General features: G+C 44.4%; 5 protein-coding genes across 8 annotated transcripts in view; 3 read left to right on the top strand and 2 right to left on the bottom strand.

Moving 5' to 3' along the window:
* C7H2orf76 (chromosome 7 C2orf76 homolog) overlaps positions 1–4,607 on the bottom strand; it is a 12,506-nt gene extending 7,899 nt beyond the window's left edge. The window contains exons 1-3 of one of the 3 annotated variants that reach the window (XM_058027909.1): positions 4,568–4,607; positions 4,174–4,310; positions 1,799–1,951 (exon numbers count right to left, since the gene is read on the bottom strand). In XM_058027909.1, the coding sequence (XP_057883892.1) occupies positions 1,799–1,931 (133 nt within the window). In that variant the 5' untranslated portion in view covers positions 1,932–1,951; positions 4,174–4,310; positions 4,568–4,607. The remainder of the gene's footprint in view (positions 1–1,798; positions 1,952–4,173; positions 4,311–4,567) is intronic. The other 2 variants (XM_058027911.1, XM_058027910.1) reach the window with 2 other exon arrangements.
* Positions 4,608–4,755: 148 nt separating this feature from the next.
* On the top strand, positions 4,756–7,891 carry DBI (diazepam binding inhibitor, acyl-CoA binding protein). 2 transcript variants are annotated; one of them, XM_058027965.1, is made up of 4 exons: positions 4,756–4,827; positions 4,997–5,114; positions 6,816–6,878; positions 7,599–7,891. In XM_058027965.1, exons 2-4 carry the CDS (start codon positions 5,060–5,062, stop codon positions 7,670–7,672), a joined length of 192 nt encoding a protein of 63 aa, XP_057883948.1. In that variant the 5' UTR covers positions 4,756–4,827; positions 4,997–5,059; the 3' UTR covers positions 7,673–7,891. The 2 variants fall into 2 exon arrangements, with proteins under 2 accessions (XP_057883948.1, XP_057883947.1); XM_058027964.1 differs by lacking the exon at positions 4,756–4,827 and adding an exon at positions 4,860–4,905.
* An 8,419-nt stretch (positions 7,892–16,310) lies between these two features.
* On the top strand, positions 16,311–20,463 carry TMEM37 (transmembrane protein 37). Its single transcript, XM_058028015.1, has 2 exons — positions 16,311–16,331; positions 17,177–20,463. The coding sequence occupies exons 1-2, from the start codon at positions 16,311–16,313 to the stop codon at positions 17,747–17,749; spliced, it is 594 nt and encodes a 197-aa protein (XP_057883998.1). The 3' UTR covers positions 17,750–20,463.
* Positions 20,464–24,885: 4,422 nt separating this feature from the next.
* SCTR (secretin receptor) lies at positions 24,886–44,600 on the bottom strand. Its single transcript, XM_058028072.1, is given in 15 exon segments — positions 24,886–25,062; positions 26,070–26,111; positions 26,289–26,427; positions 26,521–26,612; positions 29,270–29,339; positions 29,864–29,924; positions 30,013–30,166; positions 30,991–31,123; positions 32,101–32,198; positions 32,493–32,596; positions 36,473–36,583; positions 40,761–40,887; positions 44,376–44,474; positions 44,477–44,536; positions 44,538–44,600. Coding segments are annotated over 15 exon segments (1,530 nt in total).
* Positions 44,601–49,021: 4,421 nt separating this feature from the next.
* CFAP221 (cilia and flagella associated protein 221) lies at positions 49,022–68,318 on the top strand. Its single transcript, XM_058028150.1, has 25 exons — positions 49,022–49,087; positions 50,594–50,775; positions 51,198–51,298; positions 52,288–52,374; positions 52,480–52,575; positions 53,460–53,560; positions 54,497–54,600; positions 55,499–55,658; positions 56,113–56,233; positions 56,320–56,431; positions 56,651–56,759; positions 57,463–57,550; positions 58,050–58,139; positions 58,995–59,090; positions 60,267–60,357; positions 61,932–62,059; positions 62,516–62,596; positions 63,001–63,108; positions 63,222–63,383; positions 64,829–64,987; positions 65,373–65,467; positions 66,095–66,184; positions 66,387–66,506; positions 67,289–67,318; positions 67,908–68,318. Exons 2-25 carry the CDS (start codon positions 50,640–50,642, stop codon positions 68,029–68,031), a joined length of 2,589 nt encoding a protein of 862 aa, XP_057884133.1. The 5' UTR covers positions 49,022–49,087; positions 50,594–50,639; the 3' UTR covers positions 68,032–68,318.
* The last annotated feature ends 1,386 nt before the right edge of the window (positions 68,319–69,704 follow it).

The raw sequence follows: 69,704 nt of genomic DNA, 5'->3' as shown, positions 1-69,704 counted from the left end.
AGACACCCATGAGTCCCAGGGCAATGTCCTAGGAGTTGCTCAAATGTTACCTAATATAACAGTTCAAGACTTGTTTAAGCTGACTTCATGAAGAAAAAAAAAACAAAACAAAACAAAATAAAACAAACAAATTATGTTATTTTGTACCCTTTGAATGTCTCCATTGAGGTGTGTGGAAATATACCTGCAGGATTAAGGGTAACACCCTAATGATCAAGTCACTGTGTGGGCTGGTCTACAGTACTTAATTTTAGATTCACTGTCACTTTCAACCAGGCTTATAAAAGAGAAAGCCCACAGATGAGTAAATCTGCACCACAAAGCTCAGGATGGAGACAGAAACTCAGAAACAAACATGCACTGTGAGACCACACAGTGTCAAAAACAAATTTTCAAGATTCTTTTTTCTCACAAATAGCAAACAGACTTGCATTCCCACATTCCACATATTTGCGTAGTTAGGATCAAAGACTTTCTAAATTCTAATAATTTATTCCTATTAATTGATGAATATTTGCCTGACAGCACCCCTCAAGGAGCCTGAGGCACTGAGCCAAATGCAGTAATGCCCTTGTTTCTCTTAGACAAAATGTGGGTGTTGGGGAAGATGAAACAGGAAAGCCTTATAAATATGATTGCCTGGCAAAAGGTTTTGAGAACATAGAAACTATACGCAAGATTGAAATGAAAGAAAGCTTTGAGATCCCTCAGTTACTGAGCAACTGGAAAACAATGGTGTGGCCAGCTGAAGGTAATCCCCTTTTGATCAAACAATTCCCTCTGCTTGCAGACAGGTCCAAGGGTCAGAGCAGACCCTACAGCTTGGCAGATGGGGTCCAAAGATTAGTTTTTAGGGTTTAAAATGTAACACATTATGGTAGTGATTCTTATAGGCTGTATGCAAATGCTCTAGGATTTGTATCTTGTACTAGATTGGTTAGTGAGAATCAGAATATTCAACACAGAAGAAGATTTATTGTATTGTAACAGGAACCTCACTCTCTTACCCTTTTACCCTCTCATCCTCTCTACCCCTCTCTTCTCTGTCACAGACATCTTTTATGAAAAATCCTTTCCTTAGGATTCTTTCTCCTGAGAAGCTGAGAGGCCTCAGGAAGAAAATGTAAACAATGGTTATCTGCTGCTGTGGAATGCAACAGGTGCATCTGTGATTGGCCTGTGTTGGTTGTTTCTAATTAATGGCCAATCACAGTGAGCTGGCCACAGAGAGTCTGAGCCACAAGCCTTTGTTATCATTCTTTCTTTTTCTATTCTTAGCCAGCCTTCTGATGAAATCCTTTCTTCTATTCTTTTAGTATAGTTTTAATGTAATATATATCATAAAATAATAAATCAAGCCTTCTGAAACATGGAGTCAGATCCTCATCTCTTCCCTCATCCTCAGGCCCCTGTGAACACGGTCACACTTCTCTCAGGCCTGCTCCAGCTGTGGCTGGCAGCTCCCAGCAGGGCCCTGCTCCCAGGCCCTTTGCAATAAACCCCAAATTTGCTGACCTGGCTGCAGAGATCTCTCATCTCTGTCTGTCCCACCCTCTGAGGCTCCTACAGTGGGGATCTGGCATGGGGGAGCAGTCCGGCCAAACTCAAGCACAGCCCACCCACCATGGAAGCTCTCCTTGACTCCAGACCTTTCATCTAAGGAAGGAAAGCACACGGGGGGATGCAAACACGAATCTGGCACCTCCACCAGAGCCATCCCCACGCATTTGCTCCACGAGGAGGTGGAGGGACAGCAGCGCTTGGGGCTGGAGCAGGCAGAGGAGCAGGCAGGGCTCACCCTGGCGCACGAAGGCCATGAACTCCCGCACCGTCTGCTCCAAGGGGACGCCGTGGAACACCAGGGGCCGGAAATTGCGGTGCTGGAAGGAGCGCACCAGGCGGACCGTGAGGGTGCAGCCTTCTGCTGACATCAGAACCAGCTCTGAGCCACCTGGGAAACACCAAGGGGAGGAATTACCATGTGGGAACCCAGGAAATTCCTCTGGCTGCCCTGGAGGGCTCGAGCCCCTGCCCAGGGGGCTCAGAGACCTTAGCACAGAGCCCAAGACCCCTGTGCCTTTGATTTAGCCCTTGGAAAAAACAATTACCAACCTTATATGAAGAATTACAAGCCACAAAAGTTTAAGCAGAATGATAGTGAATTTATCACAGGATGAAAAATAGATTTTTGGGGGTTTTAGAACGGGGGTTCAGGGGGAAAGATGGAGGAATCTGGGCATGTCCAGCCTTTCTCCTTCTTCTGCTCGGCCTCCATCTTCTGCTGTGATGTTGGCACTTCTAGATTGGTTTAGAGTAGAAGCTCACTGTCTAACATAGGCGATAGGCATTGGGAAGTTATTGTAAATATTGTACACGTAGTTTTTAGTATAAAAAGATAACACAGCCCCGGGGGCAGGCAGAGTGCCTTTGACTGTCTTGCTGAGCAGACCTCAGCAGGACAGGAGAAAGAATTTTATAAATAAGATACAATAAACAACCTTGAGACTGAGAAATGAAGAGCTCTGACTTCTTCTTTGACTGCCAGGCTGGGAAAAGAGACTTTCTAACATATCTTGGGGTCACTGTGACCAGCAGAGATTCCAAGATTACTGCCTTTCCTCTGTCTATGAGCACAGCTGGGAAAGGAGGCAGGCCTCGTGTACAGAGTAAAACATGAGAGAAATCCAACAGCATTGGGCCCTTCAGGATTTCACTGCTGTGATTCCCACAGGGAACAAACAGATCCTGCACACCACACACTCCAGTACCTGTGCTGTGCAATGCCACACCAGACCCCCCAATAAACATGCAAAAGTGCTGTGGATAAATGCAGCCACATTTCTCCTCACAGAGAAAAGCAAGGCACAATTCTTTCCAAGAATATTTCTGGGTTTCACATTCTCTGAACCTCAGAGAAAGGAAAAGCAATTCTTATTGTTTGCTGTACTTGTGTTTGTGCAAAAGTAGAATGCAAAATGGAGATTGTTTGCCCAAAGTGATGGTGTTTTGTTCCCTTGGCCTATCAAGCCCAAGTGTGTGTGTGTGTGTTTGTGTCAGGACTGCCAGCTGAAAGTCACAAAATTCTCTGCAGTTGTGTGCAGTTGAAAGCTTGCCACATTCAGTTTAGATGTAACGTAACACAGTGCAATATAATATAGAATAATATAGTATAATAAAGTAATTAATTAGCTTTCTGATAAGATGGAGTCCTCCTCATCATTCCTCCCTGCCACGGGGGTCATCCTGTTTCAATAGATAAATGCAAGAGTGTTGTGTGGGTTTTAAGTGACTGAAGACTTCACCTGCTGGGCTCTAGAAGAATGTCCTAATACAAACAAACCCAAAGACTTTTTTAACATACTTGTGTTGGAAAGAGTGTAATGCTCTGAAAAATGCCTAAGCTGTTACACAATGCTCATTTTCACCTCCCCAAGGGAAAGTGAAAAACTACCCCACATACACAGGCAAATCATTTTCCTGGTGTACTACAGCATAATTAAGGGATTTAATTTATAATAGTCAGTCTCTAGAATGGCTCTGTGGGCTTATACTAGAGAGCAGAGCCTAAAACAGAGCAGCCTTGGCAACCCAAAACCCTCTTCAAACAAGCCCATGTATCGTTCTGTTGGGTTTTTTTCTCTCCACAGGAAAATAAGCTCTTTTCTACCTTGACAAACTTCTCTATTTTTGGCACTGGGCATCCCTCAGCTTCCTGGCCAAGTGCAGCAGTGCCAGAGCTGCTGCAGCCATGAGCAGGGACTGCAGCCCTTGTGCTCCAACATCAGCACGACCTCTGCACCTCCCATGCTGAGCACGATCTCAGAGTCCACCTCCAGCCCTGACAGGGAACCTTTCACCCATTCATCCCCAAATGATCTTTTTTGTGTGTCTTTTTGGTTTTTCCCCCCTTTTTTTGCTGTGGGGTTATTTAAGTGCCCCACCATGCTGCAGGTGCATCCCACCCTTGGCTGTATTTGTCCCAGCCGTAGCCTGGCAAAGCCAACTACCAATATTTTCATCAATCACTATCTGCACAACGGGGACAAAGACCTTCCACCACACAAGGCAACTTGCTTTTGCATCACCTTGGCTAATAACCCCGAGTTCCAATTCCACTTTAAATGAGTGTGTGTCACACACCGCACAAATAATCAAAAAAAGTGTACTTTGCACCTGGAAATAACTCGATTTATACTAAACAGCAAAGATGGAGGTTTTCTTAGTGCTATTCCACATGGGCTGGTGATTTGCGGGGTGCAGTAAAAGGCACAGTACTCAACTCACTTGCTCCTAAGCAGCATGGAGGAACCCTGTGGGAGCACAGAACGGGGAGCTCTATCACAAATCGCCAATTTTCACATTTCTACTCAAACCGATCGCACGGAGGGCTGGGACCGTGCACCACCCCGCGCCTCACGGGGACAAGCAGGCAGGTGGGAGGCGCTGGTGGCCCATTCCTCTGGGACAAAGGGACCTCCCGGACCCGCAGCAACCCCGACACCGCCGCCCGCCCCATCGCGGCCCGGCCCGGCCGCACCGGCACCGCCCGCCCCACCGGGCCCATTACCGCTCTCCGCCGCCACTTCCGCGTCCCGCCCCGCCCACCCGCTCCGCCAATCGCGTCCTTTCGCCGGCAGCCCTGAGACGCGCGATTGGCTGAGAGGACTCTGCCCCGCCCCTCGCGCCGCCGTTGTCCTCTCACGCGCTGCTGAACGGGAGGCACCCGTGCCGCCTCCGCATTGGCTCCTTGCCCGTCCCCGGCCCGCGCTGATTGGTGCCCGCGGGGCCCGCGGCGTTGCGATTGGCCGGCGGCCGGTCTGGCGAGGGGTGAGGCGGGCGCGCGGCGGGGGTGGCGGGGCAGACGCGGCGGGACCGGGGCCGGGCGGGTTGGGCACGATGAGCGAGGTGCGGGGGGCGCCGGGGCCGGGGGGAACCGGGGGCGGCCGGGGGGCTCCGCGACCCTTTCCCTCTCTCACCCCCTGCGCCTTCCCCCCAGGCCGCATTCCAGAAGGCTGCCGAGGAGGTGAAGCAGCTGAAGTCGCAGCCCACGGACCAGGAGATGCTGGACATCTACAGCCACTACAAACAGGCCACGGTGGGCGACGTGAACACCGGTAGGCACCGGCCGGGAGGCAAAACATCTCCCTCTCTGCGCTTCCCTCAATCCCTGCAAAATGTTTCTGCTGCGAAAGTGCCCGGGAGCCGCCTTGGCAGGGATTGTGTGCGGAGGGCACGGGCTGACCCGATAAGGCTTTGTGCAATTCGGGGTTTTTAGATTAACCCGGCTGCCGCCGTCTGCTCCGTGCAGTGAGGCACCGAGGATGCTCTGTGCAAATATTGGGATTGGGTTTTTTGGAGAGCTCTGTCAGTGCGTAGCGGCTCAGGCCGAGGGTGCTGCTTTAACGCAGACACTTCTCGGTTATACAGACTTAAACAGCAAGGCGAAAGATACAAGGGTGGAATTGCAATACAAGGGCGGAATTGCAATACTAGAGAGGATGACATATTTGAGTTTATTCAGACTGGATTGGCTGCTAAAAATAGTACTGGAAAGCAAAACCAGAAGAATAGGAGAAAACTTTTATATAAGCTGCAATTAAATATACTTCAGAAAGATTGTACCAAAATTTTGTCCTTAGGTACACCGTGCAGAATGTTTCTGCCTACTTCTCTTGCTACAATGCTGTCCATGGCAGCTCAGCTTTTGGAATTACATTTAAAGTGGAGCGTGTCTCTATCGACCTTGTGTAAGGCTGGAGTAGCTAGAATTAGAAAGGGAAAAGGTCATTTCTTTGGAGTGCTGGCCTCCTAACCCAGTAGCTGGCAAAGTTTATTGAGTGTCCATTGATTTAAAAGCTGGCAGCGAAGTGTACAGGAAATGGTAAGTAATTTAATCTTCTTTTCCCAAAGCTGGCAGCGTGAGGGAGAAAATAATTTACTTTGGGTTTAAGATGTGGTCTTTTCGTTGTGGCTGGACACCAGCACTGTTAGTGCTTGCCAGGGTGAAGCAGTGCTGGGGACGTGCCCCCGTTCCTGCGAGTGTCTGCACGCCTGTGGAGCAGCAGCCAGCGTGAGCTGGCCCGAGCAGGAGCCTGTGGGAGGTGGGGTTTGTGCTGCAGACAAGGGGAGCTGCCAACTGGAGCCACAGGTCACTGTGCCATGGGAGCTGCACAAGGCTGTTTGTGAGCGCTGCCCAGTGCCATTTGTGAGTTCTAAGAATTATCTTTAAGGAGAGAGAGAGAGAGGAAGTAAAGCCACAAAGAGGACTTTACACCAAGATTAACCATATACGCGTCATTCACTTCCTGCTTGGCCACACCACAGCCTGCAGTGAAGTGAGTTAAATTTCCAAGGTTTTCAAATGCAGAACTATAGGTTAGAAGTACACCACTAACTTGATGATAATGAGTTCCAAGCTGTGTGTTACTACAAACAGCTGCCTGTTTCTGTCTCTGCCTGTAATGGACCTCAGGGTGTTTCTGCTTCACTTTAGAGCTGGTGTTCTTTAATTGGACAGCTCTTATGTGACAGCAAGCTCTTCAGAAAGTACAGCTAAACCAAATGACAGCAGTTGGTGCTCTTCTGCCCAAATGCTGCTGTCTCAAGGGACTTTGAAAGAGCCTATTTCTGTCGTCACCAACGATGTTGTAACATATTCCCCTGAGGTGATCTCCTGGCTACAGGTTAGCAAGCAGCAGCTGCCGAGATGAGCCAGTGTATTTAGTCACAGCTAAGAGCCAGCTAAGCCTTCAAGTGGGTATCACCCACAGCCAGATCACACAAACTAATGCTGCTGCTCATCCTGCCTTTCTCAGAGCGCCCTGGTATGCTGGACTTCAAAGGCAAAGCAAAGTGGGATGCCTGGAGTGCATTGAAAGGTAAGTGTCTGATTAAAGGAATTAATGAAATTACGCCTGGCAAATTAGTCAGAAAGACACGTGTAGTTCAGCAGGAAACACAATTGTGTTGCCTTTTAATGCAAGAGTTCTAGAAGTTCAGAATGCCATGATAAGAAATTTTAATTACCTCTGCAAGGCAGAAGTAACCCTGAAAAATATGGCCTGTGTGAAAGGGAATTAGGGTGTAGAATGCCCAGCTGGCCTAAGATGTTAAATAAAGAAGAATAACAGCAGCAGAAATCTAAAGTTGCTGTCCTGGTCCCAGCCTGGTACCCCAGAGACTGAGCTCTCCCTCCAGCTATTATGCATCTTCCAGTTAGAAAAGCTTTGGGAGACACAACTGAGCTCCCAGCTCTAACTGAGGAGCCAAACAAGTGGTCTGATCTGTGACAATGGGGCTTTTTGTGGTGTTTTTAGGAATAGCTTTCCTGCAATAATTGTCAATGGCATTAATAGAACTAGTACACTGGTTAGTTGCTGTCTGAGCAAGAACAACTTTGCTTGGAAGCACTGTGTTTTCATGACTTATAAAACACATTTGTTTAAATCTTCAGCAGTGGATTCACAGACAGGTGACCTTCCTGGCTCCTTTGCTATCCAGTGGCACAAACTAAAGCAAGGAATTGTAACTTGTAAATTCTTGAGGTAATTCTTAATCTGTGGAAGGTATCTGACTGCTTCCTGTGTTCTGTCCTTCAGGAACATCCAAAGAAGATGCAATGAAAGCTTACATAGCAAAAGTGGAAGAACTAAAGGGCAAATATGGCATCTGAGGACTGGATAAGTCAGCTGCATGCACGCCTGAAACCTGCCTTATTTCTAATGTGGGAAACTGGTTTCTAAGAGTAACCTTAGATACCTAGTATGTCATAGTCGGTTCTCCTCATGCCTGTAGTTCAGGAGAAATCATGTACCTGGCTAATGTACTGACCCGGTATAAATTCCTTCTGGGAACAGAATCTGGAACTCATTAAAGTGCATTTGGTACTTTAGCTGTTGTTCTGGTGGTCCCTCGGCGCTCCCGGTGAGCTCAGCCCCGAGCGTCCCCGTCCGTGTGCCGCTAGAGGGGGACGGTGCCCTGCGCTCGGCACCGCCGGCTCCCGGCCAAACCCCTCCTCTCAGCCCTGAGTGACAGCCACGGCAGCTGGAGCATCCCAGGGCTTATCTGGAAAAGGTTATCTCTAATGCTGTGTGTGCTAGGAGCAAGGTGCTTGGTACTTATTGCCTGGAGCCTTCGGAGACTTCGTCAACAACTGCCAAATCGTCTTTCATAAAACACTTCTGGGATGTGTTATTTCCCAACAACGATGTTGGGCTTCTAGAGTAAAGGCAAATGCTGAGCACAAAGCCTTCCCTGGGCAAGGAGAGATCCCAGAGGCAGTGGAGTTGATCCTCTTGGTGCTGTAAAAGCAAGAGAATCAATTTGATGTTGCCACACAGTTGGCTGCAGTGAGGGGTGAGTCCCTATAGACTTTGGCAAGACTGCTCAAAGAGAAAGGCTTAGTGATCATCAGCAGAAGTTCAATTACAAAGCACACAGTTGTGACTGTCTCTAGTAGCTCATTGTTTTGTCTGCCTACTGTAGTTTCTTGGAGCTGCTGATGATGGAAAGGGAAGATTTTGCTTTAAAAATGTGACATTGAAGTATTCCAGCATAGAGCATTTGAGAATGAAATCACAACCTTATACAGGAATAAGGAATTGTAATTTTGATTAGCATCTGAATAGGTGAGGACTTCATGCACTCTTCAGATAAGCAATTGATTTGTGAAACCACATAGGGATGAAAACTATCATGTATCTGTCTAGGTAAATAGTTTTGTAGCTAGTTATACATGGTGAGTAGTAGATTTAGTGATTACTTCACGTGCTTTCAAAAATTTTAACTTTCCCCTTTACTGCTTTTAATGGGAAATGCTCTTAGAGCTGCTTTTTGTCCTTTAAAATGTGTTAGGATAACAAGCAAAAAAAAACCAAAAAACCAGCTTATTCTTGTTCCTCCTTGTTCTTCTGGGTAAGTAAAATAAGCATTTGGAGGTTTTTTACCTGCTCTTGTATCCTCTGTTATTTGAGATTGTCTTAATTAAATTCACTTTGCAAGAGAGGGGTAAGAGCAGATGTTCACCATGAGAAATGCTTTTACCTTTTCTCTAGCCCAAAATTCCACATCTTCTACAGCTCCATCTTGGCAGCTGTATTTTGTGAAGCTGGTTACCTTGGAAGGATTCTGCCAGCCTTTACCAGGACAGAGCTCACACAGCAAATGCTCCCACATTGCTCTTGTTAGCTGGTGCACTGTGGGCACACTGTGCTTTGCCAGCATGTTTTCTGTCAGAACAGGTGTACTCAGAGTTTTTGACTGCTAAAGAAGTGGAGCTGGGTCTAAAGGATGGCCTGGGGGTAGCAAATTCTATATCCCAGTCCTCATTTGGATTAGTTTCCCTTGTGACAATTAATTGTTACAGTGCTGCTCTCCTTTCTCATACCTCTGGCATTAATAAAGCCTCACTTTGTACACAGTGCTGATCCCAGAGAGGGTTTGCTCTTAGCCAGGCCTACAAATAATGCTATTTGCCAAGGAATACAAGTGACTGAGAATTCTACCTTGTATGCCTTTATTTGGACACTTAATTTTTTACTGTAGTAACACCTTTCTGCTTGCAGCTTCACCATCCTTGAGAAAGTAACATCAATTGGTCTTACTATTTAGCTTGCCCTTTGGCAATCAACTGTGTCTTTCAGGAGCAAGCTGAAAACTTCAAGGTGTGGCAATAAGTGACTACAAAAGGCATGAAGGCAGAAGCAAAGGTACTGGTGGTGGCTGTGCACAGTGTTTGTGACAAGAAGCAGCAACACAAAATTTGGCTGGACAGGTAGTAATGGTTGAAATAGACTGAGAGTTGAAATAGACTGAGCTGAGCTAAGGGGCTCGTTGTGGTTGTCTAGCAGCAGGATGAGTGTCTGTAAATGTGTAAGGGTGCTGGGCTGCCTGAAAATGTTGCTGACCTAGTGACCACCTAGTGCTTGCAGGTAAGGTGTGTGAGACACCAGGGCTGCATAAATATCACCTGGGCTGCATAAATAACACCAGGGCAGTGGTTGTTTGAGGGCATCTACAAACAGATTTGTAGGTAGAGGTGATTGCTTTTATTGAACTAATAAGGTGGTAAAAATAGACAACCATTATCATATACAGCCTTGAGATCAGAAACAGAAGCAGCAAGCCTCAAACCAAATATAATCCAGAGCCATTGCTCAAGGTACTTGTGGAGGATCAGATGCTTTTGATGGCTGGGCAGTGCTGCAAAACAGGGGATTGTTCTGACACCCTCTCAGGGAGTTGCTGCTATTTCCTCTTGGTTAGATCAAAGAAAGGCCAGCTACATCCTGATGCTTGCAGGGCTGGGGAAGGAGGAGGGAAGGAGACGTGCACTGAAGCCAGCCCAACAGGCAGGAGGTCAGAGGCCAGCTGGCACACACACACTCAGCCCTGCTCTGCTGAGTCTGCAGAGTGCAGGACAGAGCCTGGACTTTGGATGGGGCAATAATAAATGTTAACTCTGTGTGTGATAAGGCAGTGTTCCTTCTATCACGCTTCTATGATTAGCTCTTGCACAGAGCACCACACAGCTGAATGGCACACACTGCAGGTAGAGATAAGAAAGGGGATGATGTTTTCCTTGGAAATCTCTTTCTGATGGGTTTTGCTTGCTTTTAACAAACATGTGGAGGTGTAACGCTCATAGCACAGATTTAACAAATCAGTATTGGTGTGTTGCTTAAGGCCCATAACAGACTTTTCAACCCTGTGAGGTAAATTTTTCACTTTGGTTAAAAGGCCCTCCAAGGCTGACTGCAGCGTGCAACTGACTCAAAATTCTTCAGTACTCATCTGGAATGATCCTGTTTCATTATGGAAGCATTTTAACCTTTGAACTTATATGACCCTGCTGATACTGCTAAAAATAAATGACAATTGCATTTGCTGCTGTTCAAAACATTTGCTCTTCCCCCAAGTGTTCAGAGAAAACAGTATTGGGCAATACTACTTTGGGGTGACTGACCATCATCTAAGCCATTTTGTGAGATTGATTATAAATTAGGGAAACAGAAAGTGTATTTTGGTTGGGACAGTTTTCTAAATACCACAGCTGTCACCCCAGAAGTAGGTTACACAGTCTTCCAAGTTGTCAAAGCTGTGTAGAAGTAAGACAAGTTGATACCACATTGATAGAAGACATTTGAGTGCATTCACAGTAATAAACTCAGAAGGGTAAAAGTTAATGGAACAAAAATAGAATCTAATTTTTTTCTCCCCCTCACAAGTCTATAAAGTACCTTCCAATCTATGAATTAGCCAATCAGCTGCTCACTTAAAGTGCAAATACCATCAATCCATTTTAGATGGGTCTTCATCATTCATAGAATGAGCTTGTATTTCTTCTAGAATCAGGGTATCTGTGAAAGTTAAACACAGCTTAGTTGTGTTATCTTTAGAATACAGAATGCACATGGAGCTTGTCTGCAGTGATCTTTTAACTTTCATTCCCAGCTACTCCAGTACACATGAGCTGCATCAAAAGCAGCATCACCACTTTCTTTCTACACCCTGGAAAGAAAAACAATTACATTACTGGGCAGTGCAGCCAGGCAGACACCTTGTTTGTCCCCACCAGCTGTGCAAGGCACCAACTTGTGTTTCCCAAAAGGCTGAGGCAATGGTATGTCCTCTCCTCCTAATAAACACTGTTCCTTTGAGTAAGTTCTGAGCTTGGGAGACAGGCTAACCAGTTCAATGTACTTGCTACTTTTAAATTTTGGATTTTTTGGGGTTTTGTTTTGGTGGGTTTGTTTTTGGTTATTTTTGGTTGGTTTGTTTGTTTTTTTTTTTTATTTATTTATTGTGTATTTCAAAGGAGATTTGTCAGAATGGTCAGATGCAAATATCTTGAGGTATTTCCTAAGCCAGTGTAACATTAACAGACATCCCTGAAAAAGGCTGATTCTGAAGCAGAATGAGTGAGCACCCAGTGCTGGATCTCGGCAATGTGATCTAAGGTAGGTCCAAAAACTGATCAGATGTGAAAACAAAACATCTATTCCTTCAAGCCAGTCCCACTTAAAGTCTCTCTTCCTCTTAGACTGAACTGAGCTGGGGGATAAAATCACTAATGGAATCCCATATTATCAGCATGTTTCTAACCCAGCTCTGAGTCCCTCAGCAAGCGCTGCTTGGTGTAGGTGGGCAGCAGGACCTAGAGCTGGCTGCTGGCTATAACTGGGTGTTATAACCATGGGCAGCAGGACCTAGGGCTGGCTGCTGGCTATAACTGGGTATTTCACCATGGGCAGCAGGACCTAGGGCTGGGTATAACTGGGTGTGATCACCATGGGCAGCAGGACCTAGGGCTGGCTGCTGGATATAACTGGGTGTGATCACCATGGGCAGCAGGACCTAGGGCTGGCTGCTGGATATAACTGGGTGTTATAACCATGGGCAGCAGGACCTAGGGCTGGCTGCTGGCTATAACTGGGTGTGATCACCATGGGCAGCAGGACCTAGAGCTGGGGATAACTGGGTATTTCACCATGGGCAGCAGGACCTAGGGCTGGGGATAACTGGGTATTTCACCATGGGCAGCAGCCCAGTGCTCTCATGCACAGCCAGCAGTGAGTGGGGCTGCAGGGACATGTGGTAGCCCCGGTCTGGTGGCCAGTCTGCCTTCCTGAGGCACAGCAGAGGTGTCCAGGCAGGAGGCAAAGTGAAACCATCTGGCCCAGGAGCTTTTTCCTCTTTAGTGCTTTTACGTGCCAGGATGAGTTTGCTTGGCTGCAATAACTTGCAGGGATGGGAGGGAAATCCTGAGGTAAAGTAGTTGTGATAAGGGGCTGGTCTGAGCTCCATGGGCCTTGGCACAAGCCAAACCCCATTTTGGTAGATATGCTGCTGCCTGGGGCACGATTCACCTAGGATAACTGCCTGAGTTCCCAGAGGCTGCTGGGCTTGAGCAGCTTGCCAGCAGCTCACTGACTTTTTGCCCTGTTCCAGAAGCTCTGTTTTGGCCCAGCTAGGCTGAACCCAGCCTGAGCTGAATGCAGCTTCTTCAACCTGGATCTCCAGTCTACCACCGGGAAAAAGAGAAGGCAAGAGAATAGTGACAGGAGACAATTAGCCTCTTCCTTCCTATCACAACACTTTCTACATGCTCACTGCTTTGGGAAGATACAAAAAAATAAGTAAAAAAAAAAAAAAAACATTTTCCCCCCCATACAGACCTTGGACACCTCCTAAAGTCTCAGCCTGCAAGATACTCAAGATCTATTTGTTTCAAAGATCAGGTCCACATCTCTCTGCAGAGATACCTTGAACTGGGGATCTGACAAAAATGAGGGTTTAAATACCTCATCAGGTGAGTTGCTATGCCAAGAATTAAAGATGTGATCAGAGAGGATGTTATTAAATAGTAAAATGCATTTACAGAAGTAACTGGCTTCAAGGTCAGATGAAGCTGGACTGGTCACTTGTGTTCTGCTTCACTTTTAAGTGATTTCACTTAATTGGGCAATTGTTCCCTCAGCCCCTAGTGACACTCAGATTTCGGTCCTGAACCTTCTGCAGGAGAAAAGCTGGAACAGATTCTTCAGTATTAAACTTTGCATAGTTTTAAATGAGCCAGATGAACCTATTTCTGTGTGGTACAACAGTCTCTGGTAATTTCCATTATTTATGAACACATTTCCCTGAAAACTTTCTCTCCAGGGATAGGATGTGAAATGCCTATTTAAACAATAGAGAAAAGGGACTTTCTAAACAAAATAATGAAACTGGCAAGATACCAAGAACTCTACATTAACACAACCAAAAATACTTCTACAGTGCTTTAAAGGTCATTTTTTTCTGTTGTTATTACACAGGTGATGTATTTTTCAGACAAAAAAAAATGTTTTTCTTTTACAGCACTGAGCTCTTTTTATTGCAAAATACCATTTTCACATATGATTTTCACAAATAGCATAGAGACATTTTCCCACTTTTTTTTTTTTTTTTTTTTTGTCTTTTGAAGTGACATAGTATGTTTGGCTTGTTTTGTAATGAGAAATGAAGATAAACTCATTAGATTTGAAAGAGGTGCAGAGTTCTCACAGGCTTTCTAAACCCAGACAGCTTTACCAGAAGCTATCTCCAGCCAGGCAAGAGCAGAAATGAAGCACTCACTGTTACAACCATCCTCTCGGGGTGACTTCAGGAAAGTGACTCTGAAAGTGCCTGTTCAATGCTCATTAAAATTCCAGATCCAGTTTCATTCTCATTTATATTTGGGGAAATTAAATTAAATACAAAACATTAAAGCAATTTCTCCTTTGTAGTGTTCTAGGGTTCCATCCCCTACCACCCTTTTTCCTCGAAGAACAGGCTTGGCACATAACTCTACATTTACTGAAGAATACAAATATGACAGGGGAGCAATTTTGGTTCCAAAAGTAACCACTTTAATTTCCTCATTCATCAAAGATTTTTATGCACGTGTTTACTCATGTGAGCCTTACCAAGGGCTTTTACAGGAAAAAAAAAGTCTTGCCCAGCAGAATACCCCTCACCCTTAGAAGTTAAGATTTTTAACTGCTGAAGTCATTAGGATGACTCAGATGTTTTACATGCAGATCTATGCTTAATGATTTTGCTAATTGTGGGCCAAATTGCGTAATGCTTTGCAGCATTGAGCCAATGTTACAGAAAGCATAAGTTAGTGAGGTTTTTGCCAGATAAGAGGTGGTATATTTTGTCAGGTCCAAGTCTGCATTTGCTCAGCATGACTACATGCAAGCAGCATTTATTCAGCTCATGCAACAAGTGAGACAACAAGACCTGTTTGTGCTTTTTGAGCAAAAAAACCCATATATATTGTTGAATTTTGAACGTTGAAGTAGAAGGGTATAACAGCAAATGCATGTAATCAGTCTGCACATGCAATGCAGAAATGCTGTTTAACATGTGGAATAAAGAGCTTAGGATGTTATAAGGATCTCCTATCAACTCATGAACCTAAGATGAAAGGGATGTGGCAAGCATCAAATTTTCTAGCTTGGATAACACATTCAAAAAACATGTTGTTGACCACAAACCCACAAAATAAGTTTTGACAACAGACCTTGCAAAGATTTGCCATGAGTTGCAAGAGGAGAAAATCTCAATTCTGTGTCGGATAGAAATATAATCTAACATTGTATACAACTTTGTAGAGAAACATTTAAACAAAAGATTCTGCAGGAGGAGAGAAATAAAAAGGTTAGCATTTATCCTTAAAATTAAAATTATGAAAACTAAAGTAAATGTTGTTGAGAACTCTCACTCTTGCTAGAAAGTGTTACAGAAAACACCCCAGAACAGATCACGGCCGACATAAATGGTGTTTTAAAGGAAGCACAGCAAGCCCTTATGAAATTGCATAGACATTAAAATAACGAGACAATCTATATAGACAGATGATTAGTTCTAGATTTTTGGCTAGAAAGGGAACGACCAAATTCTGACCCCTGTGAACATGAGGGAGAACAACGACTCGTGGGGCTGTCCACTGGACCTCAGACTCTCTGCTGGAGTCAGAATAGTCAGAATCGGATTTTGGCAGTAAAACACGACTTGCTGATGACACAGCAACACCCAGCTTTCTTGGGCTTCTTAAAAGCTGCTTCAGACCAAAAAAAAAAAAAAAAAAAAAAAAAAAAAAAAAAAAAAGTAGAGGAGTAGTACAACAGAGGTTTTTGCTGACAGTACAGGTAGAGATAGGTAAGGCAGAGCAGGCTGGTGGCGATAAGAGCCGCACACAGCCCAAGGTGCGAGGCCATCGCCGAGCGGCCCCGGGAACACGCGAGGGCAGCACGGGCTGCTCCTGCACCCACGGGGGACTCCGGGGCCGGGTGTCACTCAGCCCATCGCTGCCGGGGCTCCGGGCCGGGGCAGCCTCCCCGTGCCCCAGCGCTCGGCACCGGCAGCGCAGCCCAGGCTGCTCCTGGCGGCAGGGCACACACACGGCGAGCCGCCGGTGACACGGGGGGACACGGGCCGGGGCGAGGCCGCAGCGCGGCACCGGCACCGCCCGGCGCACCGCCCGCCCGCCCGGAGCCGCGCTCTGCAGCGGGCTGGGGCAGCTCCGTGCCCGGCCAGAGCCGCGCTGTCCCCGCCGTGCCGGCTGTGGGGAGCAGCCTCGCTCCGCCGCGCTTCGCTCGGCTCGGTTCGGCCCGGCCCGGCTCCGCCCGTCGGGGCCGCGCTGCTGACTCAGCCGCGGGGGGGCCCCGAGGGCGCCCCGGCCCCGCGGGCGTGGCGGGCGGGGGGGCTGCCCTCCCTCCGCCCTCCGGGAGATAAAGAGCGGCGGCCGCAGCCCGCCCGCGCCTCTCGGCGCCGCCGGCAGCATGACGGCCATCGGGGCGCAGGTACGTCCGCCGCTCTCCGCCGCGGGGCCGCTGCCCCAGCCCGGCACTGTGCGCCGGGGCAGCTCCCACCCTGCCCGGAGCAGCTCCCACCCTGCCCGGGACAGCGGGGCGCAGCCGGCCCGGTTCCCTTTCCCGCCTTCGCCGGCCGGCGGCAGCTCCGCGGGGCCGCGGCTCCCCCTCCCCGCCGCACGTGGCTCTCCGAGGGGGCTGGGGGCTCTCGGCTCCGCTTTCCATCGCATCTCGGGTCACTCGGAGGGTGTCGGTGAGAAGGGGAAGTGCGCTGCCCGGGCGGCTCCGCGGGGGCTGCCGCCGAAGATTCCCCCCCGCTCTCCCCTCCCACCCCCCGGGGCAGCTGAGCCGTGAGACCCCGGGTGAGGAACGAGGTCCGGGCCGCCGCTGCTGCCGGCGGGAGGAGGAGAGACCGGCTGGCTGCAGCTCAGGAGGGCAGTGCTGGGAACTAGGAGCCCCCCCCCAACCCGCTGCTGCCGCCTCCCCCGTCCCAGCCACCGGGCTCCATCCTCCCAGGGGCCGGTGGCTTCCTCCAGCCCTGCCACAGCAGGAGGCTGTGCCGCAGGACCTGGGGCAGGGACCTGCTTCAGCCAAGATCTTTTGTGATCCCGGTCCCAAGCCTTGACGTGGGAGCATTGTTTGTGCAGCCAGGGAACTGGGAGAGCTTCACCCACCCTTCCTTTCTCCTGTGTACAGCCTTCCCCTGCGAGGAGTTTGATGTGCACAAGTAAATATTTTCAAATACTGAATCCCACAGCTTTGTCCCGCTGGCTTCATTTCACCCCGAAGTAACACTGTTAACTCTGTTACATTTTTTCCTCATGCTCTCCTTCCAGGTGCAGCAGCTGCTGGCACACCGGAGACCACAGAAATCCTTCTTTGAGACGCTCATCAGGAGCCTGATTATCCTGTGCGTGGCCATAGCTGTGGTCTTGTCGTCCATCTCCATCTGCGACGGCCGCTGGCTCTTTGCGAGGGGGCAGCTCTTCGGACTGTGGCACTTCTGCACCCTTGGCAACGACAGCGTCCTGAGGTGTGTCACGGACCTCAGGCTGGCCCAGGTGGAGGGGCTGAGCGTGGGGGTGATTCCCATCAGGAGCATGGTGTCCTTTGCTGTTGTGGTTGCCATATTTGGGTTGGAGCTGCTGATGGTGTCCCAAGTCTGCGATGATGCCAACGCAAGGCGGAAATGGGCGATGGGTTCCGTTCTCATCCTCGTCTCTTTTTTGCTGTCAGCCACCGGTGTTTTGAGCTTCTCCATCCTGGTGAAGGATCACCTCACCTTCACAGGCTTCACGCTGACATACTGGTGTGAGTTCATTGCTGCCTTCCTCTTCTTCCTTAACGGAATCAGCGGACTTCACATCAACAGCCTCACGCACCTCAGGAGTGGGGTAGGCAAAATCTAGGCACAAAGGATGTACCTCTGCCTTTGTGTAATCAGCTTTGCCAATTAGACTGGAAGAAAGAGAGTCTAATGAAGTTTGAAACGGATGCCCTGTCTTAATTTGTGTGCAAGGAGGGGAAGCGTGAGTCAGTCTTGGTGCCTGTAGAAGTTGTACCCACCCTCTGGTCAGCGTGGAGAGCTGAGCAGCACCAGCCAAGCAGAGACTGGGACTGGCTGCTCCTGCAGTATGGTTTTCTGGAGAAGTGAATCATAGCCAGGGTGTCCTGCTAAACATGCAGAGATCTGGAAGACTGCACCCTATCCCACGTGTTGACCTGAGGCTTGCACAACACCGGCACTGCTGTGGATTTGGTGTTGCTGTGCTTTTCCTCATATTCTGGAGCCTGTGAAGAGTGTGATACAGCTTTGGTGTGTCTCATGGATTTGTTTTGCCTCAGGGACAGATGATTTCTGCCTGGCAGTGCTCACTGGTGTGGAGCACTGAAACTCTTCACTGCATCTTACTTCTTCATTTTTTTTTTCAAAACAGAAGGCACACAGAACTTGATCTGGTCACAGGTTTTGTTTCCTTCAGGCACGTTCCCTTTATCTGTTCTGTTCTTGGTCAGTTTTTTGGGGACACTTCAGGCAGAGTTGCTGACCTGGGACCAGGGGTAGGTGTTGGGTGATGCAGGTGTAGAGGGAAGGGATGTGCTGCTTTCCTCAGGCAGCAGTGCACGTCCCTGTGTTTGTGGCCTCTCCCCAGTGTCACCACTCTCCTGCCACCCCTGAAGGACATGTGTCAATTGGTCAACCAAACTGGCTGTCTCACAACTCTTGCACAGTTTACGGTAACAGGGCATTGCTGTTGGGTTTTTTGGGTCAAGAGGGACAAGCTCTGCTGTAGTGGTAGGGCACACCAGGCAGAGACCACCACAGCTTCTGAGATGTGTTTTGGTTATCACAGTTTCCAGTGCTTATCCTGTAGCTGTCTCCTGTAGCATTTCTTGTGGGAGGAGAAAGCCCTAGATCCTCCTGAGCAGATCAGGTCCTTTTCTTCCTCTAACAGTGAGCCTGGGAGGAGAAGCAGCCGTGATTGCCTAAGGAGGGGCTGATGGGTGCAGCTCTAATCTGTCACCACTGGTAGAAACGTTGAGAGACCTGGCCAAAATGATTATACTAAGGCTGGCCTGCCTCCTGCCAATGTCTGAGTCAAGATCCCTAAAATTGCTACAGCTTTTAAGTTCTCCGTGGTGTCTTATGTAAAAGGAGACCTAATTTGTAGAGAAGATTGCCCTACATGTGTTCTCCCTGTCCAACACACAGCACTGAGTTGCTCACAGTTAAAAATGTCTTCAGAGTATTTCAGGGTTTCTGGTTTACTGTTTGCTTTGTATCCACTGGTAAAGCTGCTCATATCCTTGTTTTAGAACAAATGTTTCTACATGTTTCATCCCTGTACCTTGTCTGTTGAGCAAGGCTTTAGTTTCCTGTGCAACAAGTTTGACACAGTTTTTCACCTGAAACAAATGCATCATAGCACAGAGGTCAAAAAGCCTGTGTATGTGAGCCATGAGTAAACAGCTTTGTCTGTGAAAGCTAAGACTCTCAAGCTGTGCCTGAGCTGGAATGTATCACACTGATAAATGTGCTCCTGTGCTTGCATTCAGGACAGTCTCCATTCCTCCTTGGACTTCTGTAACTTCTTAGGACAACACTCCTGAGCCCATTTTGCAGTGCAGGTTCAGACTTGGCCTGCTGTGGACAGTGCCAGTTGTGCTTTTGCACATCAATCTGCCCATCTTTCTGTCAGCGTGATGCAGAGCTGTGCTACCCAGACAGCTCTGAAGCTCTCGTGAGGTTTGGGGCTTTGATGGGGTTCCTTGGCCCATTCTCAAACTTGTGCCCTGTCTCTGGAAAACCTCACTGTGACCATGTCTGTGTGTGAAGGTGCCTTTGATTTGCTGAATGGCACTGTTGAAGACATTCTGCTGGGCTGAACTTGCACCTGCTTGTGTGAGCTGGTGCTGTTGGCTTCAGCAGAGCCTTTTAGGCCAAAGAGACCCTGCAAGTTCTGGTGCCAAGCTGTTGCACTTTGGTGTTCCCAGGTGTACCAGGAGTACCTTAACTAGCCAATGATTCAGCTGTGGTGCCTGGGGGTGCCCATGTCAGGCAGGGCAGTTCCCCTGCATGTAAGGGTGTTTTTGGCTTGTCTAGAAACACGAGTGTAACTTCAGAGTGACACTGTGGTGACATCCAGACTTGGAAATCACTTCTGAGTGTGCATTCCCTCATGCTAGCAGGAGGCTGTGCCTCCATCCCTTTCCTTGGAAGGCAGCCACAGCCAGACTGGGTTCCAGGCTGGTGCCTCCTGCTCTGGTTAGAGGGACGCTGGACAATTGGCCATTGAGTTCACCCTAGACGTGGTGCAATTGTGAAGGATTTTTAGGATGCCCTCTGCCAGCTGAAGAAGAGGCCCTTTTGTTGGGGGTAGGGAATCCTCTGGGGAAAATGGAGTGACTTTTCTTTCCAACTGTTTTTTTGTATAGTACTGCTCAATTATGCTGGGGAAAGATGCATTTTGACAGCTAAATATTACAAAACAGAGTTGATTGTCTTGGAGATTCTTATATAGAGCAACCTGTGCAGCAGTGGGTCACTGTTCATTTTCTGAAACGTTTAGAAGTGTCAAGCAATATTCCTGAAGTTTGTTAAATAAATTGATTTGAAATAAGAGCTGTAATTCACTCTTTTTATCTTTCGATATTGGGGTGCAGATTTAAGGGGATGAGGGAGGTTTAACATAATCTCTCAGGCACCATTCTATGTGTTTACCCAGCTAAACTGATGAAGAAATGACTGCTTGGTGCTCTGCCAAGCTCTGACCGAGGGAACTGCGGCCACTGCACACTCCCCTCTCCTCTTCCCTCCAGTGTCTGCACCAGCCCCAGAAGCCAGCACTGCTTTCTTCTCTTGCAAAACAAGAAGGGCAGTCAGCTGTGTTTCTTCGTGGGAATTTGAGATAACCTTGTAGGCGCTTTAATGACTTCCTGCTGTTGCATGTGCTCTGTTTACCAGCTAAAGAGCTCTTTCCTGTGTCCTTCACCCTCCTGTTCCCACACTGCGCCCCGTGCCTGAAGCATCCTTGCTCTTTTCCTCAGCTCTGATTGTTTGGCCTGCAAGGAGTGGTATCTGAGTACAAATGTATTTGTTTTTCTCAGAGCTCACTGCATTAGCAGGTTTGGTTCAGTGTCAGGAAAAGAGCTTCCCAGCTACACCACTGAATTAGTTTATGTAATCTCGAGTTAATTAGCACCTGCTGTTCTCTTTCCAACAGGAGAGGTCGTTGGCCTGTCTCAGTTTAACATCTCTTAAAAGCAGGGTAATGAACATCACTTCTTGTTAATGAGCCGTTTAGACTTAGCTACTAACTTTAATTGGACACTTGTACACAAGGCATTGCCTGTGGGTAGGAATAAGGAAATGTTGATACAGGGCATGCCAGCTAGGGAAATTTCCTGCCTGGACTGTGTTTTTCCAGAATCACAGAATGGTTGAGGTTGGAAGGGTGCACTGGAGGTCACCTAGTCCAGCCTCCCTGCTCCAGCAGGGTCCCCTAGAGCATGTTATTTTGATTTTAAGTCTTCAATACATTCATCAGCTGTGCTTGTAGGGACACCAGGAATGGGGTTGAGCCTTGCTTGTTTTGCAAGCCGCAGGAAGGGGATTACAAAGATATATTACATGACTATCCTCACCTGCTTTCTCTTTCCCTCTGCTGGGGCCTATGGTAAGCTGATAATAGCCCTTTTTCTCAACCTTTTAGCACAGCTGGCATATGCAAGAAGGGCCTCATTTCTGGGTAAAACAAGGTCTGCCCCAGGCAGTGTCCTGGAAGGGATGTTGCCCGAATTCCTGAGGCCTCTCACCTTCACTGGACCCAACTCCACAAAATCAGTACCAACCCTTCTGAAACAGCCCATTTCAGCTCCCCTGGCATTGCACAATGTAATTATTCACTGAACAACTATTGGTTTTTGCTTCTGACAGTTTTGCTGGGAACTTCCTTGTTGCCAGTGTTGGAAAGAAAATCCATTAATGACTTCCTCTTAAATTCATCAGCACTTAGGCTGCTGATGCTCCTCCTGGCTGGCAGAAGGACAGCTGGCTCCTCGGGCATCTGGGCTGAATAGCCAGAGGCTGTCACCAGCGTCCCTGAACGATGACAACTGCTTGTGTGAAAGGTGGTGCTCAGGCCCTGTTCACTGGTAAAGCCACCCTACTACATTGAATACCCAGGGGCAAGTGCAATGGAAGGAAAGTGGATGGGCTCTGTGAATATGCAGTTTGTGTTCGCCCTCTGTGCCTTCATCTGCTTTTGCATTGCTCCCTGGGATCTGCTTTCCTGCTCCTCTTCATCTGCTTACAAACACGTCCGTGTCCCCAGAGGGAAGCAGCTCTTCCCTCCAGCATCCCTCAGCACAGATAAACAAGCAAGATCCCCAGCAGGGCAGGGAGCCTTTGTGGTGCCTGCCCAGGAGATGGGGGAGGTAGGAACCCATTCCCCTGGGGTGCTGGTTGGCAGCAGCTTTTCTTCCAGGACAGAAGAAGTTTTCTTGCCAGCAGAAACCAGGACAAGGTCACAGCATCTTAACTCCAGGGGCTGCCTGCTCCTGATATCTTCCAGAGTGGATGTGCTCTTCCCTAAGAGCTGAGGACTCCAAATTCCAGCTGACATCCAGGAGTTTTTATGGAGTTGTTTAGCTCTATATGCAAACAAAGCTTGTGCTTGATGCCTGAAGTGAACACGTTTTACAGAATCTGGGAATAATTCATTTTTCTTGGTAATTTCAGGCAAGATTAATAAAACCAAAATGGCCATGTAAAACCAAAATGGCCATGTAAAACAATAATTTATGCTAGAACTGGGGGGTTTTAAATATAAAAACCAGCAGTATTTTTTTCTGGGGCATGTGGCATGCCCCTTTACAGATAGGGGTGTCATGCTCAGCCTGGCCTCCTCCCAATCTTATGCTGGTCCTAACTATGCACTGCAGGGCTGAGCTCCTACACTGGCTCGTGTGAGAGCCAATAATTGCATCAGATCTAATTAATTACATGTTATTGTATCTCTGAATCTGTATTTCTTCATTTACGCTGGATGGAGGCACTTGCATTTAAAGCAAACAGCTGCTTTGGCTTGAAGGATGAATGTTTAATTTTCAGAGAGGGAACATACAAGTTGTTTCACCCTCCTTGGTCTCATTCTTAGGCCAGAGAGAAAATTTAAGGTTACATTTTTTCGGAAGTATCTGACTTGCTAAATGCAATGGGACAGAGTGAACCCCTGACAAGTTTGGAGGCTCTGCTTGGCTTGGTGAGTCAGCAAAAAGTGAGATCTTCAATTCCAACCTTCAGGGAGGGGCTTTCACTTCTCCTTTGGTCATGGGACTGATCCTGCTCCTGTTCTTCCTTCTACTTGTTCTGGTTGATTTTTAGAGGACAAAGCCAGCTTGAAATCCTGCTATTTCCAAAAATATAAGTTTAAAGTAATTCCTTGCCAGTTTACAGCTTTACATCTCGTTGTTTTTTTCCTGGTTGTGAAGAGGCTCAGCTCTCCTGCTGCCGGGTGACCTGCATGAGCCAAGAAAGCCAAGCAGGCAGGAGCACCCACCAAGCTCTCCCTGCTGCTGAGTGCCCTTCCTCCCCTGGCTGCCCTCTCTGGCTGTGGGATAACTGTCAGCTCTGCCAGTGAAAAAAAACCCACTTTTTTCCTGACTCTCAGAGTTTCAGAGAGAGCTAACATCGCTCAAAAACCTCCTTCGGTGCAGTTAATTTAGGCTTGAATGTATCCTTTGAACTTCTCTGCGTGTTTGTCTTCTGATAAAATGGCAGAAGCCTGCCGTGTAGGCATTTGGTGTGATTAAAAGCTCGTTGGAGCAGTTTTGGCAGAGGGGGTTGGGGAATGCTGCTCAGGCAGCATTTGACATGCCATGCATGTTTTGCCAATGTCTTGGAGGTGATCGGAAGGAGGGAGAAGTGATAAACACCATTTGCTTTCAGTTCAAGCATCTTTGCCCTTGAAGAAACCCAGCCAAAAATCACCCCAGCTAGGGAGATGTGGATACAAAATCAAGTAGGAGATTTGATTTCATTTGTCAGATGAATTATTTTATCCCTTTCCCACTCAAAACAAGGAAACCTGCTTAATTATGTCCTTAAGAGCATAAAGCTGTGATAGCTCAGATACTTTTTGACAGCTTATTACAGTGCACAGCCTTGCAGATTTCAGTACACAGAGGGACTGTAGACTCTAAAGAAATTTTTGGTAGCCACTATGGTATGTTTTTTCACCAGATAGTTTCTACTGTCAAGTTCAATTGACCTTCAGATGTCTCAAGAGCTTTCATTTCTTCCCTTCAAGTACAAGCTGGTCAAGTCTCAGAGGTACAGACACAATAGGGATGAGCTATTTTACTGAAGTTTTTTTGGTCACTCTTGGACTATGTTGTAATAGCTTTGTTACCATTTCAAAATACAAATATCCAAACTGGACCACCGTTGCTAAAAGAGGCAAAGGCACAAACCTGCCTGAGCCTGCCACTGTCACTGTCACAATGGATATGAAGAGGATATGAGAGCAAACTGGAGCTCAGCTGTGCCTTGTGTTCTCAGTGTCCATCATCCATTCATCCATCACCACAACAGAGAGGCTTTGAACCTTGATAAATGCTAGGGATTAATTAATTGTGCATTTCAAACCCATGGAAGCTGGCATGTAACCTTCATCATACAAAATTCAACATCCTCCCAGCTTCTGCAGCAGTAAAAATAAAGAACATCAAAAAAACCCCAACCTGACTTAGCCTGGAACATGCTGGAGAGCCATGTGGAAAAATGGAAGGTCACATTTAAGGTAGAACTAGCAGCAGGTGTGGAAAGAAACACAAATTACCGTGGGCAGAAACTCAAGGAAGAGCATAATATTTGGGCCCATTTTGCTTTGCAGAATAGCCATGGTGCTGCACAGGATATACACGAAGAGATGTGCTCCAAGAACCGCTGATCCACAGCCAAGTCCCGCTTTGGACATGGACACAGGGCTCCCAGCCCAGCCCGTGTGTATCTGAGCGTGGGGGCACCCTCAGGTGCACAGAGTTACAGCACACTTGACCTTTGGAGGGTTCCTCTCCTGTGCTCTGCGGGGCTGGACCTCACCATCTGCATCTCCTGCGTCAAGCCGCTGCCGCCATTACTCGCCGAGGTGCTGAGGTGCTGTCGCCAGTGCTTGCTTAAATGCCACTGCCTCCACTTTCTCTGAACTTCCAGCTGAACCTAGGTAGGAAGGCCACAAAATACTTAGCTCAGCTAGTTTATGTTGGAGCCCTGCAGTGCAGAGAGCAGCGTAACAGGAAAATGAGAGTGGGTTACCTTTGGCAAGGTTTGGGCTTAGTTATTTAAACCCCAGGGTTAAGGTAGGGCTGTTTCTTGACACTTCTAGTGGTACTGTTGTTCCAGCCATACAACTTTCTATTTAATTGCAGGTGAAACTGTTCACAGAATCTAGCTGGCCTTAGGAAGGCTTTGGTTTACATTTTTCCAGAATTTTAATTTTAGATATAAAACCAGGACATTTTGGCACTCTAAAGTAAAAAAAATTAAACATGTAGATTTCTTTTCAAAACCACTTTTTTTTCCTGAACCCTGTTGACAGATCAGTCAGAGTATTTCAAAACCCTCCTTTATTTCAAAGTGACTTTTTCTTAGGCACTGGCTTCCTTTTTTTCCCCCTTCCAATTAGCTCTACATCTTTCAGGTTTGTATGTTTCCCCCCACCTCTACCAGCAGCAGCATTTCAGAGTGCAAGTTCTGGCCCAGAAGCCTGGGAGCTGTCATGCAACCACAATGGAAACAATCCCTCTACCAAAAGCTTTACCTTATAAGAACCCTAATAAACTTGGACTGGGCCTAGCTTTTGATAAATTCCCTCCTAAGGACTGAGTAAATAAAGCAGCCATGGATGGGGTGGCAGATAATGGTGTCATACGTCAGAACCATCGGCTGTCAGTGTGACTGTGTGAGGGACGGGCTCCCACCCTCAGTTCCCAGACACTAATAATGTTATCTGATTTATGAAAGGGTTGCAGTAGTTGAGAGGTGAAGTTTGCATCTGGCATACAATTACCTAGGCTTGCCTGGTCTAGGAGGAATTTCAAGAGTGATGTTAGGTAGCTGGGAAGAGAACCCTCAGACAAAACATGTAATTCTTTGGGGGATGTATCCCACTGATTAATGAGGCATGCTTCAGCAATAAAAAAGAATGTTATACACATGAAACTCACCTCACCATTAAGAAAACAATAAAGTACAGCCACAACAAAGCCCTAAAAGATAAAAGAACCGTGGTCACAGATTGCAGTTTCAGCTTTTGAATGGGGATGAGGCATCTCAAGGGAAATCAGACAGCTTGGCTTTGCCATTGGAAACCCAAGTCTGCTGCAGAGTTATATGTTCTACCTCTTTTTCTTATTTTAAAGAAATAATAACTTGTCAAATATTACCTGGAATGATCCAAGAGCCAATTCAAAAAAGAGCTGAATTTCCATTGTGCCGCTGCTTGCATCCTCAGGGAAAAAAGCAAAGATGATATAGTGGACTCCAAAGAGAGGGATGAGAAGGAGTGTTGACTTTGCAAGTCTCCTGAGAATGAAAATAGAGGGAAAAGCTGGTGTAGAAGGAGCAAGAAATGCTCAGGTGGCCTTGAATGTCTTATAAGGGATGTAAGGGACATACTTGTATTGGTTGAAATCACTGCTCCGTTTTTCAGGGGAGCTGAGCTTCCTCATCAGGATTCTTAAAATGTTGACAAAGAGAATGAAATTAATCTGAAAAAAAAAAAAAAAACAAACCAAAGTAAGAATACAAAAATACAAAAGCAACCCACCAAACAACAAACCCATTATCCACTTTAACTGGCAGGTATCAGCCGAGCCACTTTGGGGAGAAAGAATAGAGGGCTTGGGTCTGGCCTGCCTCAGTCCATGTTCCCATCCCAGCCTCTGTTCCTGCTTCTCCACCCTGGGCTTGGACGCTGGCTGCTTTCCCTGCTGGTTTGCTGCAGCTTTAGTTATGGAGATGGTCAGGGCTTGTTATCCACGCAAATCACCAAAGTGCAGCGAAACGAGGAGCATGGGTTTGGTTCCATCTGGCTGTGGGTTCTGACAGCCTCTGCACAGTCTGGCCCCACTTTGGATGCCAGCAAAGGGCAGCCCTGGAGCTGTCACTATCACTTGCTAACTGGGACTACGAGTGCTCTTTGTTCCCTGCTCAAAACAGTCCCTGTGGTTTGGGATCACGAGGCAGAGTAGTTCAAAGTGGGGAGAGGAGAGAGTCGACACTGGAGTTCTTCCTTTTGCATTTTCCCCCTCTCGAAGGGTGGATATCAGATAAAAATGCTGATCTGCTCAGTTTGGGTGCAGATGAGGCAATAGCTGTTGCTGCTCGTTGGACCCTCAGGCAAAGAGTGGGAGTTGCAGGGGAGGTAGAGCCGCCTGAGCGTGTCTGTCTGTCTGTCTGTCTGTCTGTCCCGTGGGGAGCGACCTGGGGCTGATCTGCCCTCGGCTTGCACAGCCTGCAGAGCTGTACCCCTTCTGCAGCACCTTGTAGAGCTGTACCCCTTCTGCAGCACCCTGCTCTGTGGCTGGCCCTTAGCCCTTCCCTGGGCCGGCAAACACCATTGCAGAGGTGCATCCTCTTCATGGTGGGTGCAGCGTGCTGGGGGCATTGGCAGCAGGGCCTGGGGTATGGGTCCTAAAAAACCTGGGTCTCCTGGAGATGGGACAGACACAGCAGGTCCCTAAGTCCCTGAGCTCTTTAAAGTTACCGGATGGAAAGGGAGCAGCTGTGGCCGCTGAGGGTGTCTGGAGAGGGATGGAAGTTTGGGGAAGCTGGGAGGGAGGAGGAAAGCAGAGCTGGGGGGAGCTAGAGGTGGGGAGCACGAAGGAAGGAAATACTGCAGGGGTGGTGGGGAGTAAAGGGGGTTCAGGTCAGGGTATGCTGGGACTTTTAACGCATTAGGCCAGGGAAGAGCCGTGTAGGTTGAGCAGCGCTGTTCCCTCATAAAACCGCAGGGGAAGGGGGAGCGTTGGGATTCCTGCCCGGAGGAATTGCCCGCGGGCAGCGCAGGAATGAGCGAGAGCCTGGGAGCACAAAGGTGTTTATCGGTGCTGGTTTTCTGCCCTTTCAACTGCTGAAGGCTGTGAGGAATACAGAGATTAGATCTGGGATTTTGAGATCTGGCTGTTTGTTTGGTTATGGGCTTGAGTAAAGCCTCTTTTGAGGAAAACCTGCAGAGTCAAGCAGGCGGCTTCTGCCCTCAGTAGCTAAACAAGGCAGGATCAGCATTCTGAGGACACTTGGGAGGCGATAGTGGGTGGGGGCTACCATAAGATAAACTAAGATTGTGCTTTTTGTCTTGCCTGGGTCTCCTTGGCTTTTATATGTAACTCAGTGGCTCCTAGCATGAGGGCTGTTTCATAAAGAAAAATAAATGCCATGACCCCAAATCACTTGTGCGGTCTGCTGCTTGTCTTGTGGGGATGCAGGGCTGCTCACTGGTCAATAGGAGCAGAACTTTAACCCACCATCTCTGCTGCCTGGGTTTCTGAGAAGAGTGCAAGTGTTGCAGTTTGTGTTTTGCAAACAAAATGCTTCTTACTGGAAACATGAAAACCTCAACCAGCCCTTGGGGTTTCGCTTGGGGTGTCAGTAGGTTACTTGGGAAAACCCAATTTCTGTTCTAGGGTTTCAGACAGGTCATTGCAGCATGGTCTGACCCAGAGCATTTTCATCGGGCAGAACTATCCCAAGCAGCAGCTCCAGCCTCCTGGTACCTAAGGCTCTGAAGGAGAGTACCAGCAAATGCTCAAAACACAGGTGCTGAGTATTATACACACCAAACCACTCTTGTCATCACTGCTGCCTTGCACTGGGCAGGCTCACTCTGAGTTCCAATGCCTGTGCCTTAATTCACTGAGCAGTGCCTCAGTGCTGTCCACTAATATGTGATGCGTGCAGCCTTTGAACTGTTTTCATTCCTGAAAACAAAAGCCAATGGTCATGTAAAGCAAGTTGGTTTTGGCTTTGCTGAGAGAGGCATTGACCAGAAAAGTAATTGAAACTGAAATGTACAGCCACTCATTTCTCCTCCGGAGCTTTCCTTGAAACAGTCCAAAACAAGCTTCCACAAAACAGCCAAGTTCATGTGAAATCAACAGGATGTGGAAACCTGATCTTCTTCAGGCACTTGCTTCTTGGGAGGACACTCTAGCTTTTTTTGTGAATTTAGCTTTGGGGCATTAGTTACTGACTAAGTCCTGCTGAGCAGAAGTTGCTTAAGCAGTAACTCATGGGTCACACCAGTTCAGACACATGCCTAAGATCAGTTCATTAACACACTTCTAAAGCATGTTGAGTAGATGAGCTGTGACTTCACAGTATTTGAAAACACAGTTTGAATCTGCTTGTCTCAGAAAAGACTTACAAATATAGACACAACTATGGGGCCTCTAATGATCCACCAGGTATTGGCATCAGTGTTAATGTCCCAACACCTGTAAAAATAGAAGGTGCAGTCAGTTATCAAAATATTGGTATCTTTTCGAACAGGTTTAGTCTGTTTTGCACCTTAGATAGGCCCCTATTCTCTTTTCTACAAAACTAATTTCTTGTTCTCACTGAGTGGTACAACATGTCTGACAGAAAACTGCCCACCTGCACGGGACAGAAACAAGTCCTTCCCTTAAGGCACAAACACTGTTCAAAATTTTGAAAGGGAGAAGGGAAAGAAACAAAGTTTAACTGTTCAGAAAGTTAAATACAGATTCTGAAAACATGTGGTCTGAATTCATACCTCCTAGCCTTGAAAATGCTCAAATGGAATTGGAAGGTTTTCCTCAGGTTGCTCAGCTGTACCTCTACTCACACCCACACTAGGATGCAGGCTCCCACCACAGCAGGGTGTTGATTGATTTACTTGCTCCCAGCAATCAGAAATGAGCAGGACCCCATGGAACAGCGTGCACAGGGCCTGCATGCTCCCCTGGCATGCCAGCTTCCCCCACTCCACACCACTTACCCAATATTTTCGTGGAGCTGCCGAGCAGCCGCCCATGCAGCCACAAACACCGCTGGGGCACCTGCAATTGCAAAAAGCAGTTACTGCTTCACAAGTCCATGCCAAAGGCAGGAAAAACCCAGTTGTCCTCACTGAGGGAGAACCAGTACCCCATCCAAGGGCGATGAACCACAAGAGGAACTTCCTTTCCGAGAAGAAGGAGATCACCAGGAGAGTGTGGAGGTACAGTCCTTCCACCAGGAGCCAGCTGTAGTTAGACATGATGCAATACTGGAAGAAGACCATGGTGAGCTTGCAGCCAGCCTGAGGAAAGAGAGCATAATTAGCTCCTGCCTGGGTTTGTTCCTACCTTCTAGCAGAGACAGGGAGCTGTAAATTAATCTTGGCAAATAGAGATTTTATAGCAATTAGGGGACTAAATGGGTGTCCTCGAGACAGGGGTTCACATGACAAGAAAGCAGAGCTGGCAATCCTAAATGCATTAAATCAACTGCCTCACTAGAAGAACTGAAAGTGTCATGGACACGTGGATTTAGGTTACTGCCTCAGGGGAATTTCACTATTACTATCTTCCTAGTACCAGTAACACAAACATCACCTCAGAGAAGGGTATGAATGTATTGTCAATCCTTTTTTTACCCCCAAGAAAAGCAGTTGATAAAGACAAATTAAAATGTTCTCAAAATGTAGTTTTTCTGCAACAAATATGCAGAAAAACCAGTGGGATAAAACAAAACAGAACAAGCCTATTTTTGTTCCTCTCCCTTATGCTTATCTTTTCGTTTAAACCATTGACCATCACCTTCAGTGTTGCTCACCCCTCCTCACACACAAATTTTCGAAATAGTTTGCTGCCAATAAAAAGAAAAAGGCAAAAACATTTCAAAATTTGGGAGGTCCCAGACTGTCTGAGTGCAAGCCATATCTTACTATCAGGCCTCACACTGGAGTGTAAGTCAGCAATATTTAATGTGTTCTCAGAGAAGGGGCAGAGCATACCTCTTCCCCCATAACCTCTCATAATGAACATAAAGCTGGGATGAAGAATTCCTTCCCTGTACACTAAATCCTGCTAGGATCCTGCTGGGAAATTGAGGGGTGGAGCAAGCTGGTGAGCAGAAGGTTACCGTGTATGCCCCACAGTAATTTGTGTCCTCAGAGGAAAACAAGACTGCATCCTTGATGAAGTTGGATGAGGCTCTCAGAATGAACGAGGTGAAGAGATGCATGTGGATGTAGTTCCTTGTGCAGCGAAGCCTTCTGCAAAAACAAGAGAGAGAGATCCAGTGAAGTGACATTCCTCACCAATGTAAGGAACCTGTGGCTGTAAACAACAGGTTTCAACCCTTAGTAGTGATAAACTGACAAATGAAGAACAGTGTTGTTCTGTCTGCGAAAGGAAGACTAATGCATTTCCCAAGAGGGATATCCTAGAGAAGACCTTAAAAAGCTACAGTCATATCTGCTCCACTCAGGTACTAAAACAAGCTGAATGTTGCCAGGAAAATTGGGATTTCATGCCAATATGCTTGTTCTAGCATCCCTCCCTCCTTTCTGTAGCAACATGAACCCAAGGTGTTTATTCACACCTGGATGAATCTATTTATTCTGCCAGCGCAGTGCACTTGTGCCTGCAGTGTTTTCTGTATGAAATCTTCACATAGTCTGTGTCCAGAGGCTGTGCAGCCTGAATATAAATCTGCAAAGTAGTTTGGTTTCCTTTGCCCAGAGGTGCCGCCCTGACATTTACTGTAAGGGAAATTATTTCACTGAATAAGCAGCACAGTACAAATTCCAGGTTACAGGGATGAGTGAAGATAAGCTGCATGTCAGATTGCTAATAGAAACCTGAAACACTTTACCACAAGTCCGTGCAGTGGCACTTAGAACAAAGTTTTAGCCACAGCCTCAAGTGGGGAAAAGAGCAGCAGGGAGAAAGAAACTCTGCCCAAGGGACACTGAAATCAGGGGAAGACCTCATCAGAGAGTTGGTGCAAATGCCATTTGCAACATGCATCCAGCTATGATTTGGAAAGAAAAGGAAAGCACAATATAATAAGCAGCCCTGACATTTTCTGGGAGACCAGGTTCAGAGATATATTTTGTCACTGATTTCTGTAAAGGTTTTTCAGACATACTTCAATTTTTAGCTTGTCCACAAAGTCAATAGAAGGATTTTGTCAGCTGTGATGATCAGAAGTCCCAACCAAACACAAACCAGAGATGGTTCTCCTCACCTGAAGGAGGCCAGGACTGCCAAGGCTATCATCAATGTCACAAGGGAGGTGCAGTATCCGATGGTGTACATGGTCTTCAGGGTCATGAAATAGGAACGCTGCAGGGGAACATGTAATCACATCTTTACCTTGCCTGCCTGCTAGAGATCAGATCATGCCAAATGAAGGACCCCTCCTCCTATTTAATGAATACATTTTCTTGTAAAATCAGCTACTGAAATTTCACCCTGAGCAACCACTTCCAATCATTTGCAGGAAGTATTCATGCTGAAAACCACCAATAGCAATAACCCCACCTGGGTTAAATCACAACATCAATCAGTGTCTCCTAAAACTGTTTCTCCCCAGGGCCCCAGAGCAGCAGATCTGTGCTGACGGGCACTCAGACTCACTCTGGCCTCGTTGGTGGTGTCGTTGACATTGTAGCCACAAGCAATGTCAGGTCTCGGGTACGGCTCTGACCAGCCCTCACTTGTGCAGTTTCGGTACACAAAACCTGTGTGGCAACAATAAAAAACACAGAATGGGTTATGACCATTTCCAGTTTTATCTTTGCTGTCCTCAGGGTTCAGTCACCTTGTAGGGTTGCCCCAAGAGCCAGGAGAGTGTGCTGCCCCAGGCAGTGCTCTCTGCATAGCTGGAGGCAAAATGCAGCTGAGCTGATTCTCTTGATACTTGCCCAGTGTGCTTGTGTGGGTCATAATATTGTTTGCCCACTCAGGGATGACTGTGATGGATGTGTTTTTATTAATTGCAACATAAATAATACTGCTCGGTACATCTGGTGTTTCTTGGCCACTATTCCAAGATCAGCAAACACATGACTTGTTCAGCCACAGATTCAAGCTCCATGCAAACCTGATACTCTGCTGAATGCTCCCACCTCCTTACTGTGGTTTGTCATGCTCCAAATAGAACACAAAACTGTAGATGGTCACAGATTTTCAGTAAGATTTAAATGAATACTAAAAGTCTTTTCCCCACACTGGGCATTATTTTATGCAGTTGATTTCCTTGTTTACTTGCAAATTAAAGGTTAGGAAGAAATTCCCCTCTTAAGCTCAACTTCTGGAAAGCTGAGTACTTGAGTCCAACTGTGTCCCTTGGGGCTGTCTTCAGAGAAAAATAGACATTTGCAGAATTCAACTCATTTTTCATACTGGTATCCACAAAGGACAGTTTGTCTGACCCTTTTCTGCTGGGATGTCTGACTTTTAGACTCCTAATGCTGAGTGAGATGAATGCCCAGCAAGCTGCACATGGCTGAACAGGATAGTTTTGAACTTATCCACATTAATGTTTGGCTCTAAAGTGGAAGTGGGAAGTCCTGCCCAACACCACTTACAATGTCACTGGAAGAAAGCGACCCTAGCAGGCATGTAATGTACTGAAGACAAACTTTCACAAAGAAGTAAAACAACTTCCCACTGTCCTAATCACATTGATCTGCCTGGTAAGAATCATACTTCAGAAACATGGAGTGAAATCCTGGCTTTGTTGCAGTGATGGCAATGCTTGCAGGTATTTAAAGGGGATGTGAAGCCCGCAGTAGTTCTTAGTACAAGCCTTGCCAGAGGGCACCATAAAAGTCCATTTTTTTCCCACACATTCAGCCATGAGGACTTTAGGGTGCGTGTCTGACTCTTGCAAAACACCCCTGCAGTGCTGAGGAAACTGAGGGAGATGCGTATCCAGCAGTGTTTGGCAATGGTTAATCCTCTTTGGAGCCCTGCTGGAATTGTCAGGACAGAGTTGGGGCTCCTGCTACCTCTGGGCTAATGCTGGTGACCTGACAGCATGTCTGCACTTGATTTGAACTCACCTCTGTAAACCTGCAAGGCACAGCAAACAGGCTTAGAACCCTGAGTGGAAAGAGCTCTGGGTGTGTCCTTATCAGACTATTATTCTGATGCTGTTTTGAACATCTTGTTCCAACTTTGCATCTTTGAAAGGGCCAGGCTTGCTTTATAAGCCAGGTTTTCTATGTTTTGCTGCAGTGCAGCAACAACAGGAAAAGAAGCAGCTCTCCCAAAAGGTTCTCCCCAGCCTGTCTTGGGACCCAGCAAGGGGGTGGTGTGGTGGCAGATTCTCTACTTCAGCATCAGCTATTAAGACACACTTACTTAACTTGGAGCAAAGCACTGTGCTTGTAAACATGCCTGTGACTGTTTGGTGCTGGAGGCTGTCAAAGCAGATCAGACAAGAGGAGGTGAAGTTCTGTGTGGGTGTGCACATGCTATTGCACAAGAGATTGTGCCAGGCACATCACATGGATGGGCACAAGGAAAGTTTTTACAATGCACCTGAGTTATAGGTTATTATACACACACACTGGGGAAACTGCAGCATGCCCCACTCAGAGCAAAACAGGAGTCTGCAGTCTGTCTAAGGATTTGGCTTGGTGTTTACTGGTACTTTGGAATTGCCTAGGCAAGAAGGAACTCTGGCTAAAGGGATGGCTGTGGAACTGGGGCTATCTGATGTGGCCTTTGCCCCTGAATCCTCACGATTGTCACACCTTCCTTCATTCCTTGCCTAAGACACCGTGCTCAGTTCTGTTACTCGGTTCCAGACAATTTTGTTTCTTTGGTCTGCTATGTAGAAAGGGACCAGACACTCTGGGCTGCAAATCCAAGTCTAGAAGTGAGCACAGAGACCAGGGTTTGGGCAGAGCTCAGAGCCATCCACATGGCTGAACATATGGGCCTTTGGCATTTGTGGCTGCCCATCTGCTTTGTGAGTGGTGAGCAGAGAAAACCTTTGCTTTTCTTTTGAAGCAAGCAGATCTTTGATTTTCTTTTTCAAAATTGTTCCAAAGAGGGCAATGACTGTAGCAGTAAATAAACCCTGGAGTCACAAGCCAACCACAGTATAAAACCAAAGAAGAAGGTGGCCATGAGAATGAGGTTAAACTATTGCTGACTTTGACCCAAAATGCCAGATGCAGAGACTGAAATAAGATGCTAATGATGATGGACCAGGTCTTGGGTCTCTGTTTTGAACACTGTCACTCTGATTACTATTAATCAGCTTCTCGATAAAGAGGGCAACTAAAGTTTAAGCTGACTATCTCCAAGATAAGGGAGCGAACATCTGAGATGTAATTATGACCTTTGGATGTACAAATTCCTGCTCTCTTCCCCGGTGAGCAGCCAGAGGCAGGGAGCAGTTCCCTCTAGTGGCTGGACCAGCGGGGATTTCAGTCCCTGCATTTCAGGGCCGGGATCGCTGTGCTGATGTGGATGCCAGACGCATGGTTTCCTCAGCGATCTAAGCCTTTGTGTAGTTTATCCTCTGGCTTTAAACCAGCTTAAAGGGCTCAAAGGGCAGATAATGTTCGTGTGTACAGAAAGTAGCAAGGTTTTTATTTTAATCTGAGTGGCTCATGTCTGATTTCATTTAAAGAGCACTAAGTGCTTCTCCTTTGAGTTATGTAATCTTTATTAGACAATCTAATACTTTGTCTCCTGTTCCTCCCTCCATAAAATGAATCTGTCTGCTTTTCTGTGAGTACTGGACATCATTAATCTGCGCCCTATAACTGAAGAATGCAAAACCCTCTTCTCATTTGAATCATTAACTCCCGAAAGAGAAACATAAACACATTTCTGAGGCATTACTGAAAAGCAGTAAGAAATGAACAGAAAGCAGGCTTACTTAATAGCTGATGATTACTGTAGTCTACAGGGAGTAAATTTCACTTCATTTCTAGCTTAGATATCCCAGAAAAAAAGGACAAAAAACATTGCTTGAGCTCACCTCTGTTTGAGTGAATTGTTTGGTGAGCCATGAAACCTGAATTTCCATGAGATTATGTGACTTGTATGGATCCTGTCACAGGCAAGAGAGAAATCCCCAGAGCAGATTTCCTCTTAATGAAAGCAAAAAAAGGGGATCTTTTCTGCCTGCCTAGCTGGATGTTTTGCCAAAACTCATGTGAACCTAATGCTGTGTGAAGTTTTGTCCCCATCAAGCTCCTCTGGGACCAGCCACTGGCTCTAGGAGTTATTAAAAGGGAAGGACAGAAATAAACACAGAGCCTGAGTGGAGAAAACCCTTTTCCTTGAGAAACCATGCTGAAAACCTGATTTTCAGGATAGCATTTAATTCCTGCACTTTTTTTCCATCTGGCTAGAAAACACAAACACTTAAAAGATCTTGTTATTTTAATTCAGGCTTTTTCATGTTCACCTTAGAGGGGGAAACAGACCTGCTAAGTATCTATTGTTCTTCAAAAGAAGGAGGGGAAAATATTCATTTGAAGTTCAGACCTGAGTGTGGCATCTTTATAAAGAAATAAAAAATAAAGTGTTTAATAAATAAATATTTAATAAAAACTATCTGGGTGAGAAAAGCATCATTTTAGCATTACCTTTTTTCCCAGTCAGCATCTGAAAGAATTCAGGGCAGTGTGCATTGACAGTCTGTCCCACAGAGGATGAAGGCCAGCAGCTCATGTTGTCCCACATTCCAGCACATCTGCCTGGGGGGACAACAAGGGAATACCATAGAGCATCTTCCAGTGACACAACACCATGAAACTTCTTCCAGCAATGAGACACTGGGACACATCTCCAAGCATCTCCCACGGACCAAGGCAGCTACAGGAACAAAGATGCTCAGTGCTCTGAAAAGCAAGCTGGATGAGACAGAGCAAGACCTGCTGAGGCCTGGATAGCACAGAGCAGGTCCTGATTGCTTCAAACCAGCCCCAGCAAGTTCACAGACTTGTCCCAGTCTTGTCATTGATCCCACTGGTCTCTACTAGACACACAAATAGCAATTAGAGTCATTCTGAACTTCACATCAGGCCTTTTGCTACATAACTGTTTGCTGATAACTACTGAGTGGCCCTGGAAGGATGAAGGAAATCAGATGGGAATTTTTAAACTTATTTTCACTCTTTCTAAAGCTTTCACTTTGAGTCATTCTAATGTTTTCCTTACATAATATTTTTGTACATATGAAAAAATGCAACTAGATGACCTGCTTGAGCAGGGAGGTTGGAGCAGATGATCCATTGGTGCCTTCCAGCCTCACCCATTCAGTGATTCTGTGACTAAAAAGCTCCAGGTTGATACTTAAACCACAGATCACTTAAATCACAGACTATTCTGAGTTGCAAGGGACCCACAAAGAGAGCACAACTCTTAAGTGAATGGCCCATTTGGGGATCACACCCATGTAGACGTTGTAGGACTATGCTCTAACCAGCTGAGCTAATCTCATCATACTGGGGAAAGGATAGAGAGGAGCAGCATCAATGTCTTCCTTTTGTTCCCATAAATACTCCTCTCTTTCACTGTGCTCAGGCTGCAGTGAAGTGAACAATGCCATCAGACCACTCACTGAGCTTGGCTGCCCGGACTCACCCCATTTCAGTTAGGTGCTTATTTTAAGGATAGGCTTGTCGTGGTCCTCTCTCACAGTCAGGGAGGGAGGGAGACTTTTCCAGCTGCACCCTCAGCTTGACTGCATTGCCTTCTGGCAGGGCTGGTGGAGATGCATCAGGGAGCTCATCTGGGGGCCAATGGAGCTGAGTATGATGGTGATCTCTACTTAGACATCTTGCTTAGGTGCTGGATGCTGGCATGGATTAATTTTGGCCTGAGGTGCAGAGTGTTAGTGGAGAAGACCTACATTTGATCTCTTTGTACCAGAGAAACTGCAATCCTACCATTTCTTATTTTGCTCTTCTCCAGGTACAAGCTGAACTCATTCAGATTCATTCCCTTTTGCTTCCAGTCCCTGCCAATGGTTTTATCACAGCCTGCTTTGAGGTTTCTGCAACAAAACAGGGGGGAAAAGGCCACTGGAGCATGTTAGGACTACCCTGTGCCTGCTGTATCCGGGCGTGTGCTGTCTGCCCTGCATGCTCCCTGAAAGCCAAGGGGAGGAAGTGCTGACCAAGCACTCTCCTCAAACACTTCATGCTTTATAAGGCCGGCCTCCATTAGCCTGACAAAAATATTTACATTTCTAGAAATGTATTGATTTCCTTCTGTGCGACAGTCCTAGTGCCTGAAAATACAGAGCTGTTCACAGCCAAGGCAGCTCCTCAGCCCTCGTGTCCTCCCTGTGCCAATGTTTATAAGTCTTGGAAATGATTTACTTCAAAGCAAAAGCTTAAAGGCAAGCAAAGCTTCACCTTGGGTGATATATACGATTTAACGTGCTGCATTGTTTGGTTTTTTGAACCTTCATGCCAACACTACAGGCACAAAACCCCAAAATCAGACCAAATTTACAGAAAAACCTGGAAAAATTATGATGCTGGGTGATTTCCATCCAGGAAGAGAAAACAAAAACCAGCCAAGCTATTTCTTCTGCAGGTGGGCTTCTTGCCACTCCTCATAGCTAAACGCTGGAGTCTCCCACCCTCGGCTAGATAAAGAGCCTCAGGGTGGAGACAAAGCACAGCAACATCTCCCTCACAGAGCCCTGTGCTCTTTGGGATGTGCCTCAAGCAGCACTCAGACCTTTCTCCCAGCAGCAATACACAGTGTCACCATGATCAGGAGTGCCAGCAGCTTCCCTGCCCTGCTCCTTGCTCCCGAGAGAACTTCCTTGTCCTCACTCATGCACTAAAAAGAGCATAACTGTGACTTGGGTTGTGTTAATATTACACTGCTCCCTTTCCCAAGCTAATGTTATCATAAGGGCAGAGACCCTTTTCCCTTTTACTGCAGGAGAATAAGAAACACTCACTGCTCAGGTACTTCGTGCCTGATTCCCCAGCAAAGAATTCCTGTGCTTGTGCCATCTTCACAGAGATGTGAGCCCTGCAGCAGAGATGGCATGGTGGGAGCTTGTCCCCTGCTTTGTCCATTTTCCTGCCTGTGCCAGTCAAAGCTTCTGGGGCAGCTGCAGGAAGGACGAGGTGTGGAAGGTGCCCCACACCCTGCAAAGCCACCTTTATTCCTCTCTGTGTGACCCACTAAGGGTATGCACTGAATTCCTCAGCTTTGTTTCTCTCTTCTTCAAACTGAAATCCTTGTATGGGGTTTTCTCCACATGGACTTCAGGCCTGCAAATTCCTTAAAGGCTGGAAGTATTTTCAGGTGTGTTTTTTCCCAGAATAGAAGCATTACTCCCTAATTTACCAAGGTAACAAACCTCTCTTAGAGTTTGGTAGAATTTTAGGTAGAATTACCTCATTTAAAAATTCCAATAATGAAAGGCCTTGGGTGAATTTTAAGGTGTGGATCCAGTTTCAAATTGGATTAAGTCTCTGCTGAAAAGCTACTATTTGCCTGAGATAAAACAAGACCATCTGTAAAATGCTACTGCCTGCTAATGCTAGTGCAGGTCCACACTGGCAAGGTCCTGTGGAGTTTTACTTGTCTGCATCTGCTGTGGAGCTTTGGTGCCAAGGAAACACAGAGCTGAACATTAGAGCCATATCACAGGATCAAAGCAGAAAAAGAAACAGGCTGACAAACCAACCTGCTCTTCACTGAAGGAAACAAACTATACTGAGTTATTAATATCGTCAAGCTTCTTACATGCAATGGGACAGATCTGCCTTGTGCAGTACCTGGAAGCCTGCCATAAGGTATCCTGTCACTGCCATGTGGCTGTACTGCCCTGAAGCTGTGCTCACACCCATCAGTCTGCAAGGGACAGGCATAAAACAGTAACAGAGAAAAACGCAAGGCATCCTAAGAAACCAGGCAATGGATCTTCCTCTGAGTTCTGTCCTTGCACCAGGTTATAGTGAGACTGTTCTGTGTCTCCAGCATTCTCTGTTAGAGAGGAAGGCTTTGAAACTAAGAAAATACCTTAACTAACTCTAGCTCCACATGGTAGCCCATCTGTGGGCAGGACAGCCTGCACACAGCACATCTATGGGAGCTCCTTCCCTTCTCATGCTGGTAAGAACCTTGCCCATGTTACAGTGCACAAAAGTCACCCAGAATCAGTTCAGTGTGTGGGATTCTGTGAGTGACACAACCCCATCCTGGCTGGTCACACACTAAAAATAGTCACATGTGTTGTCTACACCCAGTGTTCTCTCTGAGATGCTGACCCAGCAGCTGCCTGGGGGAAATAACACGCAGTTCACAGGCAAGGTTTAATAATCCCTTGCACATGACCCCAGTTGCTCAGCTGTGAAAGCAAAGCTGTCTACATGATGAGGACTCAGTACCACAACTTTCCCAGGCCAAAAATCTCCTTTGTATGACGATAAATCCTTGCTGAAATTCAAGAACTCTGTTAGGTGACAGTAACTTGGAACAGGGAGGAAGCAATGAGGACCTTCAAGCCACGTGATCAAAATGCTGGCTGTTGGTCTTCATTGATTTTTAAGGTAAATACAGTTAAGTAAATTTGCAGTTGCCAGGGTGACTTTTCAAATTATCCTTTTCCAAGAAGACACGATTGCAATTTGCAAGATTTTGTTGCTGGTGTGTTCCCTAGTTGTGAGGATTGCAGTCAAGCAACTGGGTTAGAAAGTTCCCACAATTCTTCCTGTCACAGTAAGGTCAAAATCCCACTATCAAAGACTTGTAACAGATCTTACCTGGTTTTCTGCTCTTAAAGGAGGGATGTATTCTAAATGCATACCTCCTATGGGAAGGGATGCCAGGGTATCTGAGTTTGAGGCACCCAGTTCATGTGATAGCAGCTTTTATCATGAGCATTTGTTCAGCCTTTACCTGAGCTCAGGAGCAGATCATTCTCAGTCGTTCTGTTCCTTGCCTCCAAGGAAAGAGTCTCCACACACTTTTCTTCCTCCCTTTTCAGGACACTCAGAAGGTCACAGACAGGTGGAATAGCTTTGATCTACAAATTTTAAAAGCAGTGGAATCACTTTTCCTCTTAAAACTTATAAAATCTTGACAGAATCTATCCTTTTAATGCTCATATTCCCCATGCAAATTTACCACTTGATTGTGAGCAATATTTCCTTGAAATACAGACAATTTTCCCAGCTCAGCCTGCGTTTTGGTAGTAGCAGCAGGCGAACACAGACTGAGTTTATGTCTTCTCCCTTTTGCTGACATTACTGACATTGAGAAAAATGTGTTATTCTGCTAAATTAAGTACATGAACAGGATGCTCTTCCAAAAGACTGCAGAAACATCCAGGACACTGCTGGAGTCTCCTAGAGCAACAGAGAATTAATCACTCACCCATGGCTGTGTTAAACCATACACCTGGCAGGTCATTTTCCTGGGCACAAGTGATCCAAATATGCCCACTGATGGCAGACCACCCCAGCCTGTTTCCCTGCTACCATCTGGTAGCTGCAGGAGCCCACCTGAAAGCAGAATCTCACCCAGATTTTCATGAGAATCTAGATGGCAATTTGTCCTAAGGTCATTTTCATATCTTCCCAGCCTCCTTTCTCATAAAACCATGTGGGAATGTTAATATTCACTTAATCCTGATGTAGCAATTTATGTGTGTTTATGTTTTATGCAGCTGGACCAAAATCAGTGAAAAAAACAAATAGCTACAGACCATTAAAATGACAAATATTGAAAATCATTACAAAATTATTTGCAGGACAAGGTCTTAACAGTTATGTTGTTCAGAAAAAAAAGTATTTTTACCCTTTTCAGAATAAAAGTTATTTTTACCAGTGTCTATTCTTTTTGACACAAGAAACCTGAATGCAAGTGGATGCCCATTATAATGAATTAGATAAATTCTCTCTAATTGATAAACCCAAAATCTCTATAAATTCTCACTATGGAACTTTTATGTACATATACATGAATGCATATGTATGTACATGCACCATGAAGAGATCAGAAGCCAGTCATCAGGCTCTATTTGTTGAAAATTATCAGATAGACTTTGTTTATGTTCTTTGTTCAAGAAAGTTAACCCTGCAGCATCACATTACTGCTCAACCTAATAAATCTTGTAGTATTGCTGATCACTTTCGGATTAGATTTCGGAGAAAGAACAATCCCTGAAAACCTTGTAATGAGAACTATTACTTTTCTACAATTAAATTTTAGCTACCAGACAGTAGAGACAATATTCCCACTATATTGGCTGGAATTTTTTTGGGTGTTGTATTTCTGAACAACATTGATTTTTTTCAGCAGTGTTGTCATACCTCACCTAATTGGTCTGGTGTGTAAACTTGGGTTTAACTTCAGTATCCTCCTCCCTTGTCTTTGTGTGTCATGAAATAAATGAACTAGAAATCACCTGGTTTTGCACAATGTAATAAATTTTCTGGAATCACACATGCAAAGACTTTATATAAAACTAACTCTCTTCTGATGCCAGGATTTGAATGCTGAGCATTTGAAGTGGCCAACACAACCAGTCTGGGTTGTTAAGATGATACTGAACATATGTAAAACTAAATGCTAGGAATCATATTAACAATGATCTCAGAAACAGGGGAATACTCCATCTTAAAAAAGCCTTTACATTGTGTGGGCACTGTTTTCCTTTAAGAAATATGGGTCCTAAGAAAGTTTTTGCTTTCAAAAATTTAAATTCTGTGTTATTTCTTTATGACTAGAGTGAGGCCACACACTTTTAGCACTCACAGTTGTGAAGAACACTCTGATGATCCAATACAGCATTACTATCTTACACTAAATGTGTTGTTCAAGCAGAGTACAGCATAGGTAGTGCCTTACAATTACAATAGGTAGTGCCTGCACGAAGCGATATCCGCCCCATTCTTCTAATCAGCTGGATACCCCTTCCTTGGAATAGAAGTGCAACTAACAGGATTTTTACCCAGGGAAAGCAGAGGGCTTGCAGGTGTGGGTGGGTTTAAAGCCCTTGTTTCCCACCAGGCCTGTCCCTGAGCCGCTCCGCGCCAACGCAGGCATCCGGGGCAGCGGGCGGGGACGCGCTCGGATGTTTGCGGAGCGATGCGAGCGCCGCTTCCCATGGCGCGGCCGGATAACCCCGCTCTGCCGGCAGCTGCGCTCAGTCTCACTCGTGTTTACCCTCCACAAGTGGGAGCGAACAGCCTGCCCCCGCTGCTGGAGAGCCAGGAGGGAAAGGGGCTCCTCTACGTGCTGTTTCTATGTCTCTTCCTAAACAGTTCCCTTAAACAGTTGTGATCTCCTTGACACTTCACCAGCTACTAAATTAACTCTATCCCAGCTGAAACCAGGACAGAGAGAAAACCCTCTTCGTATTTTGTCAAAGGACAAGATACCAATCCCATTCCAAACAGAGATAACTGTGATTAATAGATCTCTAGAACAGGCAAAATTCTGCGACATTGACAGCAACGGCTAACACAGTTTTTAAAGTGTGAAATGAGTGAATCTAAACATTATCCAGAATTCACAGCCATTTCATTTTAAAATAAGTGGATTTAGTATAATAAGAGGATTTAAGGAGCAAAAGATGCCTGGCAAAACCAAACAGGTATTTTCAATCACTAGAAGAACCAATGGAAATAGGTGCTCTTGGGGACACTCCGAGCAATGACATCTATTTACAAAGTCCTTTAGGTAGTACTAAGAACAAGAAACCAAAATTACAAGAAAAAAATCACAGTCACAATTTTTATTGCAGAAAATCATCAAAAGGCAAAAGGTTTGAAGACTCTGCAATTAAAATGTCTAGGCAGAGCTCAGGTTTTCTCACAGTTGGAGCCAAATTCCCTACTGGGACAAATAAATTGATTTTTCCATTTGTTGCAATGAAACTGTGATTTGCTCCTGTCCTAACTTCTCACACCCAAGCTAGACATATTTCACCCCTTGTTTTATATGCATTCAAAATCTGAATAACCTGAGCAGCACCTGGAGATCACAGCCCAGGTTCCACTCTCCTTTCTAACTGGTCCAAGCACCTGGAGCTCAGCAGTGACAATCTGCCACATAAATCTCAGTAAAGTGATAAAGCTAAAAAAAAGAAGACAAACTTTGTGGTATGAACATCACTTCACATTCCTTCAATCTGAGTCCAGGGAGGCACTGCTAGATGTGGGCATTGCCCCTCAAGCGGTTGATTGCTGGTGTAAATCAGTAAAGCTTCTCTGAATGGAGTTGAATCTTTTCTCCTTCAACACAGTACCTGCTGTGTTTGTCAAAGTGTGCTAGTAACACTTCTGTCTTTATAAAGGTGAGGAAACTGAGGCATCCAGCATCTAGTCATCTGGCCACTGTCAGTTAGTGCAGGAAGAAGCAGAAGCAAGAAGAAAATTTAAAAATCCCAGGTTCTACACAGATCTTTTTAAACAGAGACACCACAACTTCATGAAATAGAGGTGCTCAGCATTACTCAGATAACATGTGATTCCATGCAAACGGGAATAAATAGATCTGAGCACCTACCGGGACAGCTGAAATCCAGAAGATCACCCAGATGGTCCACATAGTCAATCACAGTCTGTTTTCTTCATGCCTCATGCATCAGAGGTCAGCAGGCTGTTTGTATGCTCTCCAGTGTGGCTCCTAGCTCTTTTCACTTCGTCCTTTTCCCTCCTTGCCTTTTCCCCTTCCCAGCTTTGACCATCCTTAGCCAATGTTTCTCTCCAGCTGCTGAGCTCTAGAGAGCATCAGCAGTGACAGGACCCCCCCCTCCTCCTCTGCAACTCTCCTCCTCCTTTGCAGAAGCGTCCCAAGAATTGCAGCACTTCTCTTGAGCACATGTTCCTACTGCTGTCTGCCTCCCTTCCTGGCTATTATTCACTGTTATCGATGGGTGTCGCTGGGCAATGATCGTTCCTCATGCTCCCACAAAGAGGGACCAAGCAGCACTCCCCTGTGGGATGTCAGCCCCACAGCGGCAGGGGCAAACAGACAAGGGGAAGGACAGCCCTGGAATAAGTGCTCTGCTGAGAAACCGGGTTGGAGGAACGTGCTTCAGGCTGCCTGCACTGCTTTCTGCTCCCGATAGCTCTGCACATGCTTCCCACGGGGAGCACACGTCCCTGAGAGGCAGAAAGCAGGAAGCTGGCAGAGCCTGCTGCAGGTGAGCCAGCTGCCTGCATGTCCCACCGAGCCCAGCTGAGCACAGCTGCCAGAGCCAAAGACAACTTCTAGTCTGGGATAAACAGGGAATCTGCTCTTCCGTTCCAGAGAGGACTGCAAATATTCCCTAGATTTCATCCTCTTATCCAGCATCTGAAGAAACAGCCAGTCTCCATTTAATCCAAATGCTATAGGCAGCAAGGTATCATTGCATTTGGATCCCACTGGCACCTTGTTTCAGACATCCTGGCTTTCCCGAAGATGGTTCCTTGGGAAATCCCCTCACCTGTCAGCAGAGTTATTCCTGGTTTTGTTTCTGTGGCAAAACTATTGTAAAGGGGCTGTGTGCTTAGCTGGGTGTGAGCTCCCAGCTGCCAAGGCAGGCACTCCAAACCCTTGCTGGTCACATTCACTTCTAGCACAATACTGAATACAGCTTCAAAAAAGAGCCAGAGTTTGCACTGTGTATCAGAGCTCTTTCTGAAAGCTCAACAGTTCTCAGCTTATCTTGTGGTAAACATCGTTTACCACCTATTCCAATTTGCCATCACCAGACAGGTCAAATTTAATGAAGTGCTTCCCAGGACACAGATGTGCTCCAGGTATATGAGTAAAGTCAATGACTAGGAAAAATATATGGCTAATTGCCTGTGCACTGAAAATCCTGCCATTGGATTAAACGAGTTATCCACTGAGCAGCACAAAAAATGAAGGAATTTGGGCTGCCTAGCACGTGCTGCCCTTTCCATGCCCATCCTGATTCCAGCTCATGAAGATCACTGAGTTGCAATGCTCCCTCTTTCCCTGCACACCAGCCTCATCTCTCCCCACAGTCCCAGAGCAGCAGTCAGGCAAGCAGCAGCATTTGCTGAACCCCACACTGGCTCTGTCCTGCTCATCCAGCACACTCACTCAGCATCCTTTCCCCCTCAAATGGCAAATGTTTCAGTCTCCCTTCCCCCAGTCCGCACTTAACTTGTAGTGATTTTCATTTCTCGAAGACATCTGCTTCCCCAGAGTTTGGTTGAAAATATCAAAGGGTTAAACAAACTGTTGAGAGGAGGTCTGAGAGGCAGACAGACAATGGTCGCTGTATAGTCTGAAGAAACCACACTGACAACGCTGTATCATCTCGCTGGGGCGCCAAGTCCTTCTCTCTCTTCCTTTGGCTGAAGGAATATTTTATTATTCCATTCATATTGAAGCATCTTCCCCTGAAAGCCAGCACTCTTTCTTGCATTTATGTAATTGAGAGAGCTTTGCTTCTGAATGTACTTTGGAGTGTGGCACTTTTTCCAAAATAGGCCCAGGAGTGTGGAGAGTCAATGTTGGATTTAAACACCAACAGTGTGAATTAATATTTTGTGATCCCCCCCACTTTATTCATGTGCAGGGTGAGTGTTTGAAAGAAGATGGATGCAAAACAAAACCTGGGGGATTGTCACCTGTTCAAACCATTGCTTGACTCACAGCAAATGTCAGCCCAGTGGGACAGACAGGGAGAGCTGGGAAACCTAACAGCAGCAGCAGACTACAAAGAATTATTACCAAGATTTCACAGAGCTCCAAATGAGATGATTGTTTAATGAAGCAATAGCTGTGCGCATTTGCTTTTATACCTACTATGTATACCCCTCATAAATTTGTCACAGTTGGAATTTCTTTCAAGTCTCTATCTGAACCAGGAAAGAAACATCTGAATTTGCTCTCACCATTTCAAAAGACTTTTCACTTTAACTTTAGGAGTAAATAAAAGAAATTGCTTTGTACTATTCTGATTGTAGGATTGTTTACTTATCAAACACTAACCAACTTTGATTGTAAATATTTATTTATTAATACTTAAAAATTCCATTAGTGCTTGAAACAACTAAATTTTCTCCTCCCTTTGCTAAATAATTAAATTGCTTGCAATGACTTTACTACAGCTTGACAATCAGGCCAAACATTTTTCATCTGACATTTGGAATAGAGAGATGAAGCTGATGCAAGAATCACCTATTTAAACCCTGGTTAACATTCTTTATTTATATCAGCCTTCCCGAGGAAATCTGAAGGTTTGTTGGCTGATAACTCACTCTTTTCCCACTTATTTGCTGTTCCAGAAAACTTTACAGAGTGCCTCTCCAGAGGTGCATCATGTTCAGACCCTCTGATGTGGAAGCACACAGGGTTTTTGGTTTGCACTCAGCTATCACTGTCCAAACAGACTGATGTACATGTGAATTGTGAGGAGAAATATGCTCTATTTTACCTCTATGTTAGAAAAACTGAAAGTGAACAATTTTATTCTTAGAATATGAAAGAAAAATACTCATTGTGGAAACAATTCTGGCTTTCTATATTAAGCCTATATTTAAGATATCATGTCAAGGGTATAGGAATAGTTTTTTTCTAACCATAAGCAATTACATCTTACTAAGTATGGGAACTGTGTTCTGGGATCTGAACTTTATGATCTGAAGCTTTTCTTGCTTACGTTTTTATCCAAAATGAATGCACCACTTTTGGACACATTTTACCCCTGTGTTAGAAAAACTGAAAATAAATTATTTTGTTCTTAATCCAGATCACCTCTCTGAAGGGGAAAGGAAAAAAAAAAAAAGGAAGAAAACTTTGTTTTCTTTGCTTTCCCTTCTCCCTTGTACCCATTTAGGGGAAAACCCTCATAGTTTATGGGTGGTATGAAAAATACACTGAACAAAGGTTTCCAGGAGCATTTTCCAAGGGATGGTCCTTTAATGCTGAAAGCAAGAACACAAAAGTGAGGAAGAGAAAGGAGATGGGAGGGAAAGTGAAAAAGAGGGTTTTTAAAAAAAACAATATTGTAGTAAAACTTTCAAAATCTGTTTTAAACCAAGTAAGAACAATTTAGGTGTTAATAGATGAGAGTTTTTAAAGGGAAAGAAGTGCCTCTGCTCTGTCTGTAGCCACACTGGGAATACTGAAAACGATGCTTACTGGGGAGAAGGGGGGAAAGAAAAAAAAAAAAGAAAAAAAAAAAAAGAGAGAGAGAAGGGGGGGGTGTTTTTTACTCTTTTTTTTTTTTTTTTTTTTTTTTTTTTTTTTTTTTTTTTTGTACTTTTCGCCGTCAGAGGACCCAGAGTGCCGCTGTTGGGATCCTGCCCAGCCCAGCCGCGAGTGGTGCGGCCCAGCGCGGCTGCCCCGTTGCCGAGCGACCGCCGCGGGGCCGCCGTGAGGGCAGGGCCGGGCCGGGCCGGGCCGTGCCGGGGCTCCGGGTGGGCTGATAGTGAAAACCGGGCTGTGCCGGGGCTCCGGGTGGGCTGACAGGGAAAACCGGGCTGTGCCGGGGCTCCAGGAGAGCTGACAGGGAAAACCGGGCTGCGCCGGGGCTCCGGGAGGGCTGACAGGGAAAACCGGGCTGTGCCGGGGCTCCGGGAGGGCTGATAGTGAAAACCGGGCTGTGCCGGGGCTCCGGGCGGGCTGATAGTGAAAACCGGGCTGTGCCGGAGCTCCGGGTGGGCTGACAGGGAAAACCGGGCTGTGCCGGGGCTCCGGGAGGGCTGATAGTGAAAACCGGGCTGTGCCGGGGCTCCGGGTGGGCTGACAGGGAAAACCGGGCTGTGCCGGGGCTCCGGGAGGGCTGACAGGGAAAACCGGGCTGTGCCGGGGCTCCGGGAGGGCTGATAGTGAAAACCGGGCTGTGCCGGGGCTCCGGGTGGGCTGACAGGGAAAACCGGGCTGTGCCGGGGCTCCGGGAGGGCTGACAGGGAATACCGGGCTGTACCGGGGCTCCGGGAGGGCTGATAGTGAAAACCGGGCTGTGCCGGGGCTCCGGGTGGGCTGACAGGGAAAACCGGGCTGTGCCGGGGCTCCGGGAGGGCCGGCTGGGACAGCCGGGCTGTGCCGGGGCTCTCTCGGGCTGGGGGCTGTGGCGGCGGCAGGTACGGGCTGTGCACAGCGATGCCTTTTCCAGCCTCTCGCAGCTGTAATGGCTTTGCACCGCGTCCTTCGGTGTGGTGAGGTGTGCGAGGAGCTCCGAGACGCGATAAGGCATTAGAAAGCCCGAGCGCTGGCAAGAAGGGCGATAACCTGGTCTGAGGGCGTTTGGGGTGAGTTTTGCCATGGGCTCCCAAGGTTTCACATTTCTACTCACACACACACACAAAGTCTTGAAAGACACAGGTGGAAAATTTAAGAACATCAGGTCTTCCTTTATTCCAGGACCTGAAGGATTTGTCCTGTGTTAGCCCTTTGAGCAACACGCAGTGTGTTATTGAAGTTGGTGAGCCGTGATGGCACCGTCACTGTAAATTACTCAAAAGGTTATACCAGGAATCCTTTGAGGAGACTTATGTCTGCCTACACCTTTTCCAACCTTGCATTCCTGAGGCGGAATGCTGACCAGGAGAAGGAGGGTGGCAGTGGTGTAAATTAAAGTTGGAGAACACAAGTGGAAAAAATGTAAGCTTTATCCTTATGTTTAGAAATTTTTTTGCAGTGTTTTTTGTCTGAGTTTGGTCTTGCTACATCAGAAGGAATTTACTGTTGTGCACAATAATGCAGCCCCTCTTGCAGGTTTTCTGTTGTGAGTGGAAAATTTGTGCTTGGTGTTATTGAGTGGAAAATATTATGAAGGCCAGGGTCCTAGCAGCACATTATTTTAAGCTTCTTGCTTATTTATTATTTAGTACTGTACAAAACCATAAATCAAAACAGCACTTTATGAGCTTGAAGCACCTCTCAAGTTGTGCTTGAAAGATCTAAAGCAGACTGGAAAATCAAACAAATACCAGAGATGAGACCATAAAATGTAATGGGGGAGGTGGAGTAATGATTCCACTTCGAAACTGTTGAGTGCTGCCTACTTGAGGGCTGAAAATCCCAGCATGGCTTTTGAATTCAGTATTTATTCCAAAAGTGTTGTGTCTTTGTCTCCATGCAGTTCTTCAGTTCATACAAGAGCCAAGGGCTCTGTGTGCTCTGTTTATGAAGATAGTTGCTGGTGGATGGTTCATGCTTGGTGTCTTTATTATGTAAAATTTGCACTTGTCATTAGAGAAGTTTATGTTCTGATAACTCTGCATACTTAACACAGGGTCTGTAATGTCTGTGGCTTTCTGTGTTTACAGTTATCTTCCCTGAACAAATGACCCAGATGATGCTATCCAAATGAAATATTCAAATGCCAGATTTCTTATCCCTCATATTAATATTTAAAAATTAAAAGTTAATCTGCAAGTTTACAAATCAAACACCCAGGAGAGATTGAAAGAACACATCTGCAGAAATCAGTTGAGATAGTGGAATTATCAGAACCTGCTCCCTTCCTCTCTGCTGGGGAACATGAAGGAAGACAGAGATGTTATGTACAGACCTGAAGGGGAAAAAAACCCAGCAAGCCTTAGAACAGATGCCCCCCAAAAGGCCTTGAAGTGGGAGCAAGGTTTCCTGGAATCCTTCTCTCCTTGTGCTTAGCACACACAGAGTCATCTACTTCAGCAGGGAAAAAAAAAGTAGCTGCCTCTCCTAAATGTTTTTAGGCAGTTTTTGGAAACAGATAGTACCAGTGTGAAAGAAGATATATTGATCATTATGTTGTTTTCATTTGACCACAGACACTGAGGAATTTTAGTGCCATTGAGAGCCTGTTTCTGTCCTAACATGGACCTGGTTCAGTCAGCCTCCCCAGACATCACAGTCACTCGGGGGTCCTTGAAGAAAGTTCCCAGTGTCCTGAGCAGCCTCGTGGAGGAACCTAAAAAAAGACCTGCTGTCCCCCATCACCTGCTGGAATCAAGTAAGTTCCTGCTCTCTGACTGTTCCCAGCCTTGTGGCAATTCTAGGGCACACTTGTTTTTTTGTTTTTTTTTTGCAACTCCCATCCTGTTGCTTAAATTGCAGCTTCCTGAGAGCCTAAATCATGGGAGGAGTAGTCAGGAAAAAAACAGTGGCTGTGCTGATCCTGGCTGGCCCTAAAGTTTTGGGTGGCTTGTTGAAGCCATGATGCCAAGAGATGAACTGGTGGCAAGATCATGGATCTGCTGGGGTAGTGGATGGTGCCATAACTTTCCATTTATAAATTCATGCCTTTTTAAATGAAGAAATAATCTCTTTTTTTCCCTTGCTAATAAATCAGTATACAATAACTAGACTGCTTCAATGCAAGTACCACTCATGTGTGTTTCTGGTCTTTTTTTCTCCCTGTTTTGTGATCTGTAGAGATTTATTCAGAGGGTCAGAGGAGCAGGGTTGTGCAGCCTGAACCTGCCGTGTTACACTATGGAGGGTATGAAATTGGAAAACATCATCAACAGACGCTGGTAAGTTCTGGAGCAGGGATCCCCTTGGGGCTCTTAAAAGGACAGCAGAATCTGAGTTGACTCCTTGTGGTCATGAGGCCTTTGCCCTGTGGAGTGCTCTTACAAGCAGCACTTAAATTCAGTGGTCCTGTGGTAACAAAGAGATGAGTACCAGGCTGTGAGCATCACCCTCCTTTATACTCCCTGTCTGTATCAGTGTTTGTGATATGTGACTTGCACATCATGAATAGAGGATTTGGGCTTTAACTCCTCAAGAGACTTGCTTTCAAAATGTCCTTGGACTGTCACTGTGTCTGCAAACATGTTTACTGGTGGGAAAGTTTTGAAAGCACCTCTGGTCTTTTGCCAAGAACAATTTATTCTGAGAAAGGAAATTCAGTGCATAGATTTGATTGCCTTTCCTTGTGAATGGTTTGGGTATTTCCTTTTCTACTCTCTGCTTTTCCTTTGTGTGCCTTTGTTATTCATGTTTTAAGTGTATTGAGACTGAGGTTGGTAGTTATATTGGACTAGGTTCTCTGAATGCAATGAAAGTAAACAAGTGCAGGAGGCTTTGCAGGCTGAACTATCACTGTCCAAAAGTCAGTTGGTTATACACCAAAACAGAACCATGAAGTATTATGTAATTCTTTTTGGTTCAGATGTCCCTAAAAGTGATCAATAAGTTGTTTGTTGCAAATAAAATATTTGTTCCTTTTGCATATAAGCAAAACAGCATCTGAATTTGATTCAATAGTAGCATCATTCTAGCAAAACTAACTGTTACTCCTTGGTTAAAAATTGGAACTTGTTTCCAAAGAATAAAAATGCAGGATGTAAGTTTTGCATAGTTTTATTTTAAATTCAGAGCATATTTAGAATTGTTTCTGCTAAAGTAAAAATTGTTACTTCTTGCTATGGAAGGTTTTACAAAATGTTTAGTTGGTATTCTTAACTGACCTCTTATATTGTAAAGTGTTTTGTGGTTTTTGTTTTCTTTTGTTCTGCAGAAGCTGATAAATATTTCTACCAATGCAGTAAACCTTCACATAATACCACCCCAGACAATGTATTTTCAGATCAAATACAACAAAGCAGTAAGTGCCAGAAAGTCCTCACTCTGCTCTTTGCATGCAGCACAGGTTTTGTGCCATATAAGCAGCTTTTACATGGCTTTTCTCTTGTTTGGGGTCATTTTCTAGCACCGGCTTGTCCCTGGTTTGTCCCTTGTGGTCACTGTTGATTTTTGCCCTGATGAGTGGAGGTATTACTATGACTGCATCCGAATTCACTGTGAGGTGAGCATTCATTGCAAAACGTGGTTAGAGTTGGAATGGAATAAAACAAATATTAGAGCATAATGATAAAGGTTTAGTTAATCCTCTAGAGACACATAGGTTTATTCCCAGTGAGTTTTGATTGGAGTATTTAACTTAAAGCATTAAAAATTTTTCTCTGCAAACATCCCAGAGCAGTAGGCAAGATTATATGACTTATTCTGTTATTCTTTGCCAGTAGATCAGTCTTTGTGGCACATTGATGTAATGACTTAGATAAGTGGCTCAGAGGAGCTCTAGAAATTTGTATAAAATATGGAAAGACAGAAAGATACTGAAAGCAGGTGGAATATTAACGGTCTGAGGCACAACACAATGATAATTTTGAAGATGTTTTATGCCCACTTACTGGCCAACTACTAGAGAAACTTTTTATTTCCATAACAGGCTGAGAAAGTTGGGGCTGTTCAGCTTGGGGAAGAGAAGGTTACATGAAGACCTCATAGCAGCCTTCCAGTATCTGAAAGGGACTACAAGGAAGCTGGAGAGGGACTTCTTCATCAGGAACTGTAGTGATAGAACAAGGAGTAATGGGTACAAACTGAAAGACAGGAAATTTAGGTTAGATATTGGGAAGAAATTCTTTATTATGAGGGTGATGAGACCCTGGAACAGTTGCCCAGGAGGGCTGTGGATGCCCCAAGCCTGGCAGTGTTCAAGGCCAGGTTGGATAAGGCCTTGGTCAGCCCAATCTAGTGTGAGGTGTTCCTGCCAATGACAGGGGGTGTTGGGACTGGATGATCCTTAAGGTTGCTTCCAACCCATAACATTATATGATTCTATGATTTACTAATTGTAAGATATAAATATTTGCCCTTGTTTGTTTTTTGTTTGTTTGTTTGCAGGGAGATGATACCTTAGTTATTCCCATGCATGCTTACCCTACTGTGAATGTTGTAGAATTTCCATCATTTATAAATCTGTCTGATGTATCAATTGGTGAGAGGTGAGTTAAGGACAGACATTTGTCTACATTTTGCAAGACATGCCCAAACCCATTTTCCTCTATTCATACAACATAATGTTGAAAGCCTTAAGAAACTCAACTACCACCTGGACTGCAAAATAATTGTGTATATGAACAGTTTCAGGTGCACATTCACCATAACATAAATGCTGTGCAAGCTAAACATATATGAAGATGGGCTGGTTATTTTTGCTTCTTGTATTTAAAAGTATTTAATGAGCTAGACTTCATTTTACTTTGTCTATTGCATGGATATAGCACTGACTGTTCTCATAAACTAATCTGTAAGAGATGTTAATAGGAACTGAGAAGGGGAAAAGGAGAAGGCAGATTCTGTTTATTAGGGCCTAGTTGTGCAGTATATTTGCTGTGTTAGTTGTAATTATGATGATTTCTGAAAATTAGGCCCCAGCACCATTATTTCTACAGTGGTTGAAGTTCAGTCATTCTGATGTGTTGGAGTTTTGAAAGTTTTCAACACTTGCTTTTCTCATTGTCTTTCATGAGGAGGGCCATGGCAAAAGGCTGATTTCTGGTTCTGTACTCATTGTTGCTCCAGTTTGCATTGTTTGTATTTGCTAGATGTTACAGTCTGTAAGAATTTGATGATGGGCATAAATAACCTTTAAAAAGTAATTTTTAAAAAATTTTCCATAATCAAATTATGTATGAGTAGGAGAAAGTAATGTCCAACATTCAAATCAAGATTTAACTCTTATTTCCTGGGGGGATGAAAGATCTGAAATATTTTGCTATTTTGGAACAGTGAGAAATTATGATTTTTACATTAATAAGTAACATACCCCTCTGAATGCAGGTAAATTAGTGCATGGTGTGTATAATACAATTTCCCAGCTTGTAATTGATGAACAACTGTACTTTGATTAACATGATTTTTCCTTTCTCTCTTTTCAGTAAGGAGTATGTTATCCCCCTGCAGTGCAGCTGTCCCATAGATTTTGAATTCCACATTGATATTATTCAGCCTCACAGAGCCTTCACTGTTCAGCCAACATTTGGTAGACTGACTTTAAAATTCTAAATGTTAAATCTGTATTTATTAGGTGTAATTACTTTGACAGTGTATTCAGTGCTGTACAGAAAAAACCTTTTCCTCAGGCAAAGCTTTTGCAGGTAAATGCTGCCAGTCATTTTCAGCCTCATGGCAAATAGCCATCTTAGCTGTAAGTTTCTTTAGGCAATGCCCAGCTTTGACAAAATCCAAAATGTTCCAAATGGTCCATGCAACTTTTATTTTCCCAGAAGAATATCCCTGAAATAGGGTCATCCCAGTAAAACTTAAGTCAGAAATTTTGGTAGCCTGAAACTAAAGCTGAAGGCCATCTGAAAAGCACTAAAATGTTTCAGCTCCTACTCAAAGCCATTGTGCTCAGAGTAATCATAGTATCATAGAGTCACTTAGGTTGGGAAAGGCCCTGAATGTTTAGGGATCTGAATGGTGATTAAAGTGTTTGAGAAAATACTGGAATAAGTAGTAAGGAAATAAGGTCAAGCAGAGACAGGTAATGCATCAAATCCAGATGAGTCCTCTAGCTTGGAAAAGCTCAGAGGAATATGTTTATAAATGCTTTGCCCATGAAAGCAGAAAGTGCCAAAGACTTAAGACTAGCAGATGCAAGTGCAGAATTTCTACATATAAACAGGCAGTCATTTTCACAGCAGTATGAAATATTATAGCCCTACCGTCAAACCTCTCTGCTATTGCAAAATATCTTCTATTATCTGGCAGCAAGACATAGTTTTTGGAAGATGCTTTGAGACCAGAAAGATTTTCCATGCCTACTGCCACCATTCAAACAATTAAATTGTTTTTAAAAAATGGCCCAGAATGAGTTCCAGTACACTTAAGTGAGCTCATGTTATATGGACTCTTACTGTTTTTTCCTCTAATCACAGGAATCATTCCAGCCAATGGAAAAGTCAAAGTAACTGTGAAGTATTCCCCACTGGAGTATGGAACAGCACAAATGGCAATGCAGTTACAGATTTCAGAGTTTCACTCAAAACCCTATGTGTGTGTATTCACAGGAACATCAATACCACATGTGGCTCTGATGTATGTGTGGCTGACTGGTTTTGGAGTGGTTTTGCCCAGTTCTAAAAGATATTAATGTTATAGGATTTAATACAATTTTACTAAGATCTTTTTAAGCAAAGTCTTAAAAAGCAAACCAAAATCTTTTTGGTTTCTTTGGAGACTTACAATGCACTTATGTAATTCTACTGTTGATACATGTACCTGCTCTTTTACACTGTTTGATTAGAACACCCTTCATTTACATTAAATAAAAAAACCAAAATAAATATAATGAGAAGTTACATATCCTTAAAGAAATGTGAGCATCCTCAGCTTCTATCGTTCCCACTTGTTATTCTTATTGTTGAGGCCTTGCAAGATGCAGGGGGCTTTGAGCCTTTTGGACTGTACTTAATTTTTTTGTGAAAAAATTAGACTCATATGTCATTTAGAGAATGCTTATGAAAGGAATATGTGTCCTTCTGACATCTAGAAAAGAATATATTGATGAACAACAAAGTCATCCAGAGAAAAAAGCTGTGTCTGGAAAACCTGTGTTGTGGAGAAGAGACCGGTTGAGCCAACTACAGTCGAAGCCTGTTCAAAAACTAAAGGTGTGAAAAGATAATAATTACAAGTACTTTTCTGGGCTGGAAATCTTCCATGATTCTGTTTCTTCCTATTAATTTATATCTCATAGGAAATTGAATACCAGAATCTCAGATTCCCCACAGACTTGTCAAATCCGTATTCTGTAGCTACTGTTTTGATTCAGGAACCAGGCAAATTGAAGTTAAAGGACGTAAAAGAAGGTAAAGTAATTAAGCAGCATAAACTTGGTCTTAGCATTATTTGTAGCTCTGATGAGGAGCTTGGCTTCAGAACTGCTGATGTGATGTGACTGTTGTTTCTGAGAGAACTCTCTCCTTAGCTTTATGTATTAATGGCTACAGTTATCTTAATGGATGTTTTTCACAATTAAAAATCCAGTCTAGACTGAGGTGTGATATGGCTTTCTGATGTTCCTGCAGCCCTGTCCCAAGGCAAAGAAGGAAAAAAAACAAGGCAGATGAAGGATGCTATATTTCAACTAAAAGTCAAACAAAATGTTCAGGAAGAGGAAGCAAATCATCTAAAGCGGTAAGTGCTAGTAAACCATGTTAATTAACCATGTTAACAAGACTGGGATTTGCTTAACCAAGGCCTTTATGAATGATGTATACAATGTCCACTAGTGCAGAATGCTGCCATTTTGTGTCTCAATACATTTGGTTTAAGCCTTAATTACTGATGTTTTATTTATTTTTTTCTCTCCTGCTTAAGAGCAGACTCAGTAGTATCCAAAGTAGTACCCAATGAGGACTTTGATTGCCTTATTGTTCCATTCAAAAAGAAAGCTGCTGAAAACCTGGTTTGCCTAACCTTGTTCTCAGGCATCTCATCTTGTGCCCTTAAGGCCAAAGGAAGATTTTTGTCATGGCTGTCAATAAATTGAGGATAAAATGAATAATGGAGTAAGAGCAGAATTACACTTGGAAGTGTTCAAAAAACATGTAGATGTAGTGCTGATAGATGTGGATATAGTTTAGTGAAGTGTTAGGCAGTTAGAGGATTTTTCCAGCCTTAATGATTTTATTATTCTGTTGTACATCAACTGGTGCAAAGCAGATCACAGTTGGATCTTTAAGCACATGATGGTTTCATTTGAAATCCACAGATCATCTCATATGAATGTCATGGACACCTAGGCACCTCAGGAAGAGGGGAGTAAGTCTGCTTGCCTTTGAATAAAGCAAACTGTGTATTAAGTGAAGCATTTTTCTTGTCTCCACTGTAAATGCAGGCAAGTTCACAAGGGAAGTGATCCAATCTCTGCAGAGCGTAAAAAAGAGATTATTGAAAGCCGACAAAGGGAAGAAGAGCAATACAGGGTTAGTCTTTGATGGTTTTTTCTGTTAATTTAAAAATCACACTTATACTTTCATATTATGCAGTGCACTGTGAATGTATCAAGCTCTCTACATGTTCAGTTTTTCTTCATTAATTAATGCAAACCTGGGGTAGTTGTGCTTGTAACTGCAGTCATATCTTTATTGTGCCTGTGCATCACTGTTTCAGGGGTGTTTTTGTCTTGAAGGTAGACAGAGAAAAGGGTAAGGTATTATGAGAAATGTAACAATATTTGCCCAAGTGAGCAGATTTGCACCCATGTTTCATTAGGACAGAGATTTGATTGAAACTCAGACCTGAAAAGACATTATTTTACTTTGTTTGACTTGCTTAAGAGTTGCAATAATCACACCCTAAAAGGGAATGAAGTCTGTGTTTCATTAAACACCTCCAGAATGTTGCATTGTGAGTTTCCCTAATTGTAATGGAGGAAGTAATTCACTGGATGCTTTGTGCTAATGTGATTTTTCTTTAAATTAGCTCCAAAGAGGAGATCCTATCATAGAACAGGAGTTTCAGAGGGGTGAAGTAGAAGTTTCCTCCAGACGTGTTACCCGGCATGTTGACCAGGTTTGTTCATATGTTTCTAGAGCCTGCTATATGCATGCTAAATTATCACCTCCCAAGCTAACAAATAGCCATAGATGTTTGACACTGAATACTTTTCCTCCTGATATTGCTGTTTCTGTGTCAGTGCCTTATTTCCCATTTTACTTTTAGGTAGGGCAAGCACCATGCTATGTGCACAGCTCATCTTCTAATCTGCTCTGAGAGTCAAGTGGAAATCTGCAGGCCTAATCTAAGATTTATATGGCTCGTTTCTGAAAGATCTCTCAGGAGCTTTCTCATGCCTCATTGTAAGGTTGAGCATATCACAAGACTTCCAACTTTTACCTGCAGGTCAGATTGACAGGAACCTTTCTGGTACTTAGATTTTTTTGCCCTTCTCTTTGGCGTCTTTCACTCTTCTTTGGGTATGTGCCATTATTGGAGAAAGGATACTGGTTTTGCTGGGTGCCTGATTTGAGTCCTTACAGCTGTTTCAACTTCATGTCTGTACAAGATAAAGTGTGTTTTTGTTAGAGCCCCTGTCCATTGTCTTTGCTGTCCAACTGCCCATGGAGTGCACTGCAGTCCTGGTCTGTGTTGGTCATTTGTGTGGAGGCAGACCATGCCACACTATCTCTGCATTCCCCATACTCCATCTGCAAATACCTGGTGATTACCTCCCACTAAGCCCTGCAGTGAAGGTTTCTGGTTAGATGCCAATGCTGCAAATATTTTCACTGGATCAATTTCAATATTTAGAAATACGTATTCAGGTCAAAGTGTGACTTGGGATGGAGAAAAGTTCTACCTTATCTAGTTGTAAAAAGGATTGTCCTTTCTCTTTTCTGTTTCCTTTTTAAAAAATACACTGTGCAGCAACCAAGTGTCCATCCCACATTCGACTTGCTCCATAATGACCCTTGGGACAGCAGAAAGAGGATGTTCAGGAAATTCCAGCAAGCAGCATACAAGGTAAAGTGAACAACCAGAATGCAGTGTGAGGGCATGACACCTGGGAAACAGCATAAAAGAACAAGCAACCAGCATGGGAGGACTGTTCACATCTAGCTAGGGATTAGGTAACTTGATAAATGTGCCCCTACCTCACCAGGAAATAAGGATCTGAAGTAAGTTTTGTATTCAATTCATCTTTCATATTGCAATTGATACTAAACAAATGCAGATAAATTCAGAATTTTTTTTGAAGGAAAAAAAATACTTCTGTACAAAAAAGATTTAAAAATGCATATAGAGTACTGCACCCTGTTTTGGGCCCCTGGTACAAGAAAGAATTTAACAAGCTGGAGTGAGTTCCGTGTAGAGCCACCAAGATGTTCAGCCTTAGAGCAATTTCTCTGTAAGGAGACACTTAATCTGGAAAAGGAAAGTAGAGGGAGAAAACAGCACCTCCCAACTCCTCTGAGGTTACTGATGATGGAGGATCTTTGCAATGGTGCATGATGGGAACATGGGAAGCAACAGATAGAAATTCAAATAAGGGAGGTATAGACCTGGAAACTAAAGGCTAATCAGTAAAACCACTTATTTCATTTGGTTTCAGTATTATCTAACATCACCACTGCTCTTTCCTCAGTAAATCTTAATGGAACAAGCAAGAGGGAAGTATTCTGCTCTTCTAGTGTCCGGTTTGGATATTCTTCAATCTATTAATAATACTGAGGTCTTGAAATTAAATACTCTCTTTTATTGTACAAATAAAGAGGTGACCAAATGGCCCCATCTGGTATTAAAACTGAGGATTCTTTATTTTTACCATGTAGGGTACGGACAAAAACACAGTGCAGGTTGTTGTTTACTCTCCTCATTTTCAGAGCTACAAAAATTAATATGGCCCTGGTTAACTGATTGTATAGTTATATGACTGTAAACACCAAGCAAAAGACATAGCAAAAAAAATCTGATTAACCTGTAAGAGTAAATTTAAAAATTTAACTGTATTATTATAGAGTTGAGATCCGTTCTACATCTTTCCTTCCCACTTTCTCTGAACAGAAAACTATATTAAAAATTCTCAAATAGAGATGTCTGAGTGAGCTCTGGAGAATAAATACAGGTGTAACATATACAGTATTTCTATGGCTGCAAATCTTAGGGTGTTTGACTTAAATTTAAAAATCATTCTCTCAGATTTTGGTTCAGATTCGTCTAAAACGTTTGTTGCTTCTGTTGCGTGGACTGCCCAGGGAGGCCAGAGGTCTGGAGGAAGGCTCTGGGTCTGGTAAGGATTAGAAGAACAAGTTGATATTTTGGCCATGAGCTATGATAATTCAGGTTGTGCTGCAGTGTGTCTAGTGCATTACCTGTCTGGTGCAGTGTGTCTGGTGCAGAGTTCTTATAAAGGAGTGTTCCAGAAAGAAATAGAAGTTTGACAAGGTAGAGGCATAGAGTGGATTGGATGGCCTTTAAAGGCCATCCAGTCCAACCTCCCTGCAAGAAGCAGGGACATCTTCAATGAGAGCAGGTTGCTCAGAGCCCTGCCCAGCCCAACCTTAAATGTTTTCAGGGATGGGACATCCACCACCTCTTTGGGCAACTTGTTCCAGTGTTTTACCATCCTTGTTGCAAAAAAATTCTTCCTTATATGTAGTCTGAAACTGCCTTATTTTAGTTCAAAACTGTTACCTCTTGTCCTATGGCAACAGGCACTGCTAAAAGGTGGAAGTGGCTGTAGTCAAGATACATCTATTTTCCATACACATTATTTACCATGTTTAAGAAATGTGATTAACTATTCTTAGGAACCTTGCAGTTTATCTACTTAATAACAGGGCAGAAGCTGTGGATACTCCATCACTGGAACTGTTCAAGGCCAGGCTGGGTGGGGCTTTGGGCAACCTGATGTGATGATAGATGTCCCTGCCCCTGGCAGAAGGGTTGGACAAGGTGGTCTTTAAAGGTCCCTTCTAACCCAAACCATTCTGTGGTTCTGTGTGTAGGCCTGAGGAGCAATGAAAGGACAGATGGGACTGTGTGAGAGACAGGGAGATGAACAGATCAGGTGGAGCCCAAGAGGTGAGAGTCACAGGATGACAGGAGCTTACTGCAGGGGGGATGGAAGGGGGAAAGACACCTGAATGTGATGAAGGCAAGAGGTCTGAACTCAGTGAAATGAGACAGTAGGAACCATGAGACACATTGCCAGGTAGCCAGTACTGGGTTGAGTTTTTGTCCTCATTGTTTTCTCATAGAAGTGTTTTTAATCAGTTAGGGTTTTTTACATGGGAATGAAAGTGCTGGTCTGGAAAAGTGACTTGTTATTTAACATCATAGAAGAAAACTGGCTTTGGATGGGAGTCACTGTTGGGTAAATAGGAGACAGAGAAGAATTTGAGTCTCCTATTTCCCACTCCCCTCTAGACACACACAATTTGAAAGCTCCTGAGACACACTGTTCCATATTAGGTCTTTTCCTGCTTCTACAATAGGGACTTTTAATTCCCAGGATGCAGGAGATGCAGAAATGCTGCAAATAGAAGGTGTAATCACATTTAGTGTAAGAGAGGCCTCTGACTTGTCTCAGCCTTGCTGTGAGCCATGCTGGAAGGAGTGGGCTGTGATGTCTTTTTAGGAAAGGGGAAATTAAATCTGTCTGCTGTTCAAGGTATTGTGCTCATATTTTATAGATGTGACATTTAAAGTCTTTAGGAAGTATTACTTTACTTTTTATATTTAAATTTCTAGACATCCTGGTTTAGGAAAATGTTAAATACATTTTGTGGCTTGATTCTATTTCTGAAACAGTGTATTAAGATACATTACAAAATCTTAATATTTGGTTTCCACTCATGACAGAAAGCAGGAGTTTCAGCAAAGCAGAGAAGAGTGAAGAACATAAGGACTTTTCTTCCAGAATATCTGAAGATGATATATTGCCTTTTGAATTCCCCTTTTACAGGTCCCATGAACTACACAATTATTTGGTAGGTGCAGTGACTTAGATATTAGTCAGCACTCTAGAATTTTTAGAATAGAATTTTGTTGAAAACATTGGCCCCAGGGCTGATAGTACTTTTATTAAAATTTCACAGTGTAACTGGTGTTCTGGGGTTCTGGCAAATTAATTCAGGACCACAGATTTACTAAGGGTTCTGCTGAAAACAGTAAAATTTTTTTTTTTTCATTCTCTTAATTGTATCCTAGAATTGTGAGCAATACATTAATGCTCAGAGTTAGTTAACATCCATTTTTCAGAAGCAAAGACAAAAATAACTGAAATGGTGGAGTCCAAGAAAGAACAACAGAAATATCAAACTGTAACAAGTAAATATTTGCATAATTATTTCCATATGTTTTCAATTAGCTGTGTTCATGGATTGCTGCCAATACAAAACAAAATGCCCACCATATTACTTGTTTTAAATATTGTTCTGTTTCAGGCACCTGATGCTCTTGGCCCTGTTCCTATTGAATCTGTAGACGTGAAAGTTGAAAACATTCTTCCATTTTATGACTTGAAGGTGAGTCAGTACACCTGCCTCATGTTTCTCTTTCCTGTGCAGTTAAATGGCCTCTGCACAGCCCAGTAAAAATGTTGCTTTAATAAGGCTGTATGATTTTTAGCATGCTTTTATTAAAACAAAATCTCACCAGTTTCCATGAGTAACCAATTTACAGCCAGCAATATTCCCCTCTCTCCATTCAGAGATGAATCACCTTAGCTGAAATTATTGTATCTCAAAGATCAAATTCCTGGTGAAGTATGGCTTCTCAAAGTTTTGGTTGTGTACCATGTCCTGGGAGTGTCTTTTACCATGGAGATGTGATGCATCCATGACAAAGCCAAATGTTCCACTCCATTTATGAGTTAACTGGAAGTGATTATTGTCACTTTCTGCAGCACATCTTTTTTCTTTGCACTTAGGTTCCTCAGCATTGCAAGATTATGAAGTATCAGCCCTTTAGTACACACTATGCAGCCACAAGTTACAAACCTGTAAAACTTTCCCGACCACTGAGGCAGGGAGCCCAGGTAAAAAAGTCACTCCCAACCCCACATTTCCACATTTGATTATTTTTGCACCAACATTTTATACTGAAAGATTTACTACACACTAAAAATCTTTGATGTCTGTGTTTTTCAAGGATGAATTGATTCAAGTGACTCCTTCTCCTTCTCCTGAGGGGCAGCTCTCCCAGAGGAGAGATTTTGACAAAGAAGCAGCAGAAGGAGATATCAGCTTGTTAAGCCTGGTTCCTCCCCAAGCTTTAGTCCACCCAAGGGAGAGCAACCCACTTCGCATTTTTGTGAGTAGGAGTTGGCTTCCATAAAGAACCTAAGAAAGGAGCAGAAGTGTGCTTATTTCATCAGAAGCCTGATGTGGAATTTGTGGGCAGTTTTCTTACTCAGATTGGTTTTAAAGCTATCCAGAGTGAGAGTAATCCTTCATGGTGCAAGCTCTGATATAGAGGAATCACAGAGCTCTGATAGGAATCCCAGAGTTCATCCCACTGAGAGGGACACTATTTCAGTTTGGAGTGGATTTTGATCAGTTCAGGGGAGGGATGATAAGACAAAATTGCAGTGAAAGCAGGGAACTGGAGACTCCTCCAGTCTGACACTCCACAAAGGATCAATGATCACAGGATTTCTGGGAGCACCATGGAACCCCTCCCTTCTTCTCCATTTGTTTCCCCATTTGGATGTTAGAGGAAAGGCATCTCAGTCCATCTGTAACCTCACATTCTTTCCCAGGTAGGTAGGATAGGTGCAGTCTTTTCCTGCTGTTCAGCTAGGTGACTACAGATCTGCCTAATCTTTGGGTAAACAGAAAACTGAAGTCAAACTCTGCTCACATTGTATCCTGCTTACAGTTTCTAAGAGTTCTCACAGCATCCCAAACCACATTCCCAAGCTGTTAGGCACAGAGATTCAAAAAATCACTGCCTCTTGCATGGGAGGGTTTTCTGTTACAGTTGTCATGTAGATTGTGCTACAGCTGCAGGAGGTATTTCCCCCAGTGCAGCCCAGCCTGGAGCTCTGCAGGTGCCTCTGAGCAGGCAGAGACAGCTGTAGGGCTCAGTGCAGGGCTGTGCATGGGCACAGGCAGATCTCCCACCCAGCATGGCACTGGGCCTGCTGGGGGTGGCTCTGGCTCCCAGCCCTGCCCGCTGCGCTGGCCTGGTGACCTTGGCATAACATCTCTGATGCAGATTTGTCCCCCTCACACACAGCCAGGACTCCAGTGGACGTGCTGATGAGTTCCTCTGAGCATCTCTTTCATCCCTCTGTCACAGCAGTGTGAGAGCCAGGCACAGCTTGATCCCACTGCCCAGCACTGGACTTTGTCCAGAAACAGATGCTAATGCAGGGAAATGGATGGCAAAATGTGAAGCCATGTGTGCTGTGGCTTCCACCATAGCAAGACCATTTTCCCTTCTTGGATTCTGAACTATTCAGAGAATCAGCAATGGATTTCAGAATAATTAGGCAATGGTTTTTTCTTCCAGACTGGGAGACAACAGCTCAATTGCTGTATTTTAGACAGTTGGGAGCATGAATAAATCAGACAACACTGTAGGATGAGGGGAAGATACAGAAAGTGAAGGATCATACTAAACAGAGCAGTCAGAGTAAGACAAAGCTGTGAATCTGAGGAGACTACATTAGTTGTAAGAACTGAAAGTTCATTAATTACATTTGTTATGGTACTCAGAGCAATTTATTAAAATAATCTCTTCATTGTTTTTAGAACCCCATTCCAGGATTAGTTCCATTTTTACTTCCTTTGCCCTATTGTGAATCAGATATTGAATATCATCTTTGTCCTCATCCAAAATATGCTGTTACCAAGGAATGCCCCAGAGGATCCAGTATTCCAGTCACACAAAAGAAATTTCTGGATCACACGGTATGTTCTTTTGGGTTTATTGTATGAGTACCTGTCTGGGGTATGTTCTTCCTGAGAACTTGCACTAAGGAATCAAAATGGAAGGTGGAGTCATTCTAGATAGAAAATATTTTCAAATATAAATTATGTATGCACCTAAATATTCAGTACATGGGCCAGAATAACTAATTCTGCTTAGGCTTTACCCATGTCTCTTACTTATGCCTTCATGTTTCTTTGCTCTTTCCATGTGTTCACTGTTGTATTTTCATGTCCTTACAGTGATGGAAGGATCTTTGAAATGTATTCAGCTCCCCAGATTCAATTCTCAGCCAAGATGCTCTGTCCTGTAAGCCTCTCTGCATTGTGTATTGGAGGTCTGATTGTGTATCACTTGTCATTTCAGGAAGTGATTTGTGGAGTAATGGAATGGAGAAAATTCTCACCAGTGGAGTATTCCACTTTTTCTAACATTCCCACATTGACAAATACAGTACATAGGTAAGAAAGAATTTGAAAACACAAATCCTCTGTTGAAAGAGGATTTGAAAGAATTTGAAAGAATTTGAAAACACAAATCTGTTTGAAAGAATTTGAAAACACAAATCCTAGTTTCTGCTGCCCATAGCTATATTGATATCACTAGTCCCACAAGTGAAAGTGGGCCTACAAGTGGAATTAATTGCTGCTCAGAAATCCAAAACCAACAGGAAATAAACTCCTACTGAACTCCTAGAAGGGTGGATTAAGAGCAATATCATTAAAAGAAATGCCTATCCCAGGAAGGAGAATTCCAGTCTGGGCTTTCTATAACATCTCTCCTGAAAGCTTGTTGACTCAGTCCTAGAAGACCTCAGGAGGTACAAACTCTGTCTCTGTCTGTCTGTCTGTCTGTCTGTCTGTCTGTCTGTCTGTAAAACCTTCAACTTATGGACACTTGCACCCAGTGCTAGCCAACATCTCTCAGGCTCACATTCTCTCATATCACAGCAGTTTCTGGTGCAGCCAGATTTTCCACAAATATTTAAAAGTACATCATCTTCATTGTAACTGCAACTGCTGTGAAGCTTCAAAATATGAAAATACCCTTAGTATTAATACATTAAACTAATACAATTTCCATCACAGGGATCCTTACAGTTCAGATTTGCTTCCAGCAGATCTACCACCAGTGCTGAATGACTTGCCTGAGAGAGACAAGGAGAACATAATTGACCAGTAAGTTTCTCCCCTATTCTGTACATGCTGTTATTGACTGTGTCTAAACCACTTGTATGGATGTGTCAAAACCTGTTCCAGGAGATCCTCAAAGGCAAAGGCACAAAGTCTCTTTTGCATAAAACATACTTTTGTTCTTGTTGGCTAAAAAAACACTTTCAAAAGGACAAAGGCAAATTGTTCATCATCTTATTCATTTTAGTGAGACAGATGAAGCTGCGTTCAACATGATTCTTACTCCAGACATGGTGAAAGCTGAATTTCCACAGGTTGAGGGGGCACTCTCAGAAGAATATGAAGGACAATCAATAAAAATAGAAAGGTAGGTATATTTTGAAATAACAAGAGAGAAATGGAATCTAAAGTCAAGCATCAGAAGTTTTCTCAGAATTGCACAGAGAGTCATACTGAGGTGCTCTAGGGGCTCCATCACAAGTGCAATGCAGACCTCGTACTTTGAGCAAATTTGCACTGCAAATTCAGTCTCTGGATTTTACTTCAGAAAGCATTGGCCTGGATCTCTGACTGTGGTTATATCAGCATGATCTAACACTCGAGGCAGTTTGCTTGCTTTCTCAGAGATGTTCAACATTCTTGGACCAGCGACTTTTGCTTTTCATTGACCCTTTTGGTTAGATATTTATGCATGCTGGCAGAGAAAAGGGCCCTTAGAATTTCCCCTTGGCATGGTGCTTTTTTCTCTGGCTTTTCTTAGGAGTGTTTCATATTTGCTCAGCTCAAACTTCACACTCCCCCAGCTCACACCACAGCAGGCAGTGTGGGTGACAAGTGTTGCAGAGCAACACAGGTAAAAGTGCTGAGTTCTAACCTTGGAGCAAGTGAATTCATTTCTGTCCAACAGTTATCCCCTCTTTAAAGTTGCCATGATGGGGCTTAGATACCAGGATGTTCAAAATAACCTCAAACTTTCAGAGCTATCAAGAGATTTGAATGTCTGCTTTACTTTTGCACGGGAAGAATTTGCTGTAAAAATATAGATATGTTGCACTCGGTGCTGGTTTTTACATTTTATGACACTGGTTGTCAGAACATGGGGATTTGGGACAGCTTGAGTAACTAAAGAGTGATCTTTTTCTCCCACAGTGATATAGGGCTGGATAGTGCTTTCCCTGGGTAAGTCATTTTATAACATTCTTTCTTTCTTAAATCTTAGATGTTTTCAGGAAAAAAAAATTAAAATAATTTTCAATATTAGACAACTCTGGGTGTTGATATTTACTTGTTGAAATCTTCCCTATTATTTTGGGTTTGTAAAGAGGGAAGCAAAAGTTTCTTAGCAAACAATGAAGTCCCAATCCTTTATGTTGTCACCGAAAGGTTCTTTGTTGTTATTGAGGGGTTGGTGTTTCACTGGGTGACAGAGAACATATTGCTTCTCTACACCAGTTTTGTCCTTAAGGCAAACCAGGTTTTCATGTGGCTGCCCTTGTTCTGGCAATCACAGCTTGTGTCCCTACATGGATAAAATGTAATAATCAGTTTGTGTTACCTGTCAGATGGTTAACTTTTCTGACTAGCCAAACCAAGAGTTAAGTGTTCTTTCCAGTTTCAGTACCTTTTCAGTTCTGCATCAGTAATGGAATACCCTGTGTTCATTATGAGAAAAGAAATCACTAGTGCCTCTTTCATTGGATTTTGAAGACATTCCTAAGTATTTTCCCTGATTATTATAAATACAAATGATGCTTTAAATTTCTTGCAGAGACCACCAAAATGGTCCAGATGGACATTTTCAACTCCAGAACAGTGAGATGGGAGAGAAAATTCAAAAACATCTGGAGACATTGAAGCTGAAAGCACTTAATAAAACCCTTATTCTGGGATAAAAATAATTTTACAAAGTTCATGGCCTGGCCCTGCTTATCCTGTTAATGTATGAGGCCTCTCCTGTCCCAGCTACATTTACTTTTGTTCAGTGAGGTCAGCAACTTCATATGCAAAGAGAAGAGAACCACCAGTAATGCCACCTCTGTCAAGGACTCTCACTGTACTCACTACCCCAAACACAATAATTACTCCAGTGAGAAACCTCATCCTTGGACCTGCTTATTTTGTTGTGGTGTGAAGGACCAGAAAACCTTAATACCACCATGTAAATAGTTTGCTAATTAGTTTACAGCCCACAGTTTTCAAATAAAATGTGAAAAGACCTCATGACGAAAATTTTCTGATTTTGTTTTTTTAGTTCTGACCTGTCCTTGAATTTTTGCAGGTAAGTTGCTAAATCTCAGACTTGACAGTAAGCCATATATTTGATATTTTTAAGGAAAAGGAAGGCTTGAACACCATTACTGTCTGCAAAGACAATGTCCAAACAAGTCTCATTGGCTGTTCAGGGATTTAATTCAGTGCACGGGTCTTGGCAAAAGCATGCATGGGTTGAGTGAATGAACGGCAGAGCCTCATGAGAAACCTGTAATGCTCTGGGTGTATTTCCTAGGAAAGGAGATTTCTCAGCATATCATCTTGCAGCTGAGATGTCTCCTACTTTCTTGTCAGCAAGCTGGACTTGAGACAAAATTGTTTTTATCCATAGTGAATTGATTGCTCATTTTACAGAGTGGTCCAGGCTGTTTGTGCTGAAAAGCACAAATCTTCTGTGCTAAAAGGCATGGAAATTGCAGCAATACCCACTGCATTCCTAGAAACCATGCTTCTTTCCAGACATACTTAAAGCACCTAGGAAAAGAAGTTTATTTCAGAGAGTGATCAGTGTGGACAAGCTGTAAAAAGCCCAGGGAGATAGAAAATGGGAAAGCAGGGTGAAAAAGCTGTAGATTAGCCTGTACTATACTAGCTACAAACGATCTCTGCTCACTTCAAAGAAATAAAAAGCTGTTAAGTTTCTGCTAACTGTCTAATTGACAAGGGATTGTTCAGAATGCAGGTCTGGATATCTGCAGATTTCTCTAACTACAAACAACTGCCTGAACTTGTACACATTGTTTTTTTTTCATCTAGGAGTTCTGAGGGAAGCAGTTGATCTTTTAAGAGATGAGCTAAGAGTTGAGTATGTCTTTTAACGTGACCATGACAAAAGCATTATCAGAGTTTACAGTGAAAGCATTCACAGTTCATAATTCACTGCTTAGGTAAATCAAACAGATAATTCTTTGGAACTGTTATCTATCAGCTAAATATCTAGTCTAGTAAAAAGTGTCCCGGAACAACAGTGATTAAACAAAGTTAATCTCTTTTTCTTACAGCAGTATCACACTGCCTCCCTTCTCCAGAACAGTTTCCTCCTCATCCCAATGGAAATTAATCATGCTTCTTCCATTGTCCAGCGAAAGACACCGACCTTTCAAAGACATCAACTGCCTTTCTGAGAAGTCATCCTCCTTTCTATGTTTTAAGGTTTTTAGGGGCCAGGTTTCAGTGTTCAGAGAAGGTAAGAAAATCCATTATCTTGCACTAAAATCCTCCTAAAATTCAAAGGGACTGATGGCAGTGTGCAGATGTCTGTGCTTTATATCCCTCCAGGTTATGGAGGTGAGAA

Source organism: Melospiza georgiana, chromosome 7 (assembly GCF_028018845.1).
Source record: "Melospiza georgiana isolate bMelGeo1 chromosome 7, bMelGeo1.pri, whole genome shotgun sequence".
Taxonomy (NCBI): Eukaryota; Metazoa; Chordata; class Aves; order Passeriformes; family Passerellidae; genus Melospiza; species Melospiza georgiana.
This window is presented reverse-complemented; position numbering and strand designations above follow the sequence as displayed.

Excerpts from the sequence above, each read along its gene's own strand:
- TMEM37 (XM_058028015.1), top strand. The coding sequence starts at position 16,311 with ATGACGGCCATCGGGGCGCAG. Across the intron at positions 16,332-17,176 it reads TGACGGCCATCGGGGCGCAG|GTGCAGCAGCTGCTGGCACA; the intron begins GTACGTCCGCCG and ends CTCTCCTTCCAG.
- CFAP221 (XM_058028150.1), top strand. The coding sequence starts at position 50,640 with ATGGACCTGGTTCAGTCAGCCTCCCCAGACATCACAGTCACTCGGGGG. Across the intron at positions 51,299-52,287 it reads AACATCATCAACAGACGCTG|AAGCTGATAAATATTTCTAC; the intron begins GTAAGTTCTGGA and ends TTTGTTCTGCAG. Across the intron at positions 65,468-66,094 it reads TTGACAAATACAGTACATAG|GGATCCTTACAGTTCAGATT; the intron begins GTAAGAAAGAAT and ends TTTCCATCACAG.
- DBI (XM_058027964.1), top strand. Across the intron at positions 5,115-6,815 it reads GGTGGGCGACGTGAACACCG|AGCGCCCTGGTATGCTGGAC; the intron begins GTAGGCACCGGC and ends TGCCTTTCTCAG. Across the intron at positions 6,879-7,598 it reads TGCCTGGAGTGCATTGAAAG|GAACATCCAAAGAAGATGCA; the intron begins GTAAGTGTCTGA and ends TCTGTCCTTCAG.